This window comes from Furipterus horrens, unplaced genomic scaffold (assembly GCF_987537825.1).
Source record: "Furipterus horrens unplaced genomic scaffold, mFurHor1.1.pri manual_scaffold_5, whole genome shotgun sequence".
NCBI lineage: Eukaryota > Metazoa > Chordata > Mammalia > Chiroptera > Furipteridae > Furipterus > Furipterus horrens.
The window spans coordinates 90,621,161-90,693,249 of NW_028327175.1; the positions used below are offsets into that span (position 1 = coordinate 90,621,161).

The following is a 72,089-nucleotide window of genomic DNA, read 5'->3' on the forward strand; positions in this document are numbered from 1 at the left end:
CTCCTAGAGTTTGAAAGGACTTTAAAAGATGGTCTGGTCCTCAGGCAGTTGGATATTATTATGATCTCCATTTTAGCAATTAGAAAGCAGAGGTTCTTCTTTTATAAAATCCTCATCCAAGAATATGTTTTTATTGACTTTAGAGAGAGAGGAAGCAGGGGAAGAGAGAGAGAGAGAGAAACATTGATGTGAGAAACATCAATTGGTTACCTCCTGTATGTGCCTGGCCCAGTGATGAGTCCACATCCCAGGTATGTGCCCTGACCAGAGACCAAACCTTCAACCCTTTGGTACATGAGACAATGCTCCAACCAACTGAGCCACCTGGCCATGGCAGAAGCTCAGGTTCTTAAGTGATGTGCCTGCCCAAGATGATTCAGAATTAAAATAATAATAATTATAATAACAAAAACAATAACAAGTAATACTTATTGTGTGGTTACTATATGCCAAACATTGTATTAAGTGTTTGATGTACATTATATCATTAACCCAGTGCTTTTCAACTATTGACGTGCACACAAAATCATGTGGGGGTCTTGGAAAAATCTAGAGTCTGATTCCATTGGTCTGAGATGGGGCTCAAGAGCCTACATTTCTAGCAAGCTTCTAGGTGGTGGCAGTACTGCTGCTGGTCCAAGATTCCCACTTTGCATAACATGGCTTTAACCTGAACAACAACCCTACCTGGTGGGTAGTCTTTATTATCCATACTTCACACATATAATAAAGCTGTGAGGATAAATAACTTTCTCAAGGTCACAGAACTTAAATGGGCTTGGACTGATAGCTTCATTCCAGAGCTTGCCTCTTTAACCACCACGCTTGACATCATTCATTCATGTGTAGGTAACAGCAGTGTCTATGTCATTTGGCTTCTCCTAGTAAGCAGCAGAACATAGAAAAAACACCATATGTTCCCCAAAGTTAAGTCACATCTCTAGTTAAAGCAGAGACACCTGTGAAATGTTTTGTATATTTTTTATTGTACATCACACCTCTGGTCCTTTCAGCCAGAATGACCCATCCATAGCTGTGGCTTCTCTTATCCATAAAAGAAGGTCTTAGATTCCTGCTGGTGTTAAACCTAATGATCAGGTCACTCTTGTGCTCTAAAACTCACTCCCACCCTTTTTAATCCTGACATTAGTTGGTTTGGTCCCATTTCACCAAATTTAGAATTCTTAGCTAAATACGTTAATTTGGATCCTGGCTCTCCCTTATTTTTCTGTCTTAGCCCATGTGACAGACACAGACTTGCATCACTCAGACCCTCTTTGAAGAAAGAACTTGTTGCTCAGGCTGGAGGAGTAGAGTTAGCTGACACTTCCAGCTGCTAACTCCTTCAGGTCTGCTTCAGCCTTGGAGCACAGGCCAAGCTCTTCTCTGGCCCCTAGGCCTGACCATTCCCACTAACGCTGACCCCTCCATGGGCTCTCTTTGTTCAGAGCTCCTCATTGTCTGGCAGAGATGCTTCAGGTTGGCATCATGGTGTGATGGCTCCCCATACACAATCCTACTTTCTCCTTTCCTTTTCACAAATATTGCTCCCCATTATAGTAAACCTTTTACATTCCTAATGACATCTCCACATCTGCTCCCCAGAGGTCTCAAACAACACCTCCCCCTACTCAAGTGAGAGCTCCCACTTTACCTAATGTAAGTTACTGACCCGCAGCTGGTGCCTGGCTAGGCCGGGCCTGGTACTCATTAGAGGTGTATGATCAAGCAGGTGCTTAATTATATACAGTCACTCCACAAACAGGTGCACATTGAGTAACTGTTGTGTATTCATAGCTTCATAAGCATAATCACCTCTTCTGAATGTCTAAAATAATGAAAAATGTGGCAAAGTTATATACAATGCCTCTAGCCTTTGGTCCTATGACAAATTGTTTGTTAGAGTTCAAACTTTAGCAATTGCATACTACATCATAGAATGATTGGATACTGCTTATGAAATTATAGTTCTGTAACATAGTGAGGAAAAACAATCATCACCCATATAAGATAAAACGTGACTGACCATGACTATAGTGAAAAAAACACAGTGACCATGAGTCAGTAACAATGAGCTGGAGTCCAAAAAGTAAATCATATATTGGATACAAAAGAGTAAACTCAGAGTGAAAGACTCTGAGAGTTGTTTTATTTATTTATTTATTTTTGCTAGTTTAGGACTACTACACAGAATTCTGGGTCTTGGTTATAATTTCAAGTAGGGTGAAAGGCAGTTGTCAATATGATTTAATTTGAGAATAAACTCAAGATGGATCAAAGACTTAAATGTAAGCCGTGACACCATAAAAGTCCTAGAGGAAAACATAGGCAAGAAAATATCAGATATCTCACGTAACAATCTCTTCATGGATACATCTCCTAAAGCAAGAGAAATAAAGGAAAAAATAAATAAATTGGATTACATCAAACTAAAGAGTTTCTGCTCAGCAAAAGAAAACATCAGCAAGATGAAAAGGAAACCAACCATATGGGAAAACATATTTGCCAATGACATCACAGACAGGGGACTGATTTCCAAAATATATAAAGAGCTTATATGACTCAACATCAAGAAAACAAACAACCCAATTAAAAAATGGGCAAAGGACCTGAACAAACACTTCTCCGAAGAGGACATACAGAAGGTCCATAGACACATGAAAAAATGCTCAACATCATTAGCCATCAGGGAGATGCAAATAAAAACCACAATGAGATACCATTTTATACCAGTCAGAATGGCCATCATCAACAAATCAACAAGCAACAAGTGCTGGCGAGGATGTGGAGAAACGGGAACCCTACTGCACTGTTGGTGGGAATGCAGACTGGTGCAGCCACTATGGAGAACAGTATGGAATTACCTCAAAAGATTAAAAATGGAACTGCCTTTTGAACCAGTGACTCCACTACTAGGATTATACCCGAAGAATCTTGAAACACCAATTCAAAAGAACTTATGCACCCCTATGTTCATTGCAGCACTGTTTACAATAGCTAAGTGCTGGAAACAACCTAAGTGCCCATCTGTAGATGAGTGGATCAAAAAACTGTGGTACATTTACACAATGGAATACTATGTAGCAGAAAGAAAGAAGGAACTCCTGCCATTTGCAACAACATGGATGGAACTAGAGAGAATTATGCTTAGTGAAATAAGCCAGGCAAAGAAAGAAAAATACCATATGATATCACCTAATACAGGAAACTAAAGAACAACACAAACAAAGGAACTAAATAGAACAAAGAGCAGAATAGCAGTCAATAGGGGGGAGGGGAGAGGGAGAGAAGGGGGATAAGTAAGGGAAGGGTTTAGTCAAAGAACCTGTATAAAAGACTCATGGATATGGACAACAGGGAGGGATATGATTGCGGGAGAGGGGGTGGGTTGGGTGGGGGAGAGAAATTAGGGGAAAAGGGGACAACTGAATTGAAAAACCAAAATAAAAAAAAAATGATTTAATTTGATGGGCTCTCAGAGAGTCCCTCCCTCCCCTGGCCAAATCCCTATATCCCTATGTTGAGGGGTTTGGTGTTTTAAAGCAGGACAGGAGAGAGAAGGAATGGTAATTTTTGAGCATGGGCCATTTCCCAGAAGTAGAAACCTGAATCACTGCTGTTTAGAATCCGTGGGTGTCAGTGGAGAGGAGATGAAGAGAAGATCTGGGTATCCAGGGGGCAGGATGAGATCTTTCAATCTCTGGGGAGGGAGAAACAACTGAGAGATAGAGACAGTGTCAGGGAAGAAGTAAAAACCAAATTCAATTTTAATTACATCAGACTTTGGGTACCATAAGAGAGTCTCAGAAAACCTGTAGAGAGGCTAGAAATAAATTATAAAGTGAAGAACTGGACAGCAATATCTATGGAATGGGCAGAATGTTTTGAAAAATGGAATAATAGGTCAATAAAGGAAAGTGAACTACTAAAGAAATCACGAGTTATTCTCCAGAAAAATATGCTTTGCTTGATGCAGAAAGGGGAATAGGTTAGATCTAAAGTAGAATTTCTTGTCAACAGAAACTGACATTATTAATTAATAAGGGAGGTTGTGAAATTCACATTTAGTGAAGACAACTGCATAAAGTAGAGCAAATAAGAAATAACTAATGTTAAATCACTTTGAGCCCCACAATTCTCTGATTTATAAAAGAAATAGCATCTTTATTCTCCTACTTCACCTACAGTCTGAGGTGCATCAAGCAAAGGTCTGAGTGTGTGGTTTTCTGCATAACGAGCTTGGAAAGCCACCAGAGCACACACACCAACTCTGTCACCCATGGCGCAGCTAAAATGACATCAATAAATCATAAAACAGACCCAAGAGGCCATTATAAATCATTTAGAGTTGCTATTAATATTTTAGACATGTTCATTTTTAGCAGTGTGTTAAATTTTAGTATTTGCATTCCATTTTAATTCAGCACTTGATAACTGAAATATAATGCTATTAAGATGATTTAATTATTTTTGGCTAATCATATAAGGATTAAATAGAACACGGGAACTGATTGTTACTAAATTTCTTTTCTCTAAAATTTCTAGTTGGCTCTTTGGGCACCGGTTCTCTTGGAGTGCGCTAGGGTGATAACCACTGGTCCTCCTTGGTAACAACACAGTGTCCCGATGGCCTTCCTGACAATCCCCATTCCTGGCTGTGGAGCTCTCACTTCTCAGGAATGTGGTGAGGTGTCTGGTAAAGTGACCACCTCACACTGGGTTGTCCAGGACTTTACTAGCTTTAGCACTGGAAGTTTCAAACTCCAGGAAACACAGCAGTCTGGGAAGGTTGGTTACAGGCTGGTGTCAGATGCAAAAGAATATTCTTTGGCAGTTCTAGTCCCAGGAAAAACTATGGTTTTCAATATGGTTTTTAGTGCCTTCTGTCTTTCTTTCTGTGATCTGCAGGCCCCCCACTCTCTACCTCTTTAATAGACTTATTCTCTCTCCAGGGCATTATGATGGACTATTCCACCGTGGATATCTACTTTTTTCATATCACTAAAAGCATCCCAAGTTATTAATAAAACCTACTCTTTTCTGAGAATCCATCTGGTCCCCAGTAGTGTGCTAAGTATTTTATATTACAATAGCATAGGTCTTTACAAGAGCTCTGTGAGGATGATATTATTACTCCTACTGCTTATAAGGAAACTTAAATTCAGAAGGTTAAGAAATTAGGCAAAGATCACATAACTGGTCATTGAATGCTATCTTTATTCTAAGGCCTGTAAGTTTATTCTAATCAGAACTTGACTCTCTTAGGAACTTGCCTGCTAATGCTTAAGGCTTCAACGAGTCAATCTCTGCTAATAGATGCTAATATGTTTGTGATAACTCATACTTCATGAATCATGACTTATTAACCTTCTTTTTAAGAATTCATCCCCACCCCCACTCCCTTTCTCTTCTTTTTCGAGCACCAAGAGCCAGTTCAGGTAGCAGCCTTCAGGGGACCAATGGTGTCTCAGAATAGGCCCACACAGACTGACAGTTCCACTCAGAGTTGGTGAGGAGTGGAGACAGTATCTGCTAGGACTCTTGATTGGGTCCATACTGGATCACATAATGGAAAGATATAAGGGTATCTGGCTTCAGGTACAGCTGATTCCAGTACTAACGACCTCCATCAGACATGATGCCTCTCTCTCCATTTCTCAGTTCTATGTCCCTTTGTCTTGGCACCCTTCCAGGCGGCCTTTTCCATCACATTGATTTGCCGGAGCTATTTGGCTTAAAGCCTTGGCTTATCAACTTTAAGAAAATCTCGGAATTTGGACTATGGGACTGGTTTAAGTCATGCATCTGTCTCTGAACCAATCACTGTGGCCAGGTAGGTAGACTATACTGTTTTCCTAAGACCTAGTTACATGTCCACACTTGGATTTGGGGATAGGATAAAGTCAGACTCATCGGAACCACATGGAAGTGGGAAAGGCATGCTTCAGCAAAGAAGAAATGAGGCTTACTACCAGAAGAAGTGGGAAAAATGAATTCTGAGCAGGGTAGACGAGAGACTTGAAATAGCTTTTTAAATTGAGTTGGTTTTGAAGATGAAAAGAAAAAATCTAAAGGCATTTTATAAACTTAAAAGTTCTGTGCAATTTTAAAAAATGTTCTCCTTTTATTAATTGATGTACTGCTCCACTCAGAGTTTAGAAATGAGAGGCTTTAAAAGCCTGCACTTTAATTTGATTAGTAGATCATTCAATAGGAACCAATGCAAATTAAACCAGCACAGCCTTACAGGAGAAGTACAACTCTGGCTGCTTCTTCCCCTTCTCCTTCTTTCTTCTTTCTTCTTCTTCTTCTCCTCCATCCCCTCCCTCCTCCTCCTCCTCCTTCTTCTTTGTTTTTCTGATGACTGAATGGAAAAGAGACTCATGGAGGGGGTCAGGACAGGGAAGAGGAGCTGGAATGTCTTGCATATCAAGAAAGGTCTATAATCAACTAAATGTGCTTTTCCCTCTTCAAACCTCACACTTTATTTTAAAAATTAAATATTGATTTTTTTAAATACAAATAAAGTTTACATACTGTTTAACATAGGTATAACATGATAAGTTCATTGCATAAGCATCAACGTCAAACAATTGCTACTTAATCAAATTTCCCCCTTTTTGTTTCTTAGAGAGAACTTTTACTTTTCCTTCAATATTTCTGCTGTTTACAAACTTACCCAGCCACTCCTAGGAGTTTTTTTTTTTCCCTCCTTAAACATCTACTTTAAAATATTCTCTGAAAGAGTAGTAATTGCTAAATACAAATGTATAGAAATTTTTCTTTTTGCATCAGTGTATTGTTGCCCCGCTGGAAAAGATGGTTGTATTTCAATGTTGCACTTCTTTAGACAATGCCTTAGTGCAGGAAATAAATATAACAATTGGTTCCACAGAAGGGATTTTAAAGTAACTCACTCATTATTTTCATTATGATACATAGTCCATCCTTCCATTTGCCCATGAATGACCCCACTCTAAAGAGAAACTTACTCCTTCTTCCCCTGTGAGTGTAGAGAGAAGGGAGAAATCAGACTCAGTATGCATTTTAAATGGCATTGATTAAAGATACTCCTGTTTATGCTTGGCATATTGTATCAGTGTCAACTGCATTCTTGAAGACATGCACAACTGGTATACCAGTTAGCCACAATAACATTGTAAAGTATGTATGCCTTCATTTGATTGTCTGTGGCACAAATAATGTTTGATTTTGGAAAATGAACAAGGAGACATCACACTATTAGCATATTTTTGTTACTTGTGTTTGTCAGAACATTTCTTCATGAACAAATATTTTTTTGTGCCAACTTTTTTGTAGAAGGGAAAATGGCATTTCACTAGCTAGACAGCATCAATCTGCTTTAGAATTGAGGAAATATGATATTTAACTTGGGTAAAATAATACCAGGAAGGGCATTTGGAGAAAAAAAATTTGCTGACTCCTAAGACTGGAAATGCTAGATGTTGTCAGATTGAAAGTGCACCAGAAAGCTCCCTTCTAGAACCAGGAAATGAGTCTGGATCTTTGATCAGAGCAGGGCAATGGAGTAGAAATACTTTGACAGGACCAGCAAAGCCTTGCTGCAAGAAGAAAAATCTCTCTACATTTGTATCTAGCAATTGTTACTTTGTTCAATAATTTTATATTATTTTATTCTCATCCAAGGTATGCTTTTATTGATTTGAGAGAGAGAGAGAGAGAGAGAGAGAGAGAGAGAGAGAGAGAGAGAGGAAGGCAGAGGGTGGTGGGCAGGGGAGAGAGAGAGATTGTTTGGTTGCCTCCTGCACACACCCTGACCAGGACTGAACTCACAACATTTTGCTGTGTGGGATGATCCTCCAACCAACTGAACAACCCAGTCAGGGCAAGAATATTTAAAAATATATGTTAAGTAGGAAATAGACTGTTATAGAAAAGAATATATCTGAATATTTCTTACATGCCAGGTATGTAATTTTATTCTGGTATATCAAGGGTTGCAGAGGCCATAGCAAAGCAGATCTGAGGCTCAGGAGAGATGTCAGGAGGCAAACTTTAGCAACAGGTCAATTTCCACCTCATACAAAGAGCTGCAGATGTGCTAATTGCTAATGTGTGATGTGAATTTTTTCTGGGGCTAGCAGTCAAAAACCTATGGCAGCAAGTGGTTAAATATGGCTTCCCCGGAGGGTCCAAACTCAGAACTAAGTGTCAATCCCAACATCCAACAAGTTATAGAAGGAATAAAGGTAAGAGATGCCAAGGGTATGAAAGCATCTGCATGCCAGAAACATTTTAAGAATTCTTGTTTCAGTCTGAGTGTTGTGTCTGGTGGGGAGCAGTAGGAGGTGAGACCAAAAAGGTAGATGGAACCCCATGGAAGATTTTTATGCACTGATGAATTTGAACATATTCTGTGGATGATGGGAAAACTGTTGAAGGGTTAAAGCAGAGGTGTCACCTTGCTGTGGAGCTAAATTATTCAAGCAGGAATGTGGGGGATTAGAAAGCTGGGAAAGATTAATATGGAAAGCAAGGGGGCTCATTATAAGGCTAGAGCAATACAGAAAAAAAGTCAAAGATATTTGTTGCAGCACTATTTACAGGAGCAAAACTCTTAATAGAACCTAAGTAGCAACCAACAGGAATTGCACAGTGCAGTCATGAAAAAGAATAAAGAAGCCCTCTCAACATGGTGATGTGGAATATTCTCTGAGATATGTTAAGTGAAAAGAGCCAGGTGCAGAATAGCATGCATTCTCCTCTAAATATTTGAATGGCAATAACTGAAAGATAAAAATGAATATATCTCTGCATATGCATAAAACCTAGTATTGGGGTTAGCTTTAGGGGAGAACCTGGGGTGGAAAAGACTATACAGTCTTGTGTATTATTTGAGTATTTTCCGTGTGCAAGAAGGACAATTTTTAAAAACTTACCTTAAAGTCTTAGGAAATAGTCTCTAGGAGAGAGGTTTTTGGAACATATTGGTTTCAAGATAGCATTTTCCTGAAATCAAATCTCTTAATCTCAGCAACCAGGGTTTCTCATTTAGTGTACAGCAGCTTGAACCATTTTTTTGGTATCTCTGCTTTATCCCCCATCTATTTTCTGGCCCAGGTGGGAGATAGCTTGTGAGAATGGGAAATTCGAGGAGCAAAATGGGACGGTTAGCAAATACAGACAGAAGGAATGAAAATTTCCCCCACTAACTGAGAATTCTCTGCCATCACATAGAATCCCACCTTCTCTCTTCTTAAGCCACAAAGCTAGTTTTATGGAGATAAGAATCGGTAATAATTTTTAGGTGGCCATGTTTTGTATGCCAATATGTGTTGAATAATACAAATTTTATTAAACACAGTTGTTATGACAACTGCCGTGAACATTGGGATTTCATGTTGTTACGGAGAAAAGAGTGCCCTCCCTCCAAGCCCCAGCTCACCTCTTCAAAGCAAGGTTGGCTCTTTGGTGGTTTTTAAATTTTTAACTTCTGGATAATAATGTGTAAATATAAAACCAACTTGCAATCTCACTCCCAGCGGGTTATTCCTGAGCTTGCCTTTTGTCCAAGAAACTTCAGTTTTCTCGTGTTGTTTTAAGGCTTTGAAGAAAATCAAATCCTAAAATTCTGTGGCACAGAAATTTCAGCCTCCCAGCACCCAGAATTGTGATTTTTTTTTCCCCTTCCCCTTTTGAATCCAGAGAAACAAGCCCTTTTCACTTAATGTAGTTTTATTTACACATCATTAAGCTGATTTACCATATTACACACCACTGCAGGCTTAGCCATCATCGCTTTGTCTCATTGAAAGACTGAAACAATTATTCAGAGTCTACTATAATAAAGGAATTTTGCCCAATTCTGAAAGTACACACCACTGGGGATTTTGCTAAAATCCCTGATTTTATTAAAGTTTAGATGGTGGGGGGAGGTGTTACAGAGGGATAGAAAAGAAGTAAATTATAAAAGCAACAAATGAAATGCTAAATTGTAAAGTAGGAGGGTACGTCCCTTAGGGCTTGCTTGGCTAAGATAAAGTATTTCTGAGGATTAGAAACCTGAGGTTTCATCATTCCTTATATTACTTTTGAAAGCACACGTTGTTGAATAGGTTTGTTCTGTGTTTTTGGAACTTCCTGATTCCAAGTTTATGCTTTTAAAACACATACACACAAACACAATTTTTGTTTCCCTCAGTAAAGCCTAGAATTTTAAGTATTCTATGGTTTTCTCTAAAACAACAAAGAGAGAAGAATCAAAAGTGATTATCCACTAATGTTTGGCACTCAGAGGCAGGATTACACACAGTAATGAGCCGAAGCACATAGCACAGTTCAGAGATTAGTAAATAAGAGGCCATTACTGTCCATGGTGAAAAAAACAACCACCTGGAAGTTGAGACAGTGGCACTTCCTAATCAGAAAAATAAATGACCAGCTGCAAGGTTAAAAGCTCATCACTCAAGGAATGTCCTTCATATATTTGAAAGTATCTGGAAAGTAACTGGCATCAGCATTAACTACAAACTCATTTGCAAGGCTTGGCGGCATCTCTCCACTTGATACCTCCCTAATCACTGATCTGGTGGGCCGGGAGTGTGCAGGCTATGCTCATAAAAAGACAAAGCAAGAACTGAAAACCAGCAGGATTTTACAGAATAGATGCTTGCCAGCGGGTGCAGGGATGCACTGGAGGCCCTAGAATATTCAGACAGTCTGTATATGCCCTTGCTCTGCTTTTACAGACCAATCTGTTTGCAACCATCCTTTGGCTTTTTGTTTTTGTTTTAAAGACAATTTTTTTTTAAGAGCAGTTTAGGCTCACAACAAAATTGAGAGGAAGGTAGAGAGATTTCTTACATACCACCTGTCCCCACACATGCTCAGCCTCCTCCATTATCAGCATCCTCCACCACAGGGTACATTTGTTATAATTGATGAACCTACACTGACACATCATCATCACCCAAAGTCCATAGTTTGAGCTGGAGTTGACTCTGGTGTTGTACATGCTATGGGTTTGGACAAATGTATAATGACATTATAGTGTCATACAGAGTAGTTTCATTGCCCTGAAAATCCTCTGTGCTCAGCCTGTTCATTCATCCCTCCCCCCTAATCCTTGGCAACTGCTGATATTTTTTTTATAGTTTGTCTTTATAGTTTTCTTTTTCCAGGATGTCATATAGTTGGCAGATTGGCTTTTTTTACTTAGTAATGTACATTTAAGTTTCTTCCATGTCTTTTCATGGTTTAATAGTTCATTTCTTTTCTAGTGCTGAGTAATATTCCATTGCCTGGCTATACCACAGTTTATTTATTCAGTCACCTATTGAAGGACATCTTGGTTGCTTCCAAGTTTTGGTAATTATGAATAAAGCTGTTGCAAATATCCATGTACAGGTTTTTGTACAGATTTAAGTTTTCAGTTCCTTTGGGTAAACACTAAGGACTGTGATTGCCAGATCATATGGTAAGAGTATGTTTAGTTTTTCAAGAAACCACCAAACTGTCTTCCAAGGTGGCCATAGCAACTTGCATTCCCACCAGCAATGAATGAGAGAGTTCTTTCCTTGCCAGCATTTGGTGTTGTCATTGTTCTGGATTTTGCTCATTCTAATAGGTGAGCAGTGGTATCTCACTGTTGTTTTAGTTTACATTCCCCCGATGGCATATAATGTGGAGCATCTTTTATGTGCTTATTTGTCATCAGTATATCTTTTTTGGTGAGTAACTATTAAAATCTTTGGCCCATATGTGTGTATGTGTGTGTGTGTGTGTTTTAAATTGGGTTGTTTCCTTATTTTGAAGTTTTTTAAAAAAACTTTTTAAAAAGAATGTACCAAGTAAAAAGACTTTAAAAATATTCAAAGTAAAAATGGAAATACAACATGAGTACTTCTGTGAATTGACCATCTTAAAACACTTAAAAACTTAATTAAAAATAGCAGTTCATGGTATACTGAATATTCTCCCAACATTATGTAAAGTAAAAATGATAGGTTTATGGTAAAGTCAGATGTATTCTTTAAAATATCCCAAACAAAGAGGACCTAGCATCAACTGGCAATATATTGGAGAAGACCTTCACATATACAGGAGAAAAATGCTCCACTGAAAATGCTGGGAATGTCCTAAGGCAGCAGCATGTTGAGGAGTCCATACTACAGTCTATTAATTCTGTGAGCTCATCAAACAATGATATCAACAGTGGGTTCTATGATGTTCCCCTATCTCTGTTTTAATGTCCAAAGTAGAAGGTATGACCCACATGGCACCTAGCGCTGATCTTTGCAGCAAGTATTTCTCAGAAATTCCAGAAGACAGTCTGCTCTAATGGTCACCTGGATTTCAAGTTTATTTGAGACTTGGGTTATATAGATTCCCTGAACTCATGAACCCATGTTGAGTATATTTTAGCAAATTAAAATGGAATTGTTAAATTGCATGGATGATTTTATGTGTGAAAAGTGATAACAGAAAACTGACTAACCAGGAGAAATTAATACATCAAAAACATTTATAGGTCACAAGATAAGGTTTATAGCACCTGGCAAGGACCGAATAACTTGAAAGTAAGGGACAATACTCAATGACTGAGAATAGATCATTGCTTGTCAGAATGAATGGGTTGAATGTGTGGCCGAACCAATGCCTGCCTGATATTTTAGAATCAGTTTTTCCAGTTGAGTAATATGGACTCTTAATAGCCACAACAGTCCCAAGGCAACCCAGGGTTCTGATGATAATGTATATCATTCAAGAATTTGTAAGAGCTGAAGTAAAACCTCTTTGCAGTTGTGTAAGTACTAGGGAGCCTGTGAAAAAATTTAAATTTATTTATCTAAATTCCAAACATAATATTTCCTCACTTGAACACACTTTTCACAACTTCCCAATTAAATATATAAAAGAAAGGAAAGAAGCTCAAATATGGACAGTTGAGATACCCTTAAAGATATGTCCACTTAATCCTATATTACTGTTTTTGTTTTTGTTTTTGGATTCAGAAATTTATGTGTTTTGGTTCAGACATCCCCTGAAGAAATGATAGCATTTTTGAGTTCATAGAAAAGCAATAGCCTGAGATGAGTCAGGAATCATAGATGTTCACACCGGGGGGGAGTTGAGTTCCACTCCTGACACTCAGAGTAGCTCATATGAACTTGTGGCCCCTTGAACTTGCTTTACTCTCTTTGAATAAAGAGAGCTTGCTCCTTGATTTGAAGATGCAGAGTTCAACTTTTGATGTGGAAACAGGGCAAATGCTTAGGGGAGTGTTGAAGGAACACTGAGAAGGGACACAATCAATTGATCATGACTTGTTGAAAATAGTTGCAAGTGAGTTCCCATCAATTTCTTTAGAGACTGATCCATGGCCTTATCTCCAAGTGGTGGTAATCTAGCCGAGTCCAGAGCCTAGACAATGGCTCTCTAAAAGTCTCGAAAAGGTAGAAGGGAATGAGTGCCATTCAATCCCTAAAGCCAAGCTTGGCTTGTTTTGTGAGTGCCAGCTGGGCACTGACTCTAGTTCAAGTTCAATAATAACTCTGGCACTGGTAGGTATGGTGACCGTGGTAGTTGACCTGACTCAAATGTTGCATTAGGCTTGAACATGATGGCTGAGATTAGAACAAGTCAGTGGAACTACCAGTTCTTTTACATTATGAGTAATAAAACCATGAAACAAGAGGAAAGAAATTGGGATTATAAAGGTTTATTAGAAAGCTGTAGATAATTCATAGTAACAGAGTGAGATGTGTTAGCAAGGGGATCTAAGATTTTGGTGGTTGTGGAAGGATTATATGCCTTTTGTCTAACACAGAGGAGAACAGTCTTTTCTTTCCACAAGGAGTTCCTTGGAGTTGACAGTCTTTTGGGTTATATTATTTCCCAACTTGGGTAATAGGAATGGCCACTTGACGTGCTGGTTCTCATATCAGGCTGATGGAGTTATGAGTTAGATAGACCTAGGGATCTGGAAGAGGATCTCACCCCATTAGTCCACAGTCATTCCACAGTATCTTTTTCCTATAGTTGGTAGCAGGGCTCTAGTGTCTTTGGGCCTTTTTGCACAGAGGAGATGTCCTATAGGGTATAGCACCTGAGTGGGATCCCGCTTCCTTAACCCCAGAAGGCTGTGACTGCATGTGCTGATACGCAGAACAACTCAACAAGGCATGATGAAGTGGAGGGTCCCGGTTGAGGGCTGGGGTCCAATTCCCCTCTCACGTGGGCTTTCCCCATTTACCTTAAGCCCTACTGAAGCATGGGGCTCACCTCATCTCCTCCTGTTCACATGTATAGACCTGGGCCACAATACAGTCCTGTTCACCTCCCTTTCCTCAAACACAAGTGTTCAGCCCTGGTCGGGTAGCTCAGTTGGTTAGAATGTCCTCCTGATACACCAAGGTCAGGGCACATACAAGAATCAACCAATGGATGTACAAATAAATGGAACAGCAAATCAGTGTTTCTCTCTGTGTGTGTGTGTGTGTGTGTCTCTCTCTCCCATTGTCTTTCTCACTAAAAAATCAACAACAACAAAAACCCACAAGTGTTTAAATGATCCAACTTTAACTTCCATAGTACGCAAATGTTATATCCCTCTGCTTGGGAGCCTGTTCTGGGAACAATTGGGGAGAATAAGGGACTAGAAACATCTCGGAACAGGCTCCAGGACCACTGTTGGTGGGAGGCCAAGGGCAGCAAACCAAGGGCAGCAATCCAAGGCACCCTTGGACTTTGAGTCAATTCTTTTTATTTAAAGTTCCCAGGATAGTGAAAAGTGAAAATTGGCCCAAACAGGGTTCCAAACATTGTGGCACATTTTGGTTAAATCAGGCCAAGAAATGCTTTTCATACCAGAAAACCTACAAACACTCTCTGTATACTTTTATTTGGAAAAAAGATTAAAAACCTACTTCTGGGGCCCCTTGTAAGAGTGAGATCTGAGCTAACTAACTGGCCTGGATCCCCCTGTGATAAGCCTGGGGGCTGCTAGGCAGTGGAGCTGAGCTTGGTTCATTTGTGAATACTTAGAAGAGGGAGCAATAGCAATGATAATTTAGACATTTGGCTACACGTAACAATATCCTGAAAAATAATATCTTAAACAATCCATGGTGAATGTGGCAGCAATAACGTCAGGAAACTGAACTTGTTTTGCTGTATTCAGTGTATGACTTTCATCTTCAAGGCTAGCTCACTGTCCAAGATGCCTGTTTGGGTCTTGCTATTATATCCCTATTCCAAGCAGCAACAGGATGGAGGGGGGTGAGAGAAATGAGTATCCCCATTCTTAAAAAGATATCCTAAACTTAGCACACAGCATTTCTTCATTCAGCTCATTGAGCAAAACTAATTATGTCCTGAGCTGACTGAAAGAAAAGCTGAGAAATAACATTTTAGCTGGATAGCAATGTATCCTGCTTAAAAAAATTCAGGGTTCTTTTACAAGTTAGTAGCTGGGAGTAGACTTGGAGAGGCGACTAGTGGTATCTGCCACAATTAGGTATCCCTCCTGTCCCCCTGTCTCATGAGTTGTGGATTAAAGTTTTCTTTATTTTTTGTTTGCTTGTCTGTTTCTGAGTTTATTGAATCAAAAGGCCCCACCATTAGATGACCAGGCATTGGCCCTTCTTCATTCCAGGCCCACACTTACCTCCCCTCATTGCCTGGGCACCCGGCATCTGGTGCTCAGGCTGTTCTTCTCTGTGTTTTTCTCAACCGTTGATGGTTTGCGATCTGATTCCAGTGTAGAGATAGAATCGTAGTTCATATAACCCTGTATGTTTGACGTGGGATGCTAGAATATCCCAACTCTTTTAGGGAATTCAACATCTCGTTTCCTTTGAGGACCCTGCCCTGGAGATGTTAACTTGTACCAACAATTCAGCTGGGCTGCTGTGACAGGAAAAAACACATATTTTTCTGCCTTTGATGCCTCCTGTGCTCTGGATGACGTCTGTCTTACTGATCTCTATTCAGGGACATAGTCCATGCTGCTATTTGTCACCTCATTCAATTCCAGAACTTCAGAGACTGCCAGCTGGGACAATGGGTGATTCATTGTTTCATAGTTCAATTGTTTTGATAGAATATCAAGTTTTCCAGGCAAACATTCCCTGTGTTTTTTCAGTCTCTACTGATTTTAATAGACTCAATTTAACCACATAGCTCTTTTCATCCCAGTATGTTTAGAGAGCAGCAGGGGATGAGGTCAGGAAGAAATCAAGTACTGCAGAGGAAGAGTGCAGAGTCAGGGCCTGAGGGAAGGGAACTGGAATGCTGCATTCCCTTTGGAGGAGGGGGCAGGACTGGCTGCCCAGGCACACATGGCAGCAATGCTGTGGAGGTGGGAGCTACTACTCTGATTGCCAGCTGCCAGGCACAGGTCTGAGCCTCAGCTGCAGAACAGCCAGGACTCCTGCTAGATCTATCGTTACATTTCAGTCACCCACTTGCTCTCCAATGTGATTAATTTAATGAGAGAGAAGGAGGTGGCATTTTAATTGTGCTTCTGGGAATTTCACGAAAAATCGAGCATGCCCAGGAGATGTTATCTGAATATTATCTGTCAGTGTGATAGGCCAGAAAAATTGAGAATCATGGGATTGGAGAATTATAGTAATCTTTATTTGTGCTTCATCGGGCTCTTGATCAGTTTATCCATGATATTCTTGAATTTGAGGGGAAAATGTAGTATATTAGAAGATGATTGAATTAGCACACCCAGTGGCTGCTAACTAATGGAAGTGAGTGCCTAATGGGTGACACTAGGCTCTGCCCTTGCTTAATGAAAATATAGAAGGCATGCTAATCAAGTAATATTAAATTGGCAGTGATAGCTAATATGCTAGATAATAGGTCAGAGAGAATCAGTATGAAAAAAACACCTCAACAATCAGAAATGATGAAGTGAACTTTATAAAGGTTAGTGAGAAATAAATGTGATACCTTTCTGGAGTGTAAACAAACTACTAACCTCACATAATACATGTTGAAGGAAACATCCTTAGGTTCACCATATTTAAGCAGGATTTTTACTGCCATTTATTTTTTCAACAGACATTTTTCCAGCTCCTTCTTTGCTCAGTGCTGGGGATTTGATGATGGAGAAGATAGACATAATTCCTTTCCTTACGGAAACAGAGAAGACAAAAGAGTGTGGCCTGTGCAATGGTAAAATAAAAACCGTATCCGAGGAAATAAATAGCTCTAGCATTCAGGGAAGTTCTCCTTGAGAAAGCAACTTTAAAACCAAAATCTACAGGATGAGTCAAAGTTGGCTGGCCAAGCAATGGGGAGAGTTAGAATGCTCCAGGAAGAGGAAACAGGATGTGTAATGGCCTAGAGGTAAAATGACAGATGACTTGAGAGAATGCAAAGAGATTCATTGAGTTTGTGACATAAAGGGTGGGGGAAACATTGAGAGATGAAGTTGAAGCAGAGTGTCTGGGGTAGGTCTGGAAGAGCTCAGACAGTATTTTTGTGGGATGGGAAATCATAAAAAAGTCTTAAGCAAGGAAGTGACTTAATTAAAATTTCATATTGGGAGATCCCCAGTGGCTTTCAATGTAGAGAAGGAAAGAGGTGGAAAGGGGCATAAGTAGGTGCCTGTTGACCTGTTAGGAGGCTGTTGTAGTCAGAGGTGAGATGTGCTGGTGGCCTCCACCAGTGACTCTGCAGATGGACAAGAACAGGCAGAGCTCAAAAACACACAGAAGAGGAATCAAGGACATGGTGACAATTTGAATGTGAGGACAAGAGGGGCTTCTGTCTTGGAACAACTGGATGGGCAGTGAAACCATTTTCTGATTTGGGGGAACAAAAGGAGAGGAGTATATGTAGGAGAGAAGAGGGTGTATTCAATTTTGGAGATGTGAGTTTGAGGTCATCCGGCATGGTCCAAGTGGTAATGTACAGCAGGCAGTTGGGTATAAATCTAGAACCCAACAGAGCGTTTTGGGCTAAAGATAGAGATTTGGGAACAAATTCAATGAGCATCTCCCTATCTAACCCCCAAAACTTAGTGAATTCAGTCTTATGTCATATTTATAAAAGTAAGGAACCTAGCTAGAATGAAGCCAGCATCATTCTGGCTCTAGAGTGTGAGGTAGTACAGGGGCTAAGCTCTGGCTCTGGTCAGTCCTGGCCCTGCTCTGTATGGGCTGTGTGAGATAATGACGTCTGTCTTTGAGTTCAGGCTTCTTCCTTGTAAATTGGGAATTATAAAACCAGTTACTATGTGGTATTTTTTAAGAATTAAATAAGGTGCTCAATATAAAATGGATAACGGTACCTGGCGTATGGTAAGTACTCAGGAAATAATAAGTATTTTTGTTGCTGTTGCATTTTACTCGCTGTTTGGGAGAACTCACTTAGAAGAGGACAGGCCAGCTGTGGCTTATTCAGATAGTACACTAAAATGTGAAGGTTTGTCACACAAGGAATGGTCAAAGAGCCTGGGGCTGGTCAGCCTGAGCTATAGGAGGTTTGAAATAGCACTTTTCAAATACACAAAAGATTTCCAGAAGAAGAAGATAGAATTCCCACTGGGACCCCAAAGGATGCAAATAAGATGTACTGGCAGGAGTTTCAGGGAGACTGACTGCAGTACAATATGAACCTCCTCTTAGCTAAAGCTCTCTAAAGATACCACAGGGGTTTTTTTTTTGTTTTGTTTTGTTTTTTGTCTGTTTTTTTTTTGTTTTTGTTTTTGTTTTTTTAGAGGAGGAACTCTCTCAGCTCTAAATTAGAGCTCCTATGATGGCAGTTGGAAGAGTCCTACCTGTTGTTAAAGGTGGGTTCGATAGAGCCTTGCTAGCTGTGGAGTGATTGCCTAGTTTAAATGGGGTTTTTATTTGGGGCCTGGTGTCCTCAGCAAGTTCATTAAAATTTATTACAACAGTCATTCTCACACTTGTTCTCTAACCATAAAAGAGACTGCTTTCTCCACTAAGTAGGGCAGGGGCTGAGGTTTTTTTTAGCCAAAAACACCTCCCTCGCACGGACCTGGATTCTACCGCCGCCCAGCCTTCTCGTCCCGAATGCACCCTGCATGGCGCTGTGGGTAAAGGGCACGGAACCACCGTCGTGCTGCTGTGAGGCTTTGGTTTTTCACCGACCCCTCTTGCCCTCTGAATGCATCATTATCCTTTCCCAGCTGAGCAGCCTCCTCCTTCCCGGGTACGGCTTCAGGGAAAGCACAATGATATGTAATAAGTAAGAGGAGGTCAAGACTTTAAATCTCACTGCCCTGGGTTTATTTTCTGATAGTAAAATGGAAGGAAAATAGAGTGAAACCTCCATGATTTATGGGCTCCCTTCCCTTTGGAGGTTTTCTAGTTGCATTTTTGAGCTATGCTTGACATTTATGATATAAGGTATTAATATCAGGAAAGAAGAGCTGCTGGTCCTAATTCTTCAGACCTGCTCTGACAGTAAACTGGTGAGCAACATTCGTACGTCAGATCCCATCTATTCATTAAATCTTTAACTTAAAATAGACGGGAATTATGAGGCATGGTGAGCTTTCACTATATAGATTTTACAGAAGGTCTACAGGATCTATTAGTAAATCAGCCATGATAGAATTGCTGAAAAGCAAGCCAATAACTGTCTGATATATGGAATCTTCAGGAAAGTCTTTGACTTAAGAAATGTGCCAGAGACACTAAAATGATTCAGGGGAGAGAAAAATGGAAAGGATGGGACTAACTTTTCTTAATTAAGAAAGGAAAACGTATGCCTCCTCTTCTAATTCTTCAGGTTGTCAGATATGCCTTGTTGCTAGCAGCTCTTTGTAAAGTTAATCATTTTAACAGTATCAAACAGACTGGGATTTTACACTTGATAAATTTTTGATGTTGAACCTTTGAAATATGCAGCAATGTGATTTTTTGTCTCGAGAGTTACTCCCCAGAAGCCAGTGTTAATTTGCGGATGCCAACACATGACTAATGGTTTGATCTCCAATGATTAATACACGTTGAATCAACATAGGACTAAGAACTCATGACTGGATAGACTCTTGTCATGAGAGAATCCAGTCTTTGCGATTCTGACAGATATATTGGCTGCTGTCTCCTCATGTGGGTTGGTTAGTTAATGGGTCAGTCAGCCCAGTAGACCCATCCAACAGTCGATACTCTCTGCTAAATCACTGTTGGAGAACACTGATTTCGTTCAGGGAGCAATGAGCTCAGCTCCAGGGGATGAGATGGGATTGGCCTAAGCCAGTTATGCGGAACTACACCTGTGCTTGTGAGGGATTTAGGGTTAAGGAGGTGACCCAATTCTGGCCAATGAAATGTCAGAGCAGTGGGGGAGGAATGGATTAGAAGGGGAAGAAATAGTGGTTTCTGGAAAAGAAATAGAAGGAGATCATTATGTCACAGTTAGTCCTTTGTGTCTCTGCCACTTTCCTTTCTGATTTTGAAGGGATTTGTAAGAAAACCGGTGTCTAGCGCTCAGCAGCTGTGTTAGGATCATGAGAGGAGAGCAGAGTGAGTGCTTTGGGTGGCAGAACAAAAAGACAGAAAGAGTCTGCGTTCTTTCTGACATTACGTGCCACCAAACCACTCTGCCTACCTCTGGATCTCTTTTTAAACAATAACAAATATCATGGTTTAAGCCATTGTTAGTCAAGTTTTCTGTACATTGTAGCTAGAAGTATTATTCCTCACAATGATAATCAGTTAAGTTTACTGGCATGGGAATTGTTCTTGCTCTATATATTTTAAAATTCATAAAGTCTTACTTGTAAGTAGTAAAGCAAAATGTTGAACAATATATAAAGGCACTAAATAAAAAATGAAAGTTTGTTATTCAAGCTCCTGGTACCCTTCTCAGAGGAAACCACTTTTAATTGCTTCTGTTTTTAGTCCTTGGAGGTTATGACTATAATTTAATTTGTCCTTCTTCTATTTCAAAGACATTATTTAGACATTATATATTGCCTCCCCACTCTGAAAAATGAGAAATATATCTTCAACTTTGATTCCACCCTCGTATTCATTATAGTTCCTCTACCATTACATTTATAACTTTAAATCAATAATTATCACTTTTCATATTTTTACTATGTAAATATTAGGTGCAGAATCAAGTGAATTTGTTTAATCCCTAGAAAAGCGAATGCAATCTTATATAACCAAATTATTCAAGGGAGCATGTTCTAGGCATTGGAGTCTCTTTCCTCACATTCAAAATTTTCAAAATCATGCCACTATTTAGTTGTTCCTATTTGTACATTGGTTTCTTGCACAATTATTTTATTCATCCTAAGTTACTAATTCCCATACTTTCTTTTTCTTGTGGAGACTGAAAACACAAATGTTTACATCATATCACTAAGATAACATTTTAATCATACTATTTGTAGAATGGAAGGTACTTTCTTAGAAGATATTCTCTTGGGTGTGTCTGACTTTCTATTCTGATTTGGTTAATAAAATGTTCCTACAGAACTATGAAAAATATTGTTCATTATCATCTAGCAGTATTGCAGATGAGAAGTTTGATGCCAATTTTATTTCAGTTTTTTTTTCAATAACTTTTTCTTGATGCTTTATTAGCTATTTCCCCCTTTTTCTCTGGCATTCAATTCTGTAAGAATGGAATTGGGAATAAGCACCTATATGTTTACACTGTTCAATATTTTATCTTAAATCTTATGAGTCTTGTTTTTTTTTGAGTCTGGAAAATTTTATTTTATTATTTATTCTTTAAAAATTAACATTTCATTCAGATACCATAAAGCAAGCAAAGTTTTATATATGCACAAAGTTGTATAACTATAACCACTGTCTAGTTTTAGAGCATTTACATCATCCTCAAAAAAAACCCTCTGTAACCATTATTAGTCATACCTCATTTTCCTGTTCCCCAGCCCATGGAAACCACTAATGTACTTTCTGTCTCTATGGCTTTGTCTATTCTGGATATTTTACATAAATGGAATTGTCCAATATATGGCCTTTTGTCTGTAGTTTCTTTCATTGGGCATGATGTTTTCAGGATTCATCTATGTTGCAGCATATATCACTAGTACTTCATCCTTTTTTGTTGTTATTGGTTTTATTTTTAATTTTTTTAATATGTTTTATTGATTATACTGTTATAGTTGTCCCAATTTCCCTTCCCTCTGCTCCCCTCCACCCAGTGGCCCCCCTCCTTCCAGTTGTCCCCCCCTTTTAGTCCATGTCCATTGGTCGTGCATGTAGTTCTTTTCAACCTCTTCCTGTCTATTCCATTCCCTCCTAATATGATTCTTAATTCCTGTACTATCTCCCTCCCTCTCCCCCTTTCCCTTCTCTGCTGACCTCCCCCCAATATGTTCCCCATACCTATAGTTCTTTTTCCACTTTTGTTGCCTATTTAGTTTGCCTTTGTTTTGATTCCCTAGCTTCTGTTGTTGGTTCTTGTGATGCAATTTTAATTTTAATGTTCATAGTTTTGATCCTCCTTTCTCTAAACCAGTCCCTTTAACATCTCATATAATAGTGGTTTGGATCTAATGAACTCTTTCAGTTTTATTTTGTCCTGGAAGCACTTTCTCTGCCTTTCTATTCTGAATGACAGTTTCGCTGGATAGAGTATTCGTGGCAGTCGGTTTTGGATTTTCATTACTTTGAATATTTCTTGCCAGTCCCTTCTTGCCTGCAGGGTCTCCCTTGAGAAATCAGCTGATAGTCTAATTGGGACCCCTTTGTATGTAAATCTCTCCTTCTCTCTTGCTGCTTTTAAGATTCTCTCTTTATCCATTATTTTTGACATTTTGATTATAATGTGTCTTGGAGTGGTTCTCCCTGGGTCCAGTTTTTCTGGAACTCTCTGTGCTTCCTGGACCTGTAAGTCTATTTCCTTCCCCAAGTTCGGGAAGTTCTGCTTCATTACTTTTTCACATAATTTTTCAATTTCTAGTTCTTCTTCTTTGCCCTCTGGCAATCCTATAATCTGTATGTTTGATCTCTTATAGTTGTCCCAGAGGTTTCTGATCTTCACCTCACTTTCCTTGCTTTCTGTTTCCTCTTTCTGCACTGGTTGACTGTTTGGTCCTTCCCTATGTTCTGGTTTGTTGATTTGATCTCTGGATTTTTTCTCACCACTTGTCTCGTATGTGATTTCGTTCTTTTCAGTATGAGTGGCTTTCAATTCTTTCTAGTCTTGTTCCAAATCTTTTGTTAATTCTGTAAGCCACCTAATGACTATAGTTCTGAATTGAACCTCTGAACGGTTTCTTATTTGTTCGTCAAATTTTTCATCTGTTGCCTGGTGAGCTGGGCCACCAGAATTTCTATAGTTGTCTGCCTCATTTTGACAGATTTGTGTTTTGCTTTGCTTCTTGAGCAGGCTATAGGGGGTGGAGCCCGTGTACTCGTCACAACCCAGCGTGGTGATCCACAACCTTTTTCAAGGTGCTGTGGGGCTTTGTGTGGGGGCGGGGGACCAAGATGAATTCCTACTGTTATTCTCCTCTGGGAGACTGGGATCCGTCCTCCCACCCTCTGGGCCTCACTGTCTGAGGCAATGCGGGTGCTGCCTTTCCCAGCGTTGGGGTCGCGAGCTACCGGGGCTTGACTGCAGCCAAGATTGCTCTCCCTGTCGCTGTCCCTGGTGCGACAGCAAACAGCACCGCTCACTTCCGCTCTTCCTACCTGCCCGACGAGTGCTGCTGGTTTATAACTTCGTACATTATTTTCTGGAATTTCTAGTTATCCTTTGTTTTGAGATAGTTGTATTCCTTTCTAGTTGTAGAGGGAGACTGAGCGTGTCAGTCTAAGCCTCCATCTTGGCCGGAAGACCAACTTCATCCTTTTTTATGGCTGGATAATATTTTATTTAGATATAAGCCACATTTTGTTCATCTACTCATCAACTACAATTACTTTAATTATTTCTCCTGTGCATTTTTCAGTTCTCTCCTTCTGGAAGTTTTATTAGCTGGATGTAGGACTTCTTATATGATCCTCTATGATTTTACCTTTTCTTTCATATTTTTGATTTATTTCTTTCTGTTCAACATTTTAGTAGATTTTTAATTTTATTTTTCAGCCCTTCTATTATGTGTAAAAATTCTTTAGTAACCATATTTTTAATTTCTAGAAACCCTTTCTTGATTTCTGGTTATTCCGTTTTTGTTTTTGTTTTTTCAAACAAGAAGCCTGTTTTACATCTCCCTAGGTATTTATATCGTCGTCGGCAGCCGTCCGTCTCGAGAGACGATGGTGTAGCTTCTTAAGAGTCTATCTGCACCGCTGAGAATGGCTGTGCAGTCCAACTCGGGAGTGACACGATATCTGTCTCCTTCCGTGTTGAATCGACATCTTGCGATGACGCTGAAGCTACAGAGCCTGGGCAGGGTAATATGGAGGGTCTGCTGTTGCCCATGCAGTAGACCCCCCCTCTCTTCGCAGCTGAAGGGCCCAAGGGAAAGACGGAGTCAATACAGCTTGGCTTCAGGTGCACCGCAGGAGTTGCCGGTGTTGACTACAACGTCAAACCGCCTTAGGGACTCCGGCTCCGGATTTTCTGTCGGGGTTTACTCCCTTAGCCTTTCCCCTGAAGAGGTATGCCGCAAGGCAGCGGAGGTTTTTTGGAGTCAGAGTTTTCCTTCTCTGATGTGCCCTGACTGGAAGATCGAACCAGCGACACTTAGCTCGCAGGCCGACGCTCAATCCAGTGAGCCAAACCAGCCAGGGTTTAGGTATTTATATACACTGTGTGAATTAAATAAAATAAGGGCCTTCAGAATGTCTGCTGCTTGGTGTATACTCAGTTTACCTAGGACTTTCTTTCCTTTCTGCTTCTAGATTCATCAGGCCATCTTAATGCTTTCACTACAATGGGGCCAGCCTTTCCAATTGTTACTCCTCTGAGCTCTCGGCTGAGTGGACAGCTCTCGAGTTGCTGCAGAGCAAGTCAGAGCTCAACAATTTTAGCCTTCTCTCCTGTCAGGGTTTGCACTTTTCTTTTCTTTTCTTCACTTTTTTTTTTTATTTTTATTTTTAGTTCAGGTCCATTGGGGCATAACTTATACTAAATAAAGTTTACTCTTTAAAGACATTGAATTTGATGAGTTTTGGTTGTACAGCCATGTTCTTTCCACCATAATCAGGACACCAGTCCTTGAAGTTCCCGTAAGTCCCTTCTCAAATCTCTCGTCCTTCAGTGTTAGTGACCACTCTGATTCCACCATGAGTTTCCCCTGCTGTTGTATGGGTCTTGTTCTCTTACAAGCGTCCTACTGACCATCAGGGCCCACGGGTCTGTGGACTCTGTGGGTGCAACAGGCCGACAGGCAGGTTTTCCTTCAGGGCATGTGGGTGTGGAGTAGGAAGGCAGCAGTTCTGCAGCCCAAATGCCATCATCTCTAATTGCTTTGATTCAAAGGGATAGGAATGGGGTGGAAGGCGCTACCTGGACCAGATATTTCATAAATAGTCTTTTATTTAATGACACTAATTACTACTTTGCATCCTTTTTCTGCTCTTGTTTTTTGTTATCGGCACATTTAGGGTTTTCTAGGGCTCTGGGTCTCAGTATTTTTTACTCTGATTTATCCATAATATGGTCCCATTCTCTTTCTTATTGCCAAAAAATCCATCAAAATGTATTTCTCAGTGTATTCTTTCTCCTCGTCACAATGGTGTCATGACCTTATCCACGCTGTATTTCTTTACCATAAATGCCATGTGATTTTTGCAAGGGAGTGGAAGCAAACATTCGTGCTCTGTGTGTCATCCCTTTTCTTTTTAATTAAATAATTTAGTTTTTATTTTTAATTAGTTTACAGTCAATATTCTGTATTAGTTTCAAATGTACAGCAGAATGGTGAGACAATCATATATTTTCTGGAATGGTCCCCAATATTTCAAGTACCCACCTGACCCTGTAAAAAGTTATTATGTTATTATTAACTTTATTTTCTATGCTGTAATTTTTGGTGTGCCATCTTGAAGTGTAAGTCTTCAAGGGGCCAGTTCATAAGAATTTATGGTAAATACAAGAGGTCAGTAAGTAGTAGAATTACTTGGTTGTATTCTCAGATGAAATATTTCTTCAGAGAAAAGAAAAAATGTCATCTCTCTCTGTGAACTAGCTTCATGACTCACATCACCATTAGCATGTACTTTGGCTCTCTGTAGTCAAGTTACTCATTCTAGGCTATAAATTTATGGACACTCATAGGTAGTTTCAGGGAGTGTCCCAAAGACACAGGCCTTGACCTTAGAAAAGTATAGTTTCGTTTTTAGCCATAATGTAAATATAGACTAACAGTAAGTTATTTTATCAACACATGTATTTGTGATATAGAAGCTATAATTTAATTTTTACTAATATAGAACTTGAAACAGGGCAGCTTGATCTGGGTCATAGAGAAGTTCAAAAGGGAGTTAAAACATTGTATTAAAATCTACTGGTGTGGATATAAAAATACAGAATATGCAATGCCTCACCTTGCTAATTTTTTTTTGGAAGAAATGCTTTAGGAAAAGAAAATTAATTTAAAACCAAACACTCTTTTCTCATTCTAAACCGTAGACTACCACTAAGATATTTTTCATTTATGGTCTTTTGTTCCTCTTCCTTAAAACTGTCTGGAGGAATGTTCTTGCTTTGAGTTGCAAAGAAAAATGCTTCCTGTGGACAAAAATCTCTGGTGGATGGGCTGCCGTCTCCTCACCGTGAGCTCTTGCAGTCCTATTCTGGCAATAAGGACTGTCCAGTCCATGAGGAGGGAGAGGGAGAGAGTGAAGCTAGGTCAGCTTTCTAACCTCTCTTGAGAGGTTAGTGCCCAGCAGATTTTGCACCAGGGAGGGTGTTGAAGCCCTCACATTTCATCACCTTTTCTTTCTCTGGGTCTGAGCTGTGATCTCTTTCCTTGCCTCTCCTGGGGAGTACCTAGATGTACTCAAGGGCCATAGTAGGAGTCTAATGTATTTGAGATGGTGAGAAACCATCACCTTGCTAAGCCACATCAAAGATGCTGTCATACATGCTAAGTTTGCTCGTGATACATGATTTTATATGGGTCAGTGATGTTTTGAGGAAAGCTCTCTCCCTGGTAGTGGAATCTAGCCCAATTCCATCATAAATGTCAGTCTGATTGGAATAGATTTTACCTTCATATGGGCTCTGCTTTCTTACCTGCAAAGAGGGGATCTTAATATATACCAAGCAACATATATACCAGGCTCTTTGTTCCTGAGTTTGGGAAAGCACAAACCTCTCTGCAAATGTAAGGCTATGTGACTGTAGCTTCTCTCAACCCTGCTCTAGTTCCCTGCCTGGCCCTGCCCACAAAACCCAGCTGTTCCTGTTTCTTCTGTGACCTGTGGTGGCACCTTGGCCACTCATGCACTCAGTTCTGTTAATTTATCTCAGTAATAATGGGGCTCACTCACTAGTCACACCTCCCCTCAACTGTGGGCCTGGGCAGCCCTCCAGCAGCCACCCTCCCTGGAATTAAGCTCTGCCCCATAGCCTGCCTTCCTGTCCTACTAAGACCTTGTACGGATCAGGGTCATTGGGCCTCAGGGGCCAGCAGTGAGCTGGAAAGGAAGAAAGACTGGGAGGCTTGCCAGTATATTCAGGGAGGTGCTGGGTCAGTTTGTATGAGATAAAAGGGTGAGGCTGAGATGAGCTCACATTTGAAGGATTGGGTGTAGGGAGAGAATGTAGAACAGGCTGAAGAAAGGTGAAGCAAGTGTTAGGTGGGTGCAAAAGCAAACTAATACTGCGTGAGGGAAGAGGAAGCAAGACCAGAATATGCTATCTGTGAACTTCACATTTCTTGTTTGTTTTCAAGTCACTTCCCCCTCTGCTCCTTTGGTATGTGGGCATATTTCCCTCCATTGTGTCTCTTCCCGTCTGCCCTTAGCTGGGAGGGGCATGGGAAGAAATGCATGAGGCTAGTGGAAGGTAGTGAGAGAATTGCACTGCCCCCTAGCCGCCATAGAAGAAGCTACAGGTATAACCTGGGTTACTGTCCTGAGAGCAAGAAACCTTTTTATAAAAAAAAGTTTTTTTTTCTTTAGCCTGACGCTTGGGGAATTCTATTATTTGGGTTTCTTTTTTTTTTTCCTAAAAGGAAAAATGGAAGAATGGAGTAAATAAGAAAGAGAGGCATAAATATATATAAAATAACAAAGGGGATCATTCATCAGTGGATTTTTATGATAATGAAAATTTTAATCTTTGGTAACTAAAAACTTGTGGACAGCAGATAAGACTATCATTCCCTTCTTGTAGTGTGCCCGTTCCATTCTCCAAGTGTCAAGTAATATGGTCATCAGCAGCAAAAAAGCTTATGGGTGTAGTTTTAGGGCATGAGATCTCTTTTATCAGCCTGAAGCATTCCATCACATTTTCTTCTCAGACTTAGTTCTCGAAGGCCCATTCATAGGGGAGAGGGTTGAAGCTAGAAGGCAGGGAAAGGTGAATAAGCCAAAATTAGGCTTGTATGTTGAACCCCCTTCAGTCCACAAACTCAGAGCTGACTGCATTGCCCTCCCCTTTCAGTGCTCGTTTCCAGATGTGAAAGCAGAGAGGTCCAGAGCTGAGTGACAGGGCAGGGACAGATGTAAAATTCTGTCCTGGAAATTCCTGATCTTGGGGTTAGTTCATCCTCAGAAGAAAAGAGAGAGAGAGAATGAGAGAGAGAGAGAGAGAGAGAGAGAGAGATCACTGAGTCAAGAGATTTACAAAATGAAGTGAATAAAAGAAGTGTTGAGTTTGTTGGGAAAGGAGAATGTGTGATTAACTGAGCACTATTATATTCCAGGTGTCTTGCATGATTATTACTTACTCCTCCAGCAGCCCAGTGAATTAAGTCAGTTTTATGATCCCATTTTCCAGATGAGAAGACTGAGGCATAGAGAGTCCATTTGCCAAAGTGACCTGGATTTATGGGGCTCCCAGCCTGTTGTTCCAAATCTTGTGTTAGTCTCTTAAAAGAAAGCAAGAAAAAAAAATCATGCTCTAATTAACCAATAGAACTATGATATTTTATTGCTGAAGAAGTATTTGAGGCTATTATATCTCTTTCAATAGATTTATTTCAAAGATAAAGAGACCAAATTGCCCAGGGCCAGGCAAGGCAGGCTTGGAATGCTTTCCCATCTCAGTAAAAGATACCATCATCTATTCAAGTGTTCTGGCCAAAAACAGAGGCACCATCTTGGTGATTCACCCTCACTTCACACATGTGATCCACTTCTAAGTTCTTCAAGGTCCAACTCTAAAGTATTGAATCCTTTTCTTCTCTCTCCTGAATTTATACAACAATCTTTTAATTAGTATTTGTAATTCCACTTTCCACTCCTTACCCACAGTGGTCTTTGAAATATGGAGTCTGTCACTCCTCTGATTAAAGCACATCAAATACTTCCCATACATTTAGATTAGAATCTAAACTCTCACTGTAGCTACTAGACCCTCCATGAGCTAATTCTTTTCTGCTGACCTCACATAGGGTCCTGCGCCATCCTGCTGGCTCTCTCTTACCATACTGGCCTCCATTCTTGGCCTTGGACACATTAAATTTTCTCATCTCCAAATGAGATGCCAGAAATGCTCTTCATGGGAATCTAGGCTAGCACCTTCCCGTTTGTTACTTCTCTGCTTAAATATCAGAAAAAAATTCCTTGACAGCCTAACTCCACGTACTCCTTACAGTTACTGTCTATCCTATTACCCCATTTCTTTCTTTCATAGCATTTATCACTGTCTGTAATCTTCTTGATTATCTGTGTCCTTGTTTATTATTTTTCTCCATTAGAATGTAAGCTTTTTGAAGGCAGAGACTTTACTATCCTGTTCATCACTGTTTTCCAAGACATAGACTAATGCCTGACACATAGAAAATGCTTGAAAATATTAGTTAAATGAATAAATGACCAAATAAGTTTAGGCTTTTGATTCCAAGCCAATGCTCCTTCCTTTACTAGCTCACTAAGATATAAGATTTGTGACATACCTGAGAGGCTGAAAGCAGAAAGTGTGTCCCCAATGGCTAGTGGAGTAAGGAGAATGGAAATTGAAAAGAAGAGAGAGCCTGAACACGGGATGCGTGTGGGAAGGGAGATTAGAAATTGAGCCCTGCTGTGGTCTGTGCCAAGATCTCCAGTGACTCTTTCTTGATTTATCCACAAACATTTGTGATGGAGTCTTATTACATACAACAACAAATTCCAAAGCAGCAGTGACAGCAGAAAGGAACGAAAGGCTAAGGAAGTAAATTCTGAGAAAAGAAATCATTTTTGGAAAACAGTTCCTTTATCTCAGCATTTTTCATGGATTTCAAATAAGGGATAATATTTTTATTTGCACATTTGCCTTGAAAATAAAAGGGATCTTGTGTATTTTCAAAGTGGAAATGATTAAAGTACAATTTTATTTTTTCTTGCTATTTTATATTTTTAGTGAGTATAATGTGTCCCCTGCCCCCAAATCTAGGTGGAATGTTCTGCGGTATCAGGAAGCTTGCTCCCAAGAACATTATCTTCTCCATTTTGCTTAGATTTCCTATAAGCAGTTGAATGCAGCTTTAAAATGCTAAGGATTAACATCAACAAATATAGAGACTTTATTATGTTCAAACCTGTGAGCCTTGACTATATTAAAACACAGACCTCAAAGACCTCTAGGATAGGCCCATGCTCTGTTTATTTTAGTGTCCCAGGGGCCAGGACATGGTGGGACCTTTCAAAATATTTGCTGGTAAGTGAATATATATATATTAACTGTTCTCAGAGTGTCTAGTAGATGATCAATTAAATTTTTGAAGGTGTATATTGTAAAGGAGCAGATAGAAGGTTGTAGCACAAAATAGTATAGGATATATATCCCAAGAGAAGTGCACAGCAGTAATTTAAAGATGTAAAGGAGGAAATAATAACCTATAATTTCAGGAACAGAAAGGGGCTGTGAAGGAAAAAAATCTTTGAGGGCAGAAAAAAGTGGGCACTCACTTATTGAATAAATGAATGCATTTTCCCAAAGGGCAGAAAATGCAAGCAAAAGGAGAGGCAGGAAAGTTTAGTGAGTGGAGCACAGAACTCATGCTGGAGAAGAAAAGTCAGTGTCTGAGCAGCAGGGTGAAGACACTGTACTGTTGAGGCTCAGACTCCAGCAGAAGGAATTAGTATTGGTAATGGGAATAACTCTTGAATCACAAACTGGAATGTGCAAAATATCCCTCTGAGCCTTTATTACATCTTCTGAAAGTCAATTCAGTCTGTCATTTGGGAGTTCTCTCTATCGGTCTCAGAATCTCAGGGACTTTCACGGAGCCATCAATGGCAATGGCTCTGCTTCTGTGTTCTTTTTGGACTGTATGAATGTTTCTTCACCTGGGAGCCCTATTGCTCAGTATAGCCGCCTTAGGTTCACCACACTGTCATACACCTAGGTCCCATCAGTGGATAAGGTATAGAAAACACCATGCCTTCCCGGTATAGGGCACCTTGTTCTCTCCTTTACTACATCAGCTTCTGCCTCCCTCCTCCAGCATAAGCTATTTCAGGAGAGTAGGGAACTTGGCATTAAGCTTTTACCACAAAGGTCCCTAAAGTAAGGCAGCAATTAACCTGGCTACTTACTTGGGAGAGGGAAGGAAGACACTGGCAAATAAAAAGTGCAGATTAATAGTTCACTAAATTATCCTACATATACTTGATTGGATGGACAATGAGAAGCCACTGGAGGTCAGTAATTAATAGTGCTCATATTTATTGTTCTCTTTTCTTCTATTAGGTTAAGAATGGAGGAGGAAATGCAAAGCAAAAAGGAAAACATGGTGGAGGATGCTAGAATTTGGAGATCTGGTGGGCACAGTCTTATAGGGAACCATTTAACATGGCCAGATAATTTTCTGGCTGTCCATCTCCACTTTTCCCTCAGTTTGTTCAATCAAGGGCTGAAGCAGGTGACTGTAGTCACAGGGTTGAGAAGCTTCCTGTTGTATTGAGGTGGGAAGAACTCTTAATTTTTCCTGGACATTTTATTAACTTCGAAGGCTATCTAAGGGGAGATTTTACCTAATATGTTTTTCAAATTGGCCGTCCAGTTTGATAAAAATTTCATTAGGTCTCAAGTAACAGAAACCCCCAAAACAGTAAATTAAAAATTTAGAGGTTTTATTATTCTTATTACATATGAAAGTAGGTCTAGGGCGGTTACTGGGATTCCATGAAGCCCCCAGGACCCTCCTATATTTTCACTCGCTAATCCTTACCATGTTCTTGGGGCCTCATAGTCACAGTATGATTGATCCACCTCTAATATGTTTCCAGGCAGGAAGAAGGGTGAGAACAAAAGATCCAATCAAGCTTGATCTTTATTTATTTTTTACCCTCATGTGAGGACGTGCCCACCGATTTTTAGAGAGAGGGGAAGAGAGGGAGAGAGAGAGAGAGAGAGAGACATCGGTTGGTTGCCTCTTGCACATGCCCCAACCAGGGCTGAACCCATAACCCAGATGTGTGCCCTGACCAGGAATCGAACCTGTGACCCATTGATTTGAAGGATGATGCTCCAACCAACTGAGTCACACCAGCCAGGGTTCAACTCAGTCTTTTAAAGAGACTTTCCAGAAGTTCTGACTTTCACCTATATTTCATTAGCTTGAACTGTGTCATGTGGCCATTATAGGTGCAAGGGAGTATGGGAAATGCGGTTTTCTGCTGGACACATTACTACCCTGAGAAAAATTAAGGTCTGTTAATAAAGAAGAAAGAGGAATGAATATTGAGTAGGCAACTAGCAGTAGCCACCATATTTCATATCATTTTGACCTTTTATTCAAGTTAATATGCTTTCTGGGAGAACAAAGCAAGTTTTAGCAAGCATATATAAATCTTCTGTAAACTCTTCTCTGTATATATAAGTGATTTTTGTATTCATATTTCTTATTATGCATTTTACAATTTACCTCCATTAGTATAGATCATCCTTAATTGAGTGCATTTGTGGATGCATATGTATAGTTATTTATACAGTTGCCTCTAATGGCCAGTTCTTTATCAAGCATGTTTCAGTGATTTCCTTTTCTCTCACCTTCTACTTCTCTATGTGGACCATCTCATCTACATAAAAACTTCAACAACCATTTATTTCCAGCTCCCAAATCCTTGAATCTGAGGCAGTCCTTACTCAGGATGGTGCAGTCTGAGATACTTAACTTCATTCAGGATAAAGACTGTGTCTCAAGGGCACCATAATTTCAAAATGCCCAAGGGAACTCACTGTCCTTCCATGTCAGACTTTTACCTCTTCTGTGTTAATCACCTCAGTGGTGCTACATACCCAGGCCAGAAATCTGAGAGTCATTTACAAGCCTGCCCTCACATTTCTTCCATCCTACAAGCATTTGATGTTAGAGTTTTGTCCAGATAGTATACTGAATATTCTAATATTTTTCCTCTTCCCTCAAATCCATTGCCACTTCTTGGGTTCACCTAGTTTGGATCAACTGTTTTTAGTAACCTTCTTGCCACAATAAATATTTATGAGATCGCTTTAATAGCTATTCTGTGTCATCCAGGATATGCAGTTCTCCGTGATATTTTTCAGATCACTGTAATTTTAGTTAGATGACATTTAAAAATATGAGCAATTGTGGATCCCTGAATGGTTGCCTTAGAACTGAATGCTGACTATTGATTTTGGTGCCTACACATCCATTTGTGTTTTTATTGTACACATGGGCATTACTATGTGTAACTAGCAATAACTTACACAAAAAAGGCCCCTAACTGAGGCATTTGAAGCATATAAAGTTCAGTGAAGTCACTGTCTTTTGTTATATTAACAAAAGTTTTACCTTAGTTCAAATAAGTAATATCATGGCCCAAATAATATAAATTGATGAATTTGAAAGAACCTGTACTGAAATAGTCAGTCTGATATTAGGAATAGAAATCCGTTTACAAACAAATGAAAGATCTCTCACATTGAATTAATACCATTAATTGAATGTTATTATTTTTGTTAGGTTAAATTTAATGTGCAAATTTTTATAGTTTCCAAAGAGCTATAATCATAAAATGTTTATACCTAGTTTTAGGTTTGTACAAATCTAAATAGCAACATACTGAAAATATCGATGTGGCACTTCTTTTAAAGAGGGTATGTATATCGCTTAGTGGGCTAGAGCAGGTGCAGCGAATACTTTATGTAAAGGACTGGCTAGTAAATATTTTAGGCTTTGGCAGCCAGACAGTCTCTGTCTAAACTACTTAACTTCAATGTTGTATGTGAAAGCAGCCATAGGTAATATCTAAACAAATGAATATGGCTGTGTCAAAGAAAATTTTGTTCACAAAATCCAGCAGCAGGACAGTTTGGACTTCACGTATAGTTTGCTGACTCCTGGCCTAGAGAATACAATCCCAGTTCCTTGGCTTGACGCACAGCCTGTTGACCTCTAGACTCATCTCCTGCCCACTTTTCTGAGCATTCCTGTGCTCTAGCCATACAAACCTGCCTGCATTTTTTCAAGCATGTCACGTTTTCTCATGATTCTATGCTATTGCAAATGCCTCCTGAGACTACTGTCTCCATTTTCTTAAACAGACTAACTTCTACTTACCCTTGAAGATAAAACTTAATAATCACTTTTTCTCAGAAGCTTTCTCTGGTCCCTTGTGGCTGAGTTTATGCTTCTGTCTGTTCTCTCTGTGCTTCTTTATATTCACTGTGCTACTATAACATTTTCAGGAAACTCATCTGTCCTGTGACTAAGTGTCACACAACTATTTCACTATCTTCTCGTAAAGATTGAGCCCTCCTTTCTCTGCAGCATGTGCTGTTCTGCCCTTGTGATTACCTCCTACTCTCACATTTAGAGAATTTGATGTATAGAACAGGTGAAAACATGAAAAAGTATGAGTATCATATTGCCTTTGTATTTACCCAAAGAAACTAAAAAAAAAAAAAAAAAAAAAAAATTCTAGAAATGACTGAATTCTCCTTAAATTAGCAACCTTAGATATTCTTTCATCTATGGAAATGGGGGTTTGTGAGCAAAGTCAATTCTGAAGAGAGAAAGGGAGTTTTATATTTGTATATCTGGTTTTGTGACTGTAAAATTTATGTCTGTGATAGAAGTTATTTAACTTTAAAAAATGAAAGGAAATCAGTTGAGAAATAAAAGACAAAGAAGAAAAGAAGAAAACATTGTGTATATTTGGGGTACGGGTAAGTAGACTAAGTTGGATATGTAATAACTGAAGTCTGGATTTGGGCAAGAGAAAGCCCAGAGTGGTCTGTTTAGGAAAGCAGGCCCAAGAGTGGCAGAAAGGCTGAGTGTAGAGCAGTGACCTTGAGCCTTGGGCAGGGTAAGATTTAGGTATCCAGGGCAGCAGTATTGGACTTTCTCTCTCCCTCTGTCTCTTTGCTGCCCCTCCCCACACGTTGCTTCTCACTGCTCCACTAGTTCTACTTAATCTAGATGTTTCTTCTCTGCCTTGTATTCTGAGCTAATTGTAATATGGTACCCATGTAAACAAATTACTTATTTAAATTTTATTTTCTTTTACCTAAAGTTTTGATTAGGTCATTTGATCATCTCTTCTCAAACAAAATAATAGCAATTCAAGTTGCTGTTAATTTTTAGAAATTAAAATTTTTTTTGTATTACTTGCAAAAAAAATGATTTTCACTATGGTCACACATTTTAGGAAAAACTCAAATCATAAAAGAAGTACAAAATTAAGGATTACTATGTGTTCTGTTTGATAACATAATCATTTCACTCAAGGCAAAAAAAAAGGTATATTAAAAATGGAGTAAAGCCATGAATGAATAACAGTGAAAGTCCTATAGGGAAAAGAAAGTTCTGGTTTCATAAAAGGGTAGTGGGATAAAATCAGGGAGAACTCCTAGGGCCAACATGATGACCACCACACACACACACAAATACTCATACGTAAGGCAGTGGGTGAAAATACTGTGGCTGAGTTTCCTAATCATAAAAATATCTTTGAAATTTTAAAAACAAGTTGCAATTGTAAAATTTAAGCAGTGAACCTAAGATGACTAGATCCTTTCCTTCTTCTTTTAAGAAAAATGTTGCCAGGGGAGACTGTGAATGCAGTCCCCCATTGCCACAAATTATGCAGTTGGGTTCCCCACAGTTGGGGAAGTCGCAGGGGTCAGCACATCTGGAGTGCAGTGGGTAAACCTCGCCCTAGGAAAACCACATTCATGATCACCGTATCTCCTCTGCCAGGTAAGTATGATAACGAGATTCTTGATTAGATCTCTGAGCAGGACTTTTTCTATTTGTGATTTAGATCTTTCTGTGGGAGTGTCAATATTATACAGACTGGGCAAAAGTAGGTTTACAGTTGTGAAAACAGAAAACAGAGAGTTTACTTTTGTATTATTACTTATTAGTTATTGTACTATTTTCCATATGAACAACTGTAATCCTACTTTTGCCCCACCCCGTATATTCATTTATACAACAGACACAGATTATATATTTATCACTAATGAAGAGAAGGTAATAAAATTCTCAATGGGAAATGGCACTGGACACATTTATTGTTGAGGTTATGGTTTATTATTTGGGAAATGTCAACATGTGTCATCTGATGGTTAAAATCAAACTCTTCTGCCTGAAGTAATTCTCATTAGATGACAATGATATTAATGATTTTATGCAAACATGTTGACATTTCATATTTCTAACAGAGTCTGAATTTTAGACAATATTTTTTATAAAGATCTAAGGTCTCCCTTCAACCAACACATGGAGCATAGTGGTCTTTCACTAGAAACATCATCATCATCATGCCATCGAGAGCTTGTTGTGTGCCAGGCGTTGCATGTGTAGCAACTCAATACTCAAACTGAGAGTGTAAGATGAGCTCTGTGATTCCCCATATCACAGATGCAGAAACAGATATGGTAAGAGCAAATAACTTGTCCAAAGTCACACAGGCGGTGGGCAGCAGGGCCATGATAACACCCTGGACAGTCTGGCTCCTGAGGCCTTGTGCTTCACCTCTATGCTTTACTTTTCTCAGGATTCAAATTCCCAAGTCTGCCAATTTTCTCTAAACACTGCAGGATATTCCTTTCCTGTCTGTGTCTATTTATGATCTATATCCACCATTCATGAATAAAACTGATAAAGCTTTGTCTATATAAATGACCTGTGTTAATGTTTCTTGGCATTAAGCTGGCTCATGGGGAAATAGAAATTATATTTGCAGTCCTTCTCTGGTTTCTTTTAGTAATGGATTATGTCTACAGGATATGAATTCAACTGGTTGAAAAAGTGAAAGAATCATTAATAACGGCACAACTGACACCATATGACTTCTGATATGACACATTGAAAAGAACACATCACCTATGTGAGTGTACTGCCAAAATGTTTCACCCGAATGTAATCATGAGGAAACAATCACATGCACTCATTAAAGGACATTCTGCAAACTAACTAGCCTGGACTCTTCAAAGGCATCAGTGTCATAAAAGAAAAAAAAGGCCAAGGAGCTCTTTAATATTGGTGGAGACTAATGAGAGAGGACAATGAAATGCAATGCATGTTCCTTGTTTGGATTCTAGATCAGGGGGAAAAAACAGCTCTAAAGGACATTGTAGGGGAAAGAGGAAATTTTGAATATGGACTGTATATTAGATAATGCTAAATTTCCTGAATGCAATAATTGTATGGTGGTTGTAAAAAGCAGAGGAAAATGCCTTTGTTCTTAGGAGGTAGATGATACATGAGTATGTGAATACAAGTACATGTGTATATATATACATACACATACATACAGAGCAGGTTACAATGTTAACAATTAGTGAATCTAGGTGAATGACAAATTGGTGTTATAATACTATTCTCACAACATTTCTCAAGGTTTGAAATGTTTATAACTTTATAAAATATATGTGGGAGTGGGGATATGAATGCAGATACAGATTAAACAAGATTAGCCCAGACTTGGATATAGTTGAAGCTGGGTGTTAAGTACATATTATTCTGTCTACTTTTTCTATATGTTAAAAATTTTCCCTGACACAAAGTTTTAAAAAATAGAAGGATTCAGTCAGATTTCATGGTGCTGATTCTCAATAAATGATGAGGATAAACTGCCATGAACATACATTCCCTTTCTGTATCTCATCCTCATTCCTACTCCTACTCAGCCCCAGCTACCATTTTCCCTTGCCTGGGTCCTGACTCCGCCTCCCCCCCACCCCCATTTTTATCTGGTCTGAAGCCAAAGTAATTTTATTTTATTTTTTGATGAAAAACTGAACTTACCAAGCCTCTCCTAAAACCCTTCAAGTTTAGACCAGCGTTTTAGAAGGAAACTCACGACCCTGCACAGCCTGCCCCTCCTCACTCTCCACCTCTTTTCCCTGGATTCTGGGGTTGCAGCCAGTGTAGGTCTCTGATTCTCATCCCACCCTTCTCTATATCTATGGAGGGGCTTGCCCCTCTCACTAGAATGCTCTTTGCCTCTTTGCTTACTTAGTGCTTATTCAGTCTTCAAAGATCACTTTTTAATTAAACCTGTTCCTGGTCTCTCTGCTTAAAGTAAAGCTCTAGTATGGGCTTCTATGGTAATGAGCACATTTCTCTGGTGACATTTAACCAATTGGAGTTATAATTCCCTGTGATTAGATTAATGCTTTCCTCTCTCACTAGATTCAAAGCTCTGTTTTGCTTACCATGTGTACATAGCAGATGCTTGATACTGACACAGAGTTTAAAAAATATTTTTTTCCTAAAAATATTTAGAATTTTGTCTTTATAGAGTTTCACTGTAGTTATCTTAAAAAGGATAGGAGATTGTCTCCTGAAATTTAATTTCAGTTCTTTTTATTTCCTTAACTGAGGCTAATTTCAGTTCTTAAGTTGATATGACCTCCTTGGAAAATACAGAAACATTATTGTCATGATGCTCCTTGAAAAATTGGTTAAGTCACTTGGCTGGTGTGTTTTTTAATTGTATTTTTTTCCATTACCATGAAATCCCCTTATATTCCCCTCCCCTCCACAATCACCACACTGTTGTCCATGTCCATGAGTCCTTTTTTCTTTTTGCTCAATCCCTCCACCAACTACCAACCCCCCCTTAGCTGTCAGCCTGCTCTTTATCTATGGGTCTGTCTCTATTTTGCTTGTTAGTTCAATTTGTTTATTATATTCCACATGTGAGTGAAATCATATCATATGGTATTTGTCTTCCTTTGACTGGTTTATTTCACTTAGCATAATGTTTTCTAGATATATCCATACTGTTGCAAAGGGTAAAATGTTTCTTCTTTTTTATGGCTGAGTAGTATTCCATTGCGTAAATGCTTCATCATGTTTTATACACTGATCTACTGGTGGGCACTTGGGCTGCTTCCCTATCTTGCCAATTCTAAATAACACTGCAGCGACCATAGAGGTGCTTATGTTCTTTCAAATTAGTGTTTTGGGCTCCTTCAGATATATTGCCAGAAGTGGGATCACTGGGTCAAAAGGCAGATTGTTTTTAATTTTTTGAGGTATCTCCACACTGCTTCCCACAGTGGTTGCATCAGTTTGCATTCCCACCAACAGTGCACAAGGGTTCCCTTTTCTCCATGTCCTCACCAGCACTTGTTTATTGATTTATTGATGATAGCCATTCTGACAGGTGTGAGATGATAGCTCATTGTGGTTTTAATTTGCACTTATCTGATGAGTAGTGACCTTGAGCATCTTTTCATATGCCTATTGGCCACCTGTATGTCCTCTTTGGAGAAGTGTCTATTCAGGTCCTTTGCTCATTTTTTAATTGAGTTGTTTGTTTTTTTGGTGTTGAGTTTTGTAAGTTCTTTATAAATTTTGGATATCAACCCTTTATTCAGTGTATTGGAGAATATATTCCCCTATTCTGTGGGTTGTCTATTTTGTTGGTGTTTTCTTTTGCTGTACAAAAACTCCTTAGTTTGATTAAGTCCCTTTTGTTTATCTTCCTTTTGTTTCCCTTTTGGGGAGATATATCTGATAAAATATAGCTATGATCTAAGTCCAAGATTTTGCAGTCTATGTTTTTTTTCTAGAATTTTTATGGTTTCAGGTCTACACTTAAGTCTTTAATTCATTCTGAATTTATTCTTGTGTGTGGTGTAAGAAGGTGACTTAGTTTCATTTTTCTGCATGTATCTGTCCAATTTTCCCAGCACCATTTATTGAATAAACTATCTTTAGCCTATTGTTTGTGCTTGCTTCCTCTGTCAAATATTAATTGACTGTCAAAGTGTGGGTTTATTTCTGGGCTCTCTACTCTGTTCCATTGACCTATGTGTCTGTATTTATGCCAGTACCCTGTTGTTTTGATTACTAGGTCCTTATTGTGTAGTTTGATATTAGGTAGAGTGATTCTTCCAACTTTGTTCTTCTTTCTCAGGATTGTTGTTGCTATGTGGGGCCTTTTGTGGCTCCATATAAATTTTTGAAATATTTTTTCTAGTTCTGTGAAATGTGTCACTGGAATCTTGATAGGAATTGCATTGAATCTATAGATTGCTTTGGATAATGTGGATATTTTAATGATGTTAATTCTTCCTATCCATGAACATGGTATGTGCTTCCACTTATTTGCATGTTCTTCAATTTTTTTTCAGTGTCTTATTTTCTGAGTACATGTCTTTTACTTCCTTGGTTAGGTTTCTTCCTAGGTATTTTATTCTTTTTTGAAGCAATTGCAAATGGGATTGTTATTTTTAATTTTCCTTTCTGTTAGTTTGTTATTGACATATAAAAATGCAACTGATTTCTGGATATTAATTTTGTATCCTGCTACTTTGCTGAATTCATTTATCAGATCTAGTAGTTTCTTGGTGGAATCTTTGGGATTCTCTACATACAGTATCATGTCATCTGCAGATAAAGGCAGTTTTACTTCTTCCTTTCCAATTTGGATGCCTTTTATTTCTTCTTCTTTTCTGATTGCTGTGACTAGGACTTCCAGTATTATGTTGAATAAGAGAGGTGAAAGCTGGCATCCATGTTTTATTCCTATTCTTAAGGGGAATATTTGTAGTTTTTGCCCATTGAGTATGATGCTGGCAGTCGGTTTGTTGTATATGCCTTTAGATATGTTCCCTCTATTCCAATTTTGCTGAGAGTTTTTATCATAAATGGGTGTTGGATTTTATGAAATTCTTTTTCTGCATCTATTGATATGATCATGTGGTTTTTATCCTTTATTTTGTTTATGTTGTGAATCACATTTACTGATTTGCGCATGTTGTACCAACCTTGCATTCCTGGAATAAATCCACTTGTTTGTGATATATGATCTATTAGATGCTTGATGCATTGCTGTATTTGGTTTGCTAACATTTTGTTGAGGATTTTAGCATCCATGTTCATCAGGGATATTGGCCTATAATTTTCTTTCTTTGTAGTGTCTTTATCTGTTTTTGGTTTAAAATGAGTTTGAGAGCCTTCCCTCCTCTTGAATTTTATGAAATAATTTAAGAAGAAGAGGTGTTAGTCCTTCTCAGAATGTTTGGTATAATATACCTCTGAAGCCATTCTGTCCTGGGCTTTTGTTTGTTGGGAGTTTTAAAAAATTACTGCCTCGATTTCACTAGGTGTAATCTGTCTATTCAGATTCTTTGAGTCTTCCTGATTTAGATTTGGAAGGTTGTATGTTTCTAGAAATTTATTCATTTTATCCTGGCTGTCCAGTTTGTTGGCATATAATTGTTCATAATATTTTCTTATAATCATTTGTATTTCTTTGGTGTCAGTTGATATTTTTTCTCTTTCATTTCTGATTTTACTTATTTTGGTTCTCTTTTTTTCTCAATGAGTCTGGTTTGTCAATCTTGTTTATTTATTTATTTTTTTTTTGAAGAACTAACTCATAGATTCATTGATGCTTTGTATCATTTTTTTAGACTCTATTTCATTCACTTCTGCTCTGATCTTTATTATTTCCTCCCTTCTACTCACTTTTAGCTTTGTTTGTTATTTTTTTCAATTTCCTTTAAGTGTAAGTTGGAGTTTATTTGAGCTTTTTCTTGTTTTTTGAGATAGGACTGTAATGCTATGAATTTCTCTCTTAATATTGCTTTCCCTGTAGCCCACAGATTTTGGATTATTGTGTTTTCATTTGATTTGTTTCAAGGTATCTTCTGATTTTCCCTTGATCTCTTTGTTGACCCATTCATTGTTAGTAATATGTTATTTAGCTTCCATGTCTTTGTGTATTTTTCAGTGTTCTTCTTATGATTGATTTCTAGTTTCATAACATTGTGGTCAGTTAGAAGATGCTTGATATGATTACAATCTTTTTAAATTTATTAAGACTTATTTTGTGTCCTAACATGTGCTCTATCCTAGAAGACATTCCATATGCACTTGAAAAGTATGTATATTCTGCTGTTTTGGGGTGAAATGCTCTGAAGATATCAATTAAATCCATATTATCTAATGTGTCATTTAAGGCCACTGTTTCCTTGTTGATTTTCTACCTAAAAGATCTATCCATTGAAGTCAATGGCATGCTAAAATCCCTGACTATGACTGTATTTCTGTCGATCTCTCCCTTTATGTACATTACCATTTGCTTTACATATTTAGGTGCTCCTATGTTGGGTGCATAAAGGTTTACTAGTTTTATGTGCTCTTGTTGGATTTGTTTTCTTTATCATTATGTAGAGTCCTTCTTTGTCTCTTACTATAAGCTTGGTTTTAAAGTCTACTTTGTCAAACATAAGTATTGCTACCCCAGCTTTTTTCCTTTCTATTTGCATGAAATATCTTTTTCCATCCCTTTACTTTTAGTCTGTGTGTATCTTTCAATCTGAGGTGGGTCTCTTGCAGGCAGCATATATATGGATCTTGTTTTCTTATCAGCTACCCTATGTCTTTTGGTTGGAGCATTTAATCCATTTACATTCAAGGTGATACATATTTAGTGCCATTTTATTGACTATTTTCCTCTGTTTTTTTTTTCTTCTTCTTCTTCTTTCTTTCTTCTTCTTCTTTTTCCTCTTCCTCTTCCCCTTCCTCTTCCCCTTTCCCCTTCCTCCTCCTCCTCCTCCTCCTCTTCTTCTTCTTCTTCTTCTTCTTCTTCTTCTTCTTCTTCTTCTTCTTCTTCTTCTTCTTCTTCTTCTTCTTCTTCTTCTTCTTCTTCTCCTTCTTCTTTTTCTTCTTCTTCTGCTTCTTCTTCTTCTTCTTCTCCTTCTTCTCCTTCTTCTTCTTCCAAGTCTTTTGACATTTCTTACAGTACTAGTTTGGCATTAAAAACTCCTTTATCTTTTTCTTGTCTTGGTAGCTCCATATTTCTCCTTCAACTTTAAATGATAGCCTTGCTGAGTAAAGTAGCCTTGATAGCAGGGCCTTGTTTTTCATCATCTTGAATATTTTCAGGTCCCTTCTGACTTGAAATGTTTCTGTTGAGAAATCAGATGACAGACTAATTGGTGCTCCTTTGTAGGTAACTACATGTTTTTCTCTTGTGTCTTTTAGGATGCTCTCCTTTCATTAGGCCTTGCCATTGTAATTATGATGTGTCTTGTTGTAGGTTTTGGGGGTCCAACTTGTTTGGGACTCTCCAAACTTCCTGGACTTTTGTGTTTTTCCTTCACAAGATTAGATACTTTTTTAGTTATTATTTCTTCAAATAGGTTCTTGATCCCTTGCTCACTTACTTCTCCTTCTGTTATTCTCATGATGCAGATGTTGTTACTCTTTGTGTTGTCTCAAAGGTTTCTTAAGCTCTCCTCCTTTTTAAAAATTCTTTTTTTTCTTCTATGCTGCTCTGCTTGGGTGTTTTTTTCTACCTTGTCTTCCAAATCACTAATTCAATCCTTTGCTTCATCTAACCTACTATTTATTCCTTCCAGTGTATTATTTATTTCAGATATTGCACTCTTTATTTATGACTGGTCCTTTTTTATTGTTTCTATGTTTTTATTCATGCTGTTGAGTATTCTTATAATTATTATTCTAAACTCTCTATCTGATAAATTGCTTGCCTCTATTTCATTTAATTCTTCTTCTGGAAAATTCTCTTGTTCTTTCATTTGGGGACTCTTTCTTTGTTTTCCCATTTTGGCTGCCTCTTTCTGTTTGTTTCTATGTAATAGTTAGATCTGCAAGACTCTTTTGCAGGCCAAAGTCAAACCCTGCCTGTGACTCTCCCTGGGGAACCTATTTGGAGCTGTCAACTATCTATAGTGTGTGGTTCCCTCTGCTGGGCATGGGTGTGTGCAGAAAGAACCAAACTGCACACCAAGGCTGGCTTTTATCAGCAACCAGGCCTGGGGGAGGGTCAGCTGAAGTCTCAAAACTTCCAGCGATCTGCCTCTGCCTGCCAGCTTTCTGTGGTGTTAATTAATGAATGCCTTCTAGTTGTACTCATCAGCAGCAGGGCTTAAGAACCATAGGCTGGGGCAGAGTAATTCCTATGGGTGGGGCTATTGCTTCCCCGCAGACTGATGACACTTGGAGAGGAGAGGTCTGACTGAGCAAGATGGCCTCTACAGTACGGGGAATGACTCAGCATAGGAGTCCTGGTAGCTGTTTCTTCCTCTCTCTCCCCAGAGCCACCAACCTCAGATTCTTCTCACATGTCTCTAGTCCATTCTGTCTTCCCTCTGCCAGAGCCCAAGGTAAGTGACTAAAAACAAAAGTTTATGCATTGGCTTTTTAAAAAGCTCTCTGAGTCTACAGCCTTCTCTCCTTAACAGATAGAAACTCAGCTGCTTTCCACAGATGAACATTGTCTGAGTTCCTTTCCCAGTTCTGTAGGCTAGGGAGTCCAGCTTGGGATTTAGACCCCACACTTTTTAGAGGGAACCCTCAGCCACTGAAATATCCCTCTAGCCCAGCCAGCCCTCCCGTGCCTCCTCCTTACTCCGCACCAGTCTTGTGGTGATGTGGCTTCTTTCATCTGTCTGTGATTATAAGGCCTCTCTCTAGCTAGTGTCCAGTTAGTTATTGAGGATGATTTTTCTACAATTTATTTGTAATTCCAGTTTGGTCCTGGGAGAAGGTTAGTGTGGCTTCCACTTACTCCTCTGCCATCTTGGCCCTCTCCCTGACTGGCTTATATTTTTTTCACAATCAATATGACTTCATGCTAACTGATATAGCAGTTCACATCATTCTGCCAGTCTCCATCAAGGGAATACTGTTTTCTAAAATTAAAATTATGAATCAGCTCACAGGAGGATGTCATCAAATAAACAAAGAATCATCACTTATATTACACTGCCAATTTTTTAATACACTTAATTCATTTAAATGCATTTAACTTTAATGAAGAGTAATACAATTTAATAACAACATAAAATGGAATCGTTTATCTTCCAAGTCTTACATTGGCCAGATGAGATGTCTTCTCCTTAATACATTGCTTCTAATGCAAAAGTTTTTTTTCCTTTTCCCTTCTTCAGATTTGTCTCTCCTCATTTCTATTCATGTGGTTTGGGAAGTGATCTGTATGTATACGTTTAATTAACTCACTCATCAGGCTGTAGTTTTCGCAGTTGGAAATCTCTGAGATTTGTTTCAAGGTCCCAAGGCAATGATATTTATATGACCCAATAAAATTAGGTAATTATTAGTATATTAGTCAAGATTATTTCAGTTTCAAGTGACATAAAACCAAATTCAGATTGACTTAAGCAAAAAGTGAATTTACTGACACACATAACTGAGAGACCAAAGATGGATGCTGGTTTCAGGGGTTCAAATGATGTGACTAAGAGCCCTTTCCTCATCTCCTGATTTGCTTTCCTCTGTGCCAAATTCATTCCCAGGTAAGCATTCTCCTTACGCATGGCAAAGGAATGTTCATGAAGCAACATAGTAGGTTATTCATTGATATAGGTTGACCTTTGGCTATGTACAAAGGGACAAGGGGCTCCAACTAAACCCAAACTGAGATTTGGAGTCTTCTCAGGTATCTGTTTGTGTGATCTGCACCATTGTGGTGGTGGTGGTGGTGGTGGGGTGCTTAAGGAAAGGTTTTGTTTTAAGGCCCAAAGAGAGAGACAAGGTGGGGAGGTATCATTTGGTGCTATGTCTCCCACATGACCCAGGAGTACTTTTGAGCTTCTCTGATGAGTAGGATTATAATAGGAGGTGAAATCAATGCAGCACAGCTTTGGTGCATTGGGTGATAGCTTTAAATTGCTTCCAGGGGACAATATCAGTGCACAGCACAGCATCTCACAGGGAAGGAATGAAGATCCCCACAGCTGTAGTTTCATTCTTGAACACCTGCTGGAGACTTCCAGAGCTACTTGGGTCTCTGGCGCAGAGAAGCAGAGTAATGTGGGTTACAGCAACCACCGATTTAGTGCCTTGTTTGTGGTGGGTGTTTCTAATTAGTTTTATATGGATAGATTACATGAACCCAAAGGTTTCTTATAGAGAGGGAAACAATGCAGAAGACATTGTCAGAGTTAAATCAGAGTTAAGTGAATGGAAAGATAGAAAGAAATAGGGTATGGTGTGGTGGATATTTCAAGTTGATAACTCAGTAAAACATGTAACTTATGTAGAAAGCCAGTGGCGTTATTCCAGGATGTTTTTCATTTATTGCCTATAAGAAAGTCAGTCATGTTATTGCTCTGTATGGGCTTTCAAGGATAGAACCAGTATTAGAAGAGCCATTTCAGACATGTTGCAAATAACCATGCAACATTAAGATTCTACACATTGAGAACACTCTTCTCATATAACTTCTTCTCTGGTTAAAAGCATTAAAAATTTTTAAGAATCATATGTAGTGGAATCACAGGGATTTATACATTCAAATTAGTTACATGGTCTGCCAAAGTTAACTGTAAATTGTTATGTGGGTAAAAGCCTCTATTACTTCTGTTTGTATAAGCTTGGATTGTAAATAAAACTGCTGTCAACAGAATGTTCATTAAAGTGGATTTAAGATTACAAATGAAAAGTTATTGATTTCACAAAGGATAAACACCACTAAGCCACTAGAATCATGTGAAGTTATTAAATTACCAATTTAGTGGCTGTTATTACCTTTTTACTCTCTTGCTTGTTTATTAAGAAACCTATGTATAAAGTATGTTTGAAATGAAGCTGAAAGATATCAGCCAATAATTATTTTCCACAGACATTTAGAAATTAATGATCTGCTAAAAAATGGTGATGGATTTTGGTCCCCCTTGCTCCAAATTCCTGGCACTCATAATAGTCTATTTCATGTATATGGGAAAGAAAGATTAGAATGGGGTCAGGTGATAAACTTTTAGCCAGCAGCATTTAGCCAAAAGAGCCTGATGTAGCCCTATCACATTTCCAATGTATATTTATGTACTGTACCATTTGGGCATGATAATAAAAAACTTTATCTGTCCCTGGAGGTGAAATTGAGTTATATATTAAGTGGCTATTTTCTTTGTTTTCTGCTTAGGTATGCATGTAATGTGGTAGCATAATATATATTCCACACTTGTTTCATTCCTGCAGAGAGATAATATTTTTGCAGCTGACAGAGTAAAGACATCCTGTGCTTCCAGAATAAGACAGAACACATTGGCAGGATAAAATACAGATGTTCCCCATGTTTTTTTTCTGCCTCTTGGTTATCTTCAGCAGAGGTTAACTTTCATGGGCATATTTCTCTGTCCTTGTTTGGGCAATTGGACACAGAAGTCCACAGGAAACTCAATATTGTAAAAGGCGGTTTCAAGTAAAGTATTTAAAAATGTTTTTAGTGATGGGAAAGTAACTTAAAAATTTATCCTACAAAAACCTCTTTTCATTCAACTGTGGGAATGAAAATAACTTTTCTTCTTCTCTGTAAGAAAGGAACTTGAAGTATATCAAATCTTTATCTTAAAGAATTTTATTTTTCTCAAGTGAGGAAAAAATCATAAAATTTCTCTTGTCACAGTCTAGAAAAAAATACATGAAATATTCTGTGACAAAGATGGTGTCCTAATCATGTTTGATACCTTCCTTCCTCCCATTTCAGAAAGAAACAATCCCAGCCATGTAAAAGTAACATACCATGTGTCCTCATCAGAAATGTCTCTCCTGCCTTTACAAAGCTGGGGCATTTTAGCTGGAAATGGCACAGGTGGGAATAATGAATGATGAACCACTGTCTACATTTTGGCCGTTCATCCTGGAGAAACTAATTCTTCATCTTTAAGAATAAAAAAAATTTCCAGATAAGTTAAGAAATTCAGTAGTTCAAATGAGGGGGATCAAACGTGAGCATTCAGGTTTGAAAATTTCTAGTAAAACAGATGTACTGTAGAATAAAGGGAAGAACTTGGGAGTGGGAGAGTTAATTTTCTTTGTCAGATTCAAAAGGGCCTTATATTAATCTTCTAAGTGCAGACGTCTACAAAATAGTAGGCCCTGTTTCTAAGTGCAGATGTCTACAAGAAAGTAAAAATTGAGAAACAAAAAATAGATCTTGGAAATAAAAAGAAGAGTAACTATGGGACATTTTGCCAAAATGCAGAGCATAAGCTCTAAGTTTTGGGAGTTCGAGAGAAAAATCAAGAGGCAGAAAATATTGAAGCAGGAGAAGCAATACTGTTGTTCCAGAAGTTCCAGAAGGAGAAAATTGTATGGATGAGTGAAAAGCAATAATCAAAGAAACAAAAGGAGACAATTTCTTTGAATTGAAATGTTCAGTCTTTACATGGAGAAGACTTACCAAAGACTGGGCAGGTGTAATGAAAAGCAACTATACTTGAGTGGTTTTCCATGTTCTGGATAAAGAACAAACGCTGGAAGCAGCCAACTGCTAGGAAAAAGATGTTAACCATAGGAAAAATTTTAAATGGCATTGGACTTACTTGCAACACTAATGTGAGAACCTCAGAGAAAATGTAGAGGCTTTTGGAGAAAAAGAATTATGTTACAAGAATTATATACCAAACCAAACTATTATCTGAATGCAAGGGTAAATGAAAGCCTGGCTCAGATTTGTAACATTTCAGAAATTATATGACTCATGTATGCTTTTTGAGAAATATAACTTAAAGTAGAACTTCAAGCAAAAAGTAATCAAAACAAAGAATTTAATAAAGAAAAAGACACTTTTTTTTAAAAGTGGGCAACAAAAACTTATATGTACATCTAAAGAATTATTTTTAATGTGGTTATGAAACTAAGCACAATTTATAACAAAGGATTTTAAAAGAAAAATGTATGTTATTTAAATATGCCCCCTAAAGAGGTGGAGAAAGATAAAGTGTGATAAAATTTTTATGTCAAACAAGGGGGTTCCTCATTTGTTATTGCATTCTTGACAGTGATGGAGAATAAATTAAAACATATTTAAATTTTTTAAAACAAAACCAGCTTAAAACTAGACCATTAGAGAAGAAAAATATATTAAGTGTTATTGTTCCAAAGAATGACAAAGTGTGTGTGTGTATGTGTGTGTGTGTGTGTGTGTGTGTGTGTGTGAGAGAGAGAGAGAGAGAGAGAGAGAGAGAGTGAGAAGAGGGGGAGTGGCTAGAAATTATAATTAAAATAATCCAGCCCTGACTAGTGTAGCTCAGTTGGTTCTGTGTCATCCCTCAGAGAGAAAGATTGCTGGTTTGATTCCTGGTCAGGGCACATGCCTGGGTTGCTGGCCCAGTCCCTGGTTGGGGCACATGTGAGAGGCAAATGATCATCAACATTTCTCTCACACGTTGATGTTTCTCACTCCCTCTTTTTCCTTCCCTTCCCCTCTCTCTAAAAATAAATAAAATCTTTAAAAAACTTTTTAAAAAGAATCCATGAAATAAGAAGCAAAGAATAAAAGAATATCAATAGGCTCTTCTATTAACTTCCAGGTGACAATGGCATAACTGCTATTGAATTTAACCTTTCACTAGAACCTGAACAAAATGTGTGAGGTGACTAATTTTAGGCATTGGAAAACAGGTAGTGAAGGACTAGAGTCCTAGTGAGATAGGACATAACTGAGGTGAGCAGCACATTCAACCTGATTTTATGTCTGAGGGCATTTTCCTGAACTTGGCACAGAACAAAGGAGCCCATGTGAAGAATATCAGTCTTACTGAGCTGCAGAGGCCAAAATTGAAATAAAGTGGATGAAATGGCAGCTGGAATTTTCAGGTTAAAATTTCAGAGAGGAATGAGTTATACAGAAAGGAGGTCTCAAAGGTCTGTGTGAAGATTTGTCTTAGCTCTTTAGATAAGAACTGCTCTGGCTTAGCATGTGCGAGTTAAGATTCCATAAAATCTCAAGATTTTGCAAGACAGCAGCTGCTGTTGAGTTAAGGAATGACTGGCAATGCCAGAGGTCATGCAGTGCTAAAACACGTTGAATTTTTGGTCCAACCATGTGGAAAGACTTCACTGAGCACACCAGGCATTCAATTGAGACCCTTGAAAGACCACTCTTTAGGAATAAGGAGTAAGATCATATCCTAGGATTAGGGTCAAAATCAATATATACCTGCCCAAAGAAAACATAAATGAAGCTTGAAGGATCTAGACAATGAGATGGTTATGTAGTTGTTGGCCAGAACCAAACACTATACCTTGAAAAGGAGACAACCTAATCCAGATGTTCTATAATATATAATTCATAACATGTAGCATACAATAAAGAAATTACTACATATGCAGAGAAGCAGGAACATGGGATCTATAATCAAGATTTTTTTAAAAAGTGGGACTTTCGGCCAAGATGGAGGCCTAGACTAACATGCTCCATTTCCCTCCACAACTAAGAAAGAATACAACTACCACAAAACTCGAAATAACCAGAAGTTCTAGAAAATAAAGCTACGTGGAAGTCCAACGTATGAAGTTATAAAGAAGTGTGCTCATCCAGATGGGTAGGAGGTCGAAGCTGGGGCAGAGAGGTCAAGCTGTGCTGGCAGTGGCAGCTGTGGCAATCGGGGCTGGACAGTGGTAAGCACAGACACCCATATTTAAAAAGAGGCGAGAAATGCCTGGGGAGCACCCCTGGTTGCAGACCAAACCCATCAGCTTGCGATTCCAATGCCAGGGAAGGCAGACCCCCATGGCCTCAGATTGTGAGGGCTGGAGGGTGTGGGGACAGAGTAGGAGGCTCTCAGTCTCTCAGCAGAGAGTGAATGGCAGGAATTTATCTTGGACCCCCACCCCCACACAAAGCACCACAATGTGGTGAAAAGGGTAGCCTGGTAGTGATGAATGCACAAGGCTCTGCCCCCTATAGTGTAGGAGGTGTGACAGCCCCACCCAGGAAGCAAAGGTAAACACAAAACTGTCAGGATGGCACAGATCATGATAGAGATCCCAGTGACACAGCTGACCAGACAGAAAATATCTAATCTAACAGCTCAGCAGATAGGGAAACATTCTGAGGCTCAGTTCAGAGCTTTGGTTCTACAAATGCTTACAGACCTAACAGCAGATCTTAAACAAGACGGGGAAGGAATGAAGGCCAGTCCTCCTGAAATGAATGAAAACACATATGAAACAAGTGGTGAGGGAAAGAAAACCAGGGATAAAATCAACAAATTGGAACACAGGGAAGAAACAAATAGTCAACCAGTGCAGAAAGAAGAAACGAAAAGTGAGGAAAATGAGGAGAGGCTCAGAAACCTATGGGACTGCTATAAGCAGGCCAGCATCTGAATCATAGGGTTGCCAGAAGGTGAAGAAGAACTAGAAATGGAAAAATTATATGAAAAAATAATGAAGCAGAACTACCCTAACTTGGGGCAGGAAATAGACTTACAGATCCCGGAAGCACAGAGAGTTAAAAACTGGACCCAGGGAGAACCACACCAAGACACATTAAAATCAAAATGTCAAAAATAAAGGATCAAGAGAGAATCTTAAAAGCAGCAAGAGAGAAGAAGAGAATTATGTACAAAGGGGTCCCAATAAGACTATAAGCTGATTTCTCAAAAGAAACTCTGAAGGCAAGAAGGGATTGTCAAGAAATATTCAAAGTAATGAAAAGCAAAAGTCTACAACCACGATTACTCTATCCAGTGAAGCTGTCATTCAGAATGGAAGGGCAGAGAAAGTGCTTCCAGGACAAAGTAAAACTGAAGGAGTTCATCAGATCCAAACCACTGTTATATGAAATGTTAAAGGGACTTGTTTAAGAGAAAGAGGATCAAAACTATGAATATTAAAATGAAAACTGTATCACAACAACCAACAACAGAAGCTAGGGAACTGAAACAAAGGCAAAATAAGTAGGCAACGAGAGTGGGAAAAGAATTATTGGTATGGGGAACATTATGGGGGGAGGTCAGCAAGGAGCGGGAAGAGGGGAAAGGGAGGGAGATGGCACAGGAATTAAGAAGCATAGTAGGAGGGAGTGGAGTAGACAGAAAGATATTGAGAAGAACTATGTGCACAGCCAATGGGCATGGACTAAGTGGGGGACAACTGGAGGGAGGGGGGTCACTGGGTGGAGGGGAACAAAGGGAAAAGAAATGGGGACAACTGTAACGGCATAATCAATACAGCATATTTATAAAAAAAAAAAATCCAAGTAAGCAAACCAGAATAGGAACAGAATCATCATAGGTATGGGGATCATTTGGTGGGTTATCAACCGGGACCAGAGAAGGGGATAAATGGGGAAATGCTGCAGGGATTAAGAAGCATAATTGGTTGGTACAAAATAGACAGAGGGATGTTAAGAATAATACAAGAAAGGTTGAAGCCAAAGAACTTTTATACATGACCCATGGACATGAACTAAGGGGGTTGGATTGCTGGAGGGAAGGGGAGTACTGGGCAAAGGGGAGCAAAGGGGAAGAAGGAACTAAAATAACAACATAATCAATAAAATATACTTAAAAAAAGAAGTTAATATCTAATATTTTATAAATAAGTCATTCTACTTTACATCAAATAAATAAATAAATGAATAAATAAATAAATAAACAGCCCATTTAAAAAACAAAAGAACAGACTGAGGATCCACATAGGCATTTCTACAAAGAAAACATACTGATGGCCAATAAACATGTGGAAAGATGCTCAACATCACTAATCATCAGAAAAATGCAGGTTAAAACCACAATGAGATATCACCTAAAACCTGTCAGAATGGCCATCATCAATATACCCATAAATAACAACTGTTGGCAAGGATCTGGAGAAAAGAGAAAGCTCATGCACTGTTGGTGGGAATACAGATTGGTGTAGCCACTATGAAAAATAGTATGAAGTTTCCTCAAAAAAATTAAAGGAAAGCAAATTTGTCTTAGGACCCAGCAATTCCACTTCTGTGGATTTATATGAAAACCTCTAAAACACTAATTGAAAAATATATGTACCACTATATTCATTGTAACATTATTTACAATAGTCAAGATATGGAAGAAGCACAAATGTCCATCCATAGATGAGTGGATAAAAAAAGTGGGGGTACATACTTACAACAGAATATTACTTGACCATAAAAAGAATGAAATTTTACCATTTGGGACTGCACAATTAGACCTAGAGGACATTATACTCAGTGAAGTAAGTCAAACAGAGAAATAAAAATAATATATGATTTCATATATATGTGGAATCTAAAGGACAAAATTAACAAACAATATTGAAGCAAACCCACAGACACAAAGAGCAAACTTGTGGTTGCCAGAGGGGAGGGGGGTTGAAGGACTGGGTGAAAGAGGTGAAGGGATTATAAGGTACAAACCGGTAGTTACAAAATTGTTATGGAGATTTAAGTAAAGCATAAGGGATATAATCAATAATAGTGCTGTAACTATGTATGGCACCAGTTTTGATCCTGCAAATTTCTAGGGGAATACTGTGTAAAGTATGATATCTGTCCAGAAGGTATCCAGTCATGTAATATGAAAAATAGAAACATTTATTGAAGAAGATAAAAGATACAAGAAACATTGTACATAGGACAATGACTCCTCAGTCCCCTGCAATGTAGGCACAGTTCTCCCAATTGCCAACAGCTGCCCTGTCGTATTTTCCTGAATCTCATCAGCAGTCTTAAACCTTTTCCCTTTCAAAGTTCATTTGAGTTTTGGGAAAAGTCAGAAGTCACAGGGCACCAAATCTGGGCTGTACAGGGGCCAAGTCACCTGGTGATGTGATGTTTCACCAGAAAACTCTGCATGAGACATCATGTATAAGCAAGCGTGTTGTGATGAAGCTACCAATCACCAGTTGCCCATAGCTGTGGCCTTTTGAATCATTCAAATAGTGTCTGCAGAGCAATGTTCAAGTTTAACGCAAAGTTTGATGCAGATTCATTGCTCTACTTGCTCAATCATTTTTAATATGATGGCCACACAGTACACGTGCTCACACAATGGTGTCTACCACCTCCACTGACTAGGATAGTGAAGTCATCATTGTTCACACTTGCACATTGCAGTTCACTCTCCTTGGCTGCCAGATTACATGGATGTCACACAAATCATTCTTGTCATATTAACAATGGTTAGACTTTTTCCAGACAGACCTCATATATGCTTGTTTAACATCTATATTATATACCTAAACCAACACAAAATAAAGTTGAAAGGAAAAAAAAAAGGAGAGACCAGAGCATTGAATAACTTGCCTACATGGACATGGAAATCACTCTGGATGATGCAAATAAGACTAAGACTTCGAGATAAGTTCAAATTTTTCATAAAGAAAGAAGAGTATCCAGGAAAGTTGAAGGTGTCAGTGCCCGGGACGTGGCGGAGGGTGGCACAAGCTTCCAAGAAGCAAGAGATTTTCTAATAGGAAGAGAAGAATAATGGTTTAAAATGAGCTAGAAAAAACCAGAATCCACCACATCTCCACCTTGAAGTACTTGAGAGTTTGAGAGGAGAAGTCTCTGACTTGAGAGATAGATAAGGGAAGCAATGTCCTCAAAGGAAATCCAGGTTACAGTTAAAGCCAGTATGCAAAAAAAATCAGTCAATCAGTCAATCAATCAATCAATCAATCAATCAATGAAGAAACAGTCTAAGGAAATTGGGAAGTATTTTAATCATGAAGCTGGACTTTCAGAGAGTAAAACTAAAAGCTATGTGATGAGGAGGAGGAAAAGGGTGTCCCCTACTCTCCAACTTTTGGCCCAAGTTGTAGTCCCAACTGTTGTCACCCACTGCCTTCCTACCCACTTCCTTCTCTGGTACTTCAGTGTCCTCTTTGGTCATAATATGGAACTAATATCTTTTCTCTGATGCCTCATATTCATAGAATTATATAAATAATGTAAAAAGCCTTTGAAAAATATAATGAGTTAAATAGATGGGACATTGACATCTTTCCACTTTGCCCCATTCCTGTCTCAGATTTGTTTTCCTAACTCCCAACCCCCTAACGTTAACCTAGGAGTGATCATTCTTTGTCCCCTGAGGGGCATAACTACATGTTTTCCTGGGGAATATGGACTACTATTATAGCCCCATTTCTGCTGTCTGGCATTTCCCATGATCACTCTGCAACCTAGCAACTGCGACTGTTTCTCTGGTCGATGGGGCCCACTGACTTGCCCAATGAGGGAGGAGGAATGTGTACATTTCATAATGGGCACCATGTCATGAAATGCGGTGAGTGAGGTAACTGCTGGAGTTGGTTAGAGCTTTGGTCAGCTACTCATTTTGACTAGAGGAGAAACATTTTGGAAAAATGACAAGAAAGCTACCTTGAATTTCCTCATTTCAACTCTGGCGCCCACCTACTCCTCATGCTCCTAAAAGAATTCACCTCATAGGCAACTTTCCTAGCCTGGATCTTAACTCTTCTGGCCCTACTCCCATGTGATACTCACCTATTTGTATTTTCTGCCCTACCACTCCCCCTGGTCTGCGTATCAGCAACTCTTCCCACTACCCTACCCATGTTAGTTACCTACCCAGTCATCCCTGTGTTCCTTCTAGTACACCCACTTGGCGCCATGTTCATCTTGATCCCCTTTTTCATTACTACTCTAGGTATTATCCTTCTCCCCCACCTCCTTCTTCTCCTAGTCCCTCTTTCTAATCCATTGGACTCTGGTTCTCCCCAATACACCAGTCACCCAAAACCAGACCTGCTGATTTACAAATATTACCCTGAAGAGAGTTTCCCTACTAGTGGGTCAGTTCTGTTGCCACTCAGAATTTCTAGGACTACGGATTGCCAGTAGCTTCACCTGGTAGCCATGGCACATTTGAGATGATGGCCTACCAACATTCAGCTTGGAGGGTGCCAGAGACACCTTTAACAAATTCCTTTTTCTAGAGAGTCTGTTCCTTTCTGATCAGTCTCCTGCCTGATCAGTCAGCCTGAGACACCTCTGCCTTGGTCATTGGCTTCGCCATGGAACTGAGTCTGTACCACAGAGCAAACAGCAAGAAGAATGGAGAGTGGAAAGCTTCTCATCATATGTCTAAGAGGAGGGGTTCTCAAGAATCCCCAACCTGTGACTGTGAGTTCTGACAAGTTGCGCAGTTAGGAGAAAACCCATGTCTTGGCATGATTACTGGGAGGAGGTTGCAGATGGGCTGGTTCTTGCCTGGCATCTAGAGAAAAATCACAAACCTGTTGGACTTGGCCAGTTGGACTTCTGTATACCCCTTTGACTACTCCCTTCTTCATAGCTGCATTACTGTCTCCACCATCAGGTTTCTGAATTTGATTTACCTGGTGTCCAAGAACTTAGGAAAAAATATCCAAAGTCAGAGACTAAAAGTCAAGAAATAGGATGGTTTTCAGAACTCACTATGGCTACCATTTAAATTTTCAGGGAGATTGCTGCTTGAACCTTGGATTCTCTCCTTCCTCCCTAAACAACATGAACTTCAGCACCTGCGCCAGCTTCTCCACTAACTACATGCAGACTACTGGAACCTGGGCTCTGTGCAGTCACCCAGCCACTGGGTCCAGCTGCCCAGCAACAGGGAAAGCATCTATGCAGACTCTGGAGACTTAGGCTCCCAAATCTTCATGTCCCACTGCACCAGCGTATGGGCTGGCTAGGGATTCAGGGGTCTGGATGCAGGAATGACCGGGTGTCTAGCCAGCATCGGGGGCATACACAGCAAGAAGGAGACGGCAATGCCTGAATAATTGCCTAGACTCTTACCTGGAGAGAGTAAGGAGCCTGGAGGCTGATAATCAGAGCCTGGAGAGTGAAATCCGGAAACACATGGAGAAGAAAGGACCCCAGGTTAGAGAATGGGGGGATTATTTCAAGACCATCGAAGTCCTGAGAGCTCAGATTTTTGCAAGGTCTATGAACAATGCCTGCATTTCCTGCAGATTGACAATGCCAGTCTTGCTGATGACTTCAGTGTCAAAATGAGATGTAGCTGGCCATGCAAACTGACATCAGTGGGCTCCAAATTGTCACTGATGACACTGATATCACTCGCTGCAGCTGGAGACAGAGATAAAGACTCTCAAAGAGGTGCTGCTCTTCATAAAAACCACAAGGAGGAAGCAAGTGGTCTACAAACCAGATTGCCAACTACGGGTTCACTAGAGTTGGATGCCCCCAAATCTCTGGACCTCAGCAAGATCATGGCAGACATCTGGGCCCAATATGATGAGCTCACTTGGAATAACTGAGAGGAGCTAGACAAGTGCTGGTCCCAGCATACTGAGGACAGCACCACCGTAGTCACCTCGCAAACTGCTGAGATGACACAGAACTGAGACATATATGTGGTCCCGTCCTTGGAGATTTTCCTGACTGCACGAGAAATCTGAAGGCCACTTTGGGAAACAGCCTGAGGGAGGTGGACCCTCACTATGCCTGGCAGATGAAACAGCTTGAAGGGATCCTGCTGCACCTGGAGTCAGAGTTGGCCCAAACCCAGGCAGAAGGGCAGCGCCAGGCCCAAGAGTGCAAGGCCCTGCTGAACATCAAGATCAAGCTGGAGGCTGAGATTGCCACCTACTGCTGCCTGCTGCAAGAAGGGGAGGACTTCAGTCTTGGTGATGCCTTGGACAACAGCCACTTCATACAATCCATCCAAAAGACCGCCACCTGTGGAACTGTGGACAGCAAAGTGGTGCCTGAGGTCAAGGACACCAAAGTTCTGAGATGTTAAAGGCAGAAGAAATGAAACACCCTTTGGGGGGCAGGTAGCCAATAAAAAGTTAAGATTGTTGAAAAAAAAGGTTTTAAAAAAAGCAGGCAATAGAAATAGATCCTGATAATGACTCAGAATTTGGAGTTAGGACACAGTTTTAAAAATGATTATTATAACCATGCTCAAGAATTGAAAGGAAAACATGGACAATGACAGAATAGGTGGAATCTTCAATGAGAAATACAAGCTATAAAGTAACAATTAAAAATACTAGAAATGACAGTTTCCATCAGTGGCTTAAAAAGAGACTGAACACTGTAGAATAAAATAAATAAACTTGAGAACTTGAAAGTAGACCAATAGAAAAATTAAAAACTGAAAAATAGAGAAAGTGGATTTTAAAAAATGAACAGAGCCTCAATATCATGTGGAATAATTCCAGTTGTTCCACATATAATTAAAGTCTCAGAAAGAAAGGAAAAAAGAGAATGAGTCATAACTATTTGAAGAAATAACTCCAAATATTCAAAACTTGGTTGAAAAAAAAATTGATCTGAAAATCTAAGAAGCTCACAAAAACCAAAGGAGTATGTCTTTCAAAATATTCTTCTAGAATGGAGGTAAAATATTTTCTCAGATGAATGTAACCTGAAGAAATTTGCTTAGAGTAGCCATGGCACTAAAAGACATGCTGAAGAAAGTTCATTGGGCTGAAGATAAAACTTTGAACTATAGGAAGGGATGAATATCATTGGAAATGGTAAATATGTGGAAAAATATAAATTAATTTTATTTTCTTTAAATTTCCTGAAAAGATAATTGATTTGTTCAAGCAAGCAAAATAATAACCATGTGTTGAGGCATTTTTAGCATACATAATGGTACAATATGAAAATAGCATTAAGAATTGGATTGGATAAATGGAATTCTGCCATTGAAAAATTCTTGTGTTCTACATGAATGTTATAATATTAATTAGAAGTAGGCTGTTAAGTTAAGGGGGGAGAGAGAGAAAGAGAGAGGGAGAATGTCAAATAGGCCAGAAAATGGAGTACTGGAGAAATTTTATTATCCCAAGAAGGCAGAAAAGAACCAACAAAGAAACAAACATGGATGGAAAACAAAAAAAAAAAATCACACAATGGTAGATTGAAACCCAACCATAGTAAAAATCATATTCAATGTAAATGTACTAATTATCCCAATTAATAGTGAATTTCATAATAAAAAGGGTCAGTTCATCAAGAGTATACAATAATCTTCAGTGTGTATTCATCTAATAACTGTGTTTAACATAGCTCCTGGCACATGTAACTATTATTTATGCAAGGATTACTCACACAAGGAAAGCCATTAATGTAATTTACTTCAAAAATAGATGAAAGAAAGAAAAATTATGGGCAAAAATACATTTGCTAAAGTTTAATAATCACTGTTGATTAAAAACAAATAAACTCTGAGTCTTGGCAAGCTAACAATAGAAGAAACTTCCTTAAATGATAAAGGTTGGCATAAACCAAGAGCAAATATCATATTTGATGTAAAGATTTAAAAGCATTTCTACTTATGTTAGAGATAAGATAAATTTACTCCCAGCATTGTTGCTATTTAATGTTATAATGGAGTCTAACTCTAATTAATGCAATTAGACAAAAAAAGAATAATATGATACATAAATGTTATAAAGAAAAAACACAGTATAACTATTTTCAAACAGAAGATTATCTTGAAAATTTAAGAAAAATTACTAGAACCAATGAGGTGTTCAGTGTGATGGTTGATACAAAATTACCATAGAAAAATCAATGCTTTTCTATATATTGTCAACAATGTAACAGAGAAAAGGGAATCCATTGTCAACAACAATAAAAACTTTAAAATGACTAACAAAAATATGATTCATATGTTAAAAAACCTCAAAACTATAGGGAAAAGTTAAAAGAAGATACATCAAATATAGCCCCTTCCAAAAGAGAAAATATCTTTGAGATACCAACTCTTCCCAAATGAATTTAGAAGTGTTATGCAATCCTAATTATTATTTATAAAATTTACAAGCTGATTCTATAGGCCAAATAATAGAGAAAATAACAAGTGATCATCTGGGAAATTCTGAAAAGACAAAAAAAAAAGAGAAATTTCTCTTTCAGAAATCTAAACATATTTGAAAATATAATTTTAAAAATGTAGGGTTGATGTAGGTATAGGTAGATATATTGATCAATAAGATTGGGTAGAATTTAAAAACAGGAGTATGCACGCTGAAATTTAGCATAACAGTTAAAAGCATAGACTCTCAAGCCAGGTCAAATACTAGCTATGAATTCTTCGGCAAGTTATTTAACTCTCTGTGCCTTAATTTCCTCATGGGTGAAACAGGAACCATTATGCTACCTCTGTGCTGCCGTGGTTGTGAAGATTAAATAAGTTACTATATATAAAGCACTTAGAAGAATGTTTAGAATGTGGTCAGAACTATGTAAGTAAGTACTAGCTGCTATTAATAAGAAAGGTGGTAAACAAATCAGTTTGAAGATGATGAATTACTACTCAAATTAGGGTAAAATTTGGTTAACCAAAATCAGAATTTTTAATCCAAATATGGTTATCCAAAACTCAATATTTTGAAAGAAATACAGTTGGGATGATTGGAAGTTCCATTTTGAAAAAACTATAGTTAGACACATACCTTACTCCATATCCAGAGAACAAAACATAAAGTTAATATGAAAACATAAAAAAAAAATTCATAAGCTTAGAGTGAATAAATCTTGTTTAAGTATATAGAACATTAAATCATAAAGGAAAAGACTCATACACTTAAATACATAAAAGTTGAAAAAGAAACTACTGTATACAAAAAAATCTATACTAAAAAAAAAAAAAAAAAAAGAACCTATACTAAACAACATTAGTAGATACCCATAGCCTAGGAATATATTTGCAGTATATTTATAAAGGATTAGTATCCATATGAATCAATTGGAAAAAAAACAAACACTCCAGTATATAAATGAGCAGTGGATAACAAAAGCAATTTATAAAAAAGAAATACAAATGTTTAATAAACTCTGGAAAAATGTACAGCCTCACTGGTGATCACAAAAATGTAAATTAACATGATACATTTTATTCAATTTTTACTCATCAGGTTAGCAAAAATATAAAATCTTGATAAAACTCAGAGTTGGTAGGGATATGGCAAATGAGCACATTGATAAGTCTTGAGTAGGAAGGTAAGATGACCAAGCATTTTTTGGAGGGTAATTTTTCAGTATCAAGATAAAAACTTACCCTTTTTGTTGAGTTAGCAATTCCATGTTTAGGGGTTTATTCTAAAGACTATTTCACATGTACGTGGATCTAAAGGTCTATGTATTGTACAGAACAATCATAGCAGAAATGTTAATTATGATGAAATATGGGAAACAGCCAAACATTTGTCATTAAAAGATCAGTTATATAAATTATGGTAAAGCCATAAGGTTGAATACCACACATTATTATAAAGAATGAAGCATGTGTACTTAATATTTTTATAATATATATGGAAACTTTCTAAGAAAAGTAGAAAAAAATAAGCTTCAGGAAAATTCCTTCATTTATTATTTTACATGCACGCACACACACATGCATATGTGTGTACATATAAATGGGGGAGGGCACAGAGAAAATACTGTTAACCCTGGCTAACTGTGGGGGTGGGTGGGGGAAGTAGAGCCTCACAGTTTTAGCCTTTACACTTAAGTATATTTTTAACGTTTTATAATGAAAGCATGCCCACACACATCTTGTGAAACAATGAACAATAAAACAATAGAAGAATAATGACTGAAGAAGTTAAAGAAACACCAAGAGAAAGATTATTTTCTTGGCAAAAGCTCTTAACTTAGTAGCTAATTTGTATACTTTAAACCGTTACAATGAAAACACATGAAATGTTTTATTCATTTAATATGGTTAACATACTCATAAGAGCAGAGATGCAAACATTTAAAATAAAATACTGGGAAATTCAGTTAACAGACCACAGTGAAGTAATGCTTTTTCCATAAGTGCAAAAGTGGTTTACACTATGATAAATATTAATGCTTTTCATAAGTTAAAAGAGACAAAGTGCTTGTCTAGAGGTGACCTGCCATCATTGATCCATTCATTCATTCATTCAACAAGTTGTTCTTGAGCTAGGCATTATTTTCAGTTCTGGTATGAAACCAAACACCGATTCATACCACAAGAAATATACATTGAAGGGAAGACAGTGGACAACTAAACAAATGCTAATGAGAAAGTATGAAGGAGTGTTTAGCTAAGGAAAATCCTAGAAATAGAAAAACTAGATGATCAAAATTTTCTGAAATCAATAAAAAATAATTTTCACATTAAGGAAAACTAGGAGTATTTCCATTCAGGTTGAGAATAATACAAGCCCCATTTCCATATTAAAGTTTTGTTCAGCAAGTTTTAACCAGTGCAATAGGACAGATTAAAGAAATAAGTCATATGTATTGAAAAGGAAAATTGTAACACACAATTATAATTTATATTTATATGATTGTTTACTTAGAAAATTGAAGTCAATTGAAAAAATATTAGAAGGTAAGTGTTTAGTAGGGTGGCAAGTTATAAGAAAAATGCAGGGCTTTCTTATATATTCACAACAGTCCGTTATAATACAACAGAAAGGAAAGAGATGTCATCAAAATAGCAACAAATAGCACAACATGCCTTGGCACAAACAACAGAAAATTCACAGGACCTGTAACAAGAAACTGATAAAACTCTGAGGATAAAAAAGAAGTCATCCCTATTTCTAGAGAGAAATACTAAGAATTATAAAGATATCAATTCTCCCTAAATTTTTTGTCTATAAACTCAATTTAATTATAGTGAAAACAGTAATGTAACTTTTGGGAGAAGTAAGAAACTTTTCTCATTTAAATTTTTAATCTTTATTTTTGTTGAAGTTGTACATATTCACTTTATTTTTAAATTTTTAAATTACAGTTGACATTTAATATTATTTTACATTAGTTCAGGTGCACAGCAGAATGATTCAACATTTATATAATTTATGAAGCGATCCTCCTCATAAGTCTAGTACCCACCTGGCACCATATATAATTATTACAATATTATTGACTATACTTCTCATGATGTACTTTACATGCCAATTACTATTTTGTAACTACCAAATTGTACTTCTTAATCCCGTCACCTTTTCCATCCATCCCTCCAAACCCCCTTCTATCTGACAACTGTCAGTGAGTCTGTTTTATTTTTTGTTCATTTATTTTATTTTTTAGATTCCACATATAAGTGAAATCACATGGTACAATAGTTATCTTTCTCTGACTGATTTATTTCATTTAGCATAATTCCCTCTTGGTCTATCCATGTTGTCACAATGTTAATATTTCATTCCTTTTTATGGCCAAGAAATATCCCAATGTATATACGAGGTCCGTCCAGGAAAAGTTCAGCCATTGTCAATATAATAAGATTGGTTTATGCAACATTGATGTAACCCGGCAACCAAGGAGAGTGGAATGGAATGCACACTTGTGAACAATGACAACTTCACTGTACTAGTCAGTGGAGGTGGTAGATGCCATTGAGTCAGCATGTGTACTGTGTGGCTGTCACATTCAAAATGACTGAGTGAGTAGAGCAACAAATCTGCATCAGATTTTGCATGAAGCTTTAACATTCCTCCATGAGAACCATTCAGATGACTCAGAAGGCCGCAGCTATGGGCAACTGCTGATTGGCAGCTTCATCATGACAATGTGCCCACTCATGCATCACATCTTGTGCAGAGTTTTTCTGGTGAAATGTCAAATCACCCATGTAACTCAGCCCCTCTAGAGCCCAGATTTGGTGCCCTGCAACTTCTGGCTTTTCCCAAAACTAAAATCACTTTTGAGAGGGAAGAGATTTCATACCGTCAATGAGATTCAGGAAAACATGATGGGGCAGCTGATGGAGACTGAGAGAACTGTGTGAACTTCCAAGGTGCCTGCTTCGAAGGGGACTGAGAAGTCATTGTCCTATGTATGTTGTTTCTTGCATCTTGTACCTTCTTCAATAAATGTCTCTATTTTTCATATTATATGCTGGATACTTTCTGTATATGTACCACATCTTTATCCAATTGTCTTTAAATAAGACAAGTTCTGCTAGCTTATCACAATAATCCTCAGCCTTACTACTTCCAGATTCTAATTTGTACTCCTAAAGTCAACAGTCCGACACTTAGAACAATTTTTACTGGTGTTTCCATCCATATTTTCAAACAGGAGAATTTTCTTTATACTTCACTTTTTCAATCTTTTTGGAGATTGTCAATTCACTTCCTATTGTGAAAAGTAAGATTTAGTTTTCTTACTTACTCCTCCAACCCCAACCAGACCCTTCCCCAAAAGACACAAATGTGCACACATTTCAACCTTCTTTGCTCTGACAATATTTTTGGTTTTATCAATATCCAACTTTAAAAATAGTATGTCTATGTAAATATTATTATACACAGGTGAGTCTCACAGTGTCCTACAATTTCCTTTCATATAAAACTAACTTTTCCAGGAATTAATAATTATTCATTTTTAAATTTGCTTTGTTACTGATATAACTGACAGAGAGAGAGGGAACGAGAGAGAGAGAAAGAGAAGACAAGGGAGGGAAAAGGAGAAAGAGGGAAGAGAGGGGAGTGGGAGGGGTGGGCAAGGGGGGAGAGTCAAAAGAAAAAAACCTCAATTCAGTCAAGCACCTCAAAAATAAATAAAATAAAAACACTTAAGAATTCATTTTTTTCTTGAAAATATGCATTCTGGACCACCCTTCCACTTCACAATGGATTGGTTACTTTCTGACTTGCTGCCTTGCTTTTTCAGGAGCCTCTACTCCTCTGCCTCAAACTCACCACTCACACCCTCTGGGGAATCTACACTGCGCTCCCTGTCCCCAAGATGACCCAACGCCTCTGCGGTCATTTGCGTCTGCCAGTTTAAAACTCTACCTGACACTGTATTTTAAAATTAACATTAGACCCTTTTCTTTACAAGCCATGTTTCTAGATGTTAAAAATGGTAATGTTCAGAAAATTCCCTCATTCCTTTACACAGGTTGAGCTTGATCAGCTGGTGCCTGAATGAGTTCCTTCTTATTAGGTTAGTGGGTAACACCGACGTGGTACGACAGGTCTAGCTTATGGTTTAAGTAAACACATGCAGGTTCTCTTACAGCAAACACTTCAGAAACACAGTAACCCAGAACCTATGGTCAAATTGCAAGGTTATAAGTCAACATCATGTAGAAATATTAAAAATAAACCTTCAAGTATGATTAAAAAATCTTTGTCCTTAGCAAAAAGACTTAGGCAGTAACTCAACTTTTTGGTGACAAAATACAGAATAAGTCTAGTTTTCACTTAAAAAATTTGGGTAATAGGTATATACATAATTGTTAAATATTACTTATGTATTTATAAAGTTATAAGAACTAGCACAAGGAGTAAAAAGACTTTTATTTTTTCAAATTCATTGAAAAATTAAGATCTGTCTTACCACTCTAGTAATATTTTTAAATAAAATGATCAACTAAAGAATATCTTTAGCATAGTAGTGAAATATAAAGATAAAATTACTTTCTGCAAGTCCACAGGTTTAATTTTTTTAATAGAAAGATGATAACATAAATCAGATAGAGACCCTTTAATCTGATATTTAACTTGACTTCTCCAATTTGCTCGGTATGGCTTTTCGCAGTGAAATCTCTTCCCTCTAGAATGAAAATGGAAATTTTTTCTTAATCTCAGAATAGAGGGAAAATAACCTTTGTGTTAGCATCCGTGGTCTCTCCTTGGGGAGAGATAATGTAGAGAATATGAGATGGTTTTAAGGGATTGGAACACAAATGAAGAAGAAGAAATGTAAGAAATAAGAAATTAGGTGGTGATAACAGTTGTTTTCAAGCACCGTGCCACTTAAATTCTACAAAATTACTCAGAGAAAGAGTTGTCAAGAGCTTTCATGTTTCAAGTTAGATGAACTTTGAGTTACATATTACCTACCAGTAACTTGAAAAAATTTCTTTTTTTATTTCTTGATTTTTGAGAGAGAGACAGACAAACAGACATCGATTTGTTGTTCCACTTACTTATGCGCTCATTGGTTGATTCTTGCATGTTCCCTGATTGGGGATCAAACTGGAAGCCTTGGTGCATTGGGATGATGCTCTAACCAACTGAGCTACCTGGTCAAGGGCCCTATGAATAATTATTTAAAATTGATTTTTTGTTTCAGATTTGGAACAACATGACTTTGGAAGTCAGGCAAGTGAAAAGGCATAGGGCTGCAGAACAGAATTTATGGGCATTTCTCTGAATTCTCCTTAACTAGTTCTGTATCCAGTTTTTGATTAAGAGGACAATGGTGGCGAGAGGCCGTGGAAAGTGGCTGAAGGGCCACACTGCTACAGTAAGCTCTCTGATCGGGATTGCACCCTAGAGCTCATTGCAACATAAATGCCGCTTGTGAGATGATTGGACCCTGAACTCTGAACAATTTCAGATGAGAATAGTTAGCAGAGGGGGCTGATTATGACCTTCCCTGCTGGCAAAATAGGTAAATATGGGTGACGTTGAGAATCAAGATAATCACGTCACCTTGTCACCTACTGGCCAAAGAATGGGTTCTGCTTAATTGGGATGTATACTTCCAGGGTTATGATTTCCTCAATTCATTACTTCTTGCATTTCTTTTATGATCCAACCATCTTTATTTTTATATTTTATTCTACTTGGTTGTAGAAAATTAACCCAGCCAATTTGTAATTCTCTCTATTTGAGGGACAGGGAAGAAGCTCTAAGCACATTGAAGTGTGAAGTGGGGAGGCTGGGGCCCCAGATTATCTGTCCTGTGAGGCATTTGCTGTGGGGTAGAGACCCATCTAGGCCCTAGTTGCTATTACTCTTGTCATGATGTTCACATGCCTGGTTTTGTGCGGTTTTTGCTCCTGTGTCTCCTCATCATGGCTGCAAGGCCTCTCCAAGCCCCTCCACCCCCACTCTGGGCTAAATTTCCCAGGTTTTAGAGGGAACTTTTGGAGGACATCTTGTGCCACTCTGGGACTTGGTGAAACTGGGGAGTTATCTCAAGTGCTCTCTGCATAGATAGGCTGCCACTTCAAGCTGGCTCAGGGCATAAATTAAAATGTTTCCAGCTGTAACAGGAAACTTATCTCACACTGCCTTAAGGCAAGTTATTAGTTCATATAAGAAAGTGAGGTGAGCTTCAGGGTGTGTTGATCCAACATTTTAAAATGCAATTAAAGACTCTCTGTCTCTCAGTCCTGCCTCCTGCCTGTCATGTTTGTTCTGAAGCGTGCTCCTGTCTTAGCTCTGTGCTAGCTGCCTGCAGAAATTAGGGTTTTCTCTCTTACATCTAATTGGTTTCTCATGCTTCGTCGTTAAGAATGAAGGAAAACCTCAGAAGTCCTTGGCAAGCCCCTCTTTATCCCTAGTTGGCCTAACTTGGTCACAGACTTATTTCTGAATCAGTTCTTAGCAAGAGGAATGGGACTACCCTGGAACAAAATCAGGCTGAACCCTGAAGCTGTGGTGGAATCACTATCTCCTAAGGTATTTGGTGTGTGGTGGAGGGGTGACCACCTGAACAAAATATCAGACCTGTTAGAAAGAGGGCAAGGAGAATGACTGTTCTCCAGCAATAATACTAGTCAGGACTTCGGAAAACAAATCACTCTAGGAATTTCAGACACAGTGAGACTGAACTGGAGGGATTAAGCTTACCAAATCATTGGAAGGGATGAAAGAGAAAAAAGGCAAGGGAGTCAGGTGATGTTAGTTAACATCAGGGAACTTCAGGAAGCTGCTGCTGCCCTAGTAGGAGACCACACCTGTCTGACCCTGAGTACCTCTGAACCTCTGCTGCTGGGCCCTGCAGGCCATGCAATTGCCATAGGGGCATGTGGCTGCCACAACTGAAGCCAAAAGTCAACGCTCTGCCTTCCTTCTTTTTTTAAATCTTATTCTTTAAAAAACAGATTTACTGAGATATAATATATGTCATGCAATTCTCTCATTTGAAGTGTATAATTCACTGGTTTTAGTACATTCATGGAGTTGTGCTTCCATCACCACAATCAATTTTAAAACATTTTCCTTACCCTGCAAAGAAACTCCTTCCCTTTAGCTAGTACCCCTGATTCCAGCTTTTCAATTTACCTCCCCAGTCTAGAAAAACACTAATCTACTTTTTGCCTCTATAGATTTGCCTATTCTGGGCGTTCCATATAAACAGAAGCTTATAATATATTGTTCTTTGTGATTAGATTCTTTCATTTAGCATAATATTTCCTAGGCTCATGCATGTTGTAACACATGCCAATACTTTGTTTTTGTTGCTGAATAATTTCCGTTGTATGAATATGCCACATTTTTCTTAACCATTCATCAGTTAATGAATGTTTGGGTTGTATCCACTTTTTGGCTATTATTAATAATGCTGCTATGAACTATAATGGACATTATATATGTGGGATATATACTTAGGACTGGAATTTCTGGGTCAGAGAAAGAGCTGATAAACTGTTTTCCAAAATGACTGTGCCATTTTGCATTCCTATTTTGCAGTATATGAAGGGTCTAATTTCTCCACATCTCTACCAACACTGTCATTATTTATGTCTTTTTTCTTATAGCTTTCCTAGTAGGTATGAAGTAGTATCTCATCGTGGTTTTGATTTGCATGTCACTGCTGGCTCATGTTGTTGAGTATCTTTTGTTTTGCTTAATGGCCATTTATATATATTTTTTGGAGAAATATCTGTTCAGATCCTTTGCCCATTTTTTAAATCTGATAACTTGCATTTTATTATTATTGACTTATAATACTTCTTAATATAGTCTAAATATAAGTTCCTTATCAAATATATGATTTTCAAATATTTTCTCCCATATTGTGGTCTGTCTTTTTACTTTTTGATAATGTCTTTCGGTGCATAAAAGTTTTTGATTTTATTGAGTCCAATTTATCTGTTTTTTCTTTTGCTGCCTGTGCTTTTGAAGTCATATCTAAGAATACATTGCAGAACTTGAGATCATAGAAATTTACCCCTATTCTACTAAGATTTTTATAGTTTTAGTTCAAAGATTTAGGTCTCGGGTTCATTTCGAATTAATTTTTGTATATGATATGAGTTAGGGGTCCAACTTTTTTCTTTTTCATGAGACTATCTAATTGTTCCAGCATTTCATTTTAATCTTGTTTGAGTCCTTTTCACTAGGAGGTCCTGCACTGAAACCTGCATAGCAATGGGGATTGAGAAATATAGTTTCCAGACTTCTAGCCCCTGTGATACAAGGGAGAGCTTAGAAGAGTGGAAACGAGCCAGTAGCACCCAGCAAACAAAGTAAACATTGTTCTTCTGTGGGGTTTGCTGTTTCTTCCTTGGTCTCCAGACAGAAAGCAGGCTACAAGTCTTTTTTATTCAAAGATTCGAAACCTGGCTAGAATCATTTTATCACTCTCAAATCTTTCAAGAGGCACAGGATATAGGGCCCAAACGCACTTTATTCTATTTATCTCCTTTCTGTTCTTCTCTGTCCCAGTCCAAAGAATTCTAAAATTGATCTAAGAAAAACTCTGTCATCTATCTTTATAGATATTTGTTTTACATGCTTTTGTTCTCCAGCTTGATCTCCTTCCTCTCCTAGGTTGGGTCCTCAAGGCAAACTGCCTGGCCTAAAAAGGAGAACCTTGATAAAGATGGGGAAAATTTTGGATTAATTGAAATTTGTCCTGCCACATATGGTTATGCCGCTGATGGGGTGGAAATAGAAATGACAGGATAGTGGGATGGGGTGAATTCTTATAGTATTTACTGAGACTAACAATTAAAGTCATGCTAAGACAAAAGTGCAACAGGAATAACTTCTACTACTTTAAGAAATATATTTGATACTAGGTATTGCCTACTTTTAAAGATATATTGCATTGCTTTTCTTAATTTTGAAACAATTTCAAAAGCTTCTTTTTTTTAAATGATAAGCTTTTTTAAAAAATGAAAGAAAATCTTAAAGGTATGAGAAATTATTCTATTTAGACTATTACACAATATAAAGTGGCATTTTGCCTGATAGACTGGGAATATGGTTTCAGGAATATAATGCAATGCTCCAGAGACTTTGAGGAAAGGAAGAAAGATTCTCAAGGGGGAGATGAATAATTATAGATAAGAAGCTAAAATTAATAGGTAAGCAAGATGTCAATGCCTTTGTTAGAGATTTCCAGTTACGACTAGGCAGGTATTAGGGGTAACTTCACAATGATTCTACAACTGTATTTTATAATAAATCATATAAAATGAACTGTTGAAACATCTTGGAGACTTTAATTTATTCAGCTTAAGAGCTTAGTTGAAGGAAAAACATAATGGAAACTAAGCTGTAGGATTGCTTTTCCTGAATTCTAAATTTAGCTCAAACATATTTCTAATCCTCTATGCCAGGGATATTTTCTTGAAAACACATTTGAATTGTATAATCTGATCACCTTTATTAATGCAGGGATTTAGATGGGCATAAACATGCTTACAGTATTTTACTGAGTCAGTTTTTAGCCTAGGTAATCCTATAAATGATTAGCTAATTGTATTCTGTCTGAATATCAAGCTACTTAACTTAAATCCAGTGTGATCATAAAAGGTGAGTAAACATTCAGTGCCAATAGAGGAGATTCTACACATAGTTACATTGGAGAAGGCAAAAGAAAGTACACCATGTGACCAGAGCCTGCACAAGATTAAATCCCCATTATATCGATTCCAGAAAGCAAAAAGAAATAGATTGTGTGAAGAGCAACACAAATTCACAGCCATCAGTGGCTCTGTGTAACCCAAAGGCAAATACTGCTCCCTAAACTGATTCTCTTATGACACTAGATGGGGAACATTTCATTGCTAATTGTATGAAATGCCTCTCTCCATTTTTAATTGAGGTCCAGATGACCTCATATTACATATGGATATTAATGGAGAACTTTAATGATCAATAGAAAAGGAAAACCATGTGTGAGCACTCAAGGATATAACATCAATACAGTTCCCAGGGGAAATTAAAAAAAAGGTTAGCATATTCAGAGTGCCTCTCGCATGCATTAGTCCTCACAACAGGCCTGAGAGGAAGGCATCATTATCTCCAGATGTGGGGACTGGATCACAGATGTATTGGGACCTAGTCTATCTAATTCCAAATTCTATGCTGTTTGGTTGTTTGTTATATCTTGACAGCACTCTTTCAGATACAAAAGACAGAAGGACACAGAGTTTAAATTAGCTTAGGAAAACAAGGACTTTATTGGCTTGTAAAACTAGAAAGTATAGACATGATCTTTTTCATCCAGCTGTCAGCTGCAGGCATGGTTGGATCCAGGAGCCAAGTGGAAGGAACTCTTTGTCTATATGTCTCAGTTCTACTTTCTCTATGTAGTATTCACTACTAGGCAGGCTTTCAGGAGCACCAGCTGCAGTGTTTCCAGCCTCAAGACCATGGAAAAAGGTGCCCTCTTTCTTAGTTGGAATAAAAATCCCAGTATTAAATTTTGTTGTTCTGGGCTTGATCTAAGTAATCCTAACCATACTCTGTAAGGGATTTCAAAGAAAAGTAAATGTGCAGGGCCAGCTATTTCAGAAAATGTGAATTCTAACTCTTAAGCCTTACCTATAAATGTTAAAGATGCAGACATGGACTGCTGAATGACTGGACTATTTCTGAGATATTTTTTTCATGTGGATCATGGGTATAACCAAATAACTATAACAATTGGTGCTGACTGTAAGATTCCCGAAGTAAACAGATGACCTTTGCAGTAATTCTCTGCTGTTGAAAAGATCTTATCACACAATAAGACCAAACATACATCTTCATTTGAATTTATATGGTAATATATTGCATAGTATGCTTTTAAAAAATACAATATAATTGAAAGAGACGAAGGTCAACATTTATTAAACACCTAGTATATACTGGCAGAATGTAGGCACTTTACATCTATTTTCATGTTACACAAATGATTCAATAGGCACTAGCC

The 72,089-nt window shown here is 38.3% G+C and overlaps 1 non-coding gene and 1 pseudogene across 1 annotated transcript; one reads left to right on the forward strand and one right to left on the reverse strand.

Annotated features, from left to right (window-relative positions):
- Positions 1-36,072: 36,072 nt before the first annotated feature.
- LOC150008935 (U1 spliceosomal RNA) lies at positions 36,073-36,234 on the reverse strand. Its single transcript, XR_016511563.1, has one exon. It is a non-coding gene; the product is annotated as a U1 spliceosomal RNA (small nuclear RNA).
- Positions 36,235-55,433: 19,199 nt separating this feature from the next.
- On the forward strand, positions 55,434-57,996 carry LOC150008936 (keratin, type I cytoskeletal 18 pseudogene; annotated as a pseudogene).
- The last annotated feature ends 14,093 nt before the right edge of the window (positions 57,997-72,089 follow it).